Here is a 72,089-nt window from a genome sequence, read left to right as displayed (position 1 = left end):
CTAATGACCATCACCACAGAGGAGATCTGCTCTCAAAAAAAGACAAAGAGAACTAAGCTCTGTTGATCCTCCAATGCCCACAAAATAAATGAAAGCTTCTTTTCTGGACTCTTCTTCAGCTGGATCCCCACTCAGTAATGCGTAAAGTATGCTTGGTACCACTTCACTCAGTGCTCTCACCAAAAACAAAATCCAAACTGAATTCTATCCATATCATTAGTTGTCCCTAACAAATGAAAAAGGAGGCCTGCTGACTTAAGCAGGCACTGCTGACACCCAGCATTGCACCCTTTGGACAATAGGGATAGCCAAACATATCGAGGAACAGGGTGGTAAATCAATCACTGTTTCTTTTGTAGCATCACTGCCCCATTGCCATGGTGTTCGCGGGCTCCACAATTCACAGCCATATGATACAGTGACCAGGACAAGTGAATGAGACAAATCACCTATTTAATTATTCTCCTCTTGCAATTTTTGATTAGCTGAAAATTCAAATCCTAAAACTAACTTTCAGATTATGACAATCAAGATTCCAAAATGTATTGTTAGAAACAGGCTTTTAAGTTATACAGACATAAATTGTTAAATAAGGTTAAAATGAAACTAGAGGCAAGGAGATCAAGTACAGAAGGGAAGAGAATGATGCAATAAGAAGAATAAAGCAGCAGAGTACAGTTTTTAAAATGTCTTAGTCACTTGTTGGGTTCCCACCCTGAATTACAGATAATGATTATTTTATTTATTATTTTATAATAATATATTATAATATTTATAATAATCAATTATATTATCCCAAATCAAAATTATTTGGCGGGGTCACTTGTTTTTATCCCTTTACACATTGTCAGTGACCTGTCCCATTGCCTCATGGTTAATTTAAAACATTGCTGCATTAATTCATTGTTAATTAAAGAATGGAACGCTACCTTCCTGGCTAGTTGAAGAAATTCTGCATGTGATTGGGGGATAGAGATATAGCAGATGGAACTCCCAAAAGCTGGGGAGGTGACTGTGAATAGGTATATAAAAAGAAGGGACATGAGAAAACAGTGTAAGGCCACTAAGGTTGAGGAATATATAAACAAGTTTAAAGCAACAATATCACAAAATAAAGAACTTAGATTCTACTTGAAATCCCGAGCCTATGTCTGGCATACCGACCCTTTGTTGGGATTTTGTTCTTGTATACCCACAGAGCACCAAACATCTCCTGATTGTCCCCAGCTTTAATTTTAAACCACCCACTTGTTGCAAACCTTTCCTTCTTTTGGAAATGAAGCATTCCGTCTTCATAGCCAATATCATGGTGATAAGTCGCCTGTGCCATCCTAAACCAGGTCCCATCCCAGGAACTAGAGTTATGTTAATGAGCCATGCCCCTGACTGCAAGACCAAACTGGCCAAATTTGCTCAATATGTCCAAGGGTGATACAAATGTAAATGCTGTAAAATTCTTGGAGTAACCTGAATATGAATGGCTTGTGTTACAAGACTGTAAGATTTGCCTATCTGTCTGATGTTTTTGCAATGTTTTCCACCTGGAGTCTCTGACTGGACCCAGACCAACATTACGAAACAGTCCAGGAATTTCTAGTTGCAAATGAAGTGAGTGGTGGTTTTCTATTGGGATGGCCAGAACCGGACTGAACCATGATGCAAGTTACAGGTAAAACCAATTGTATCCAGCGCCCACGTGATCCCAAATGCCGTATGCCAGCCCTGATAGGGTTGTTTGGAACCAGGATACCCACTGGGGGTGGAACTACCTCATGTGCCCTCCCGACGAGCACTGCTGGACACTCTTTTCCCGAGGGGATCCTGAAAATGGGGACAGGCAGGCCCCAGTATTTCACCTTTGAGACTGGCAACAAGACAGCAAAATCCCCCAGGGACAAATGCCTGGCCCTTGCTTTAACTGTTGAAATGTAGCCAATGGGGAGTAATGTACATCTGTGCTGACGTTGGGAATGGACATGTTTTCATCCTATCAAAAGGAAAATCAACTAATATGCACTGATTCTTCATTGTGCTTTTAATATGATCCACGATTTTGGAGCCTTGTGGGAACATTGAAGACTTTTAACCTCAAGGGGGCAGTGTTATAGTAATGTTACTTTGTCCAATCAATCTGACAATTATCAATATGTTCGGCTCATGCTGAAGAAACTGATACTGTTTCTAAAGTAGGAGGCAAGTCGATGCAGCTGCCAAGCAGGCAGCCTTACACCCCAAACTTCTGATCCCACTGGGTCCCCAGCAAAACCCGGTTAGACACAGTATAAGGATGTGTGTGCCAGACCTGGGTAAGGTGCAGAAATCATGGAGGAATGAACCTGTCTGTTCAGTGCCAATTCACAATGTAGAGGTTGATTTCTGTATTGCTTACTGACTGTCATCATACCGGTTTAGATTGGGTAAATAAGGTTAAAAAGAAAATAGAAGCAAGGAGATCATGTACAGAAGGGAAGAGAATGATTCAATAAGAAGAATAAAGCAGCAGAGTACAGTTTTTAAAATGTCTAAGTCACTTGTTGGGTTCCCACCATGAATTAGAGATAATGATCATTTTATTTATTAGTTTATAATAATATTTTATAATATTTATAATAATCAATTATATTAGCCCAAATCAAAATTATTTGGCGAGGTCGCTTGTTTTTATCCCTTTACACGTTGTCAGTGACCTGTCCCATTGCCTCATGGTTAATTTAAAACATGGCTGCATTAATTCATTGTTAATTAAAGAATGGAAAGCTACCTTACTGGCTAGTTGAAGAAATTCCGCATGTGATTGAGGGATAGAGATATAGCAGATGGAACTCCCAATGTTTGGATTGCTTTCCATATTGTTTAGAAATTTGGAAGTAATTTGAAAATTTCCATTTCTGCAATAATTACAGGTACTTTATATTACAAGGTACTACTGACTGAATTATCATGTGATTTGGTTTCATACGTAGACGCTAAGCCTAAATGTCTTCGCATTGTGTATGGAGCTTATAAGAATGCACAGTGGTTAATTTGATTTATCTTTGGATTGGGCTGTTAGATCTAAGAAGGAGTGTCTGGCTGAGCTATTATCTTCACTTAAATATTTGATACTGAACAATGATGGTTTATAATTTTAAGACCATACCAATGTCTAAATTCTAGGGTTAGCTTAATATTAGAAAATGTCAGATTGGATTGAAAGCTTTGTGTCATGTTACCGTAATTTGGGGGCAGCATTGCCCTCCATGCAATATTCATCACCAACTTCTCTGCTCAAAATCCCCATCTGGTTTCTACACTGAATTCTAAATACTGTCAACGACAGCTGTAGCTCAGGCCATTTGATTGGGTTAAAGGTTAATGTATGATTTTTTTTAGAGAATACAATATATTGCAGTACTAATCTAAATTTTAGGTAATATTGATGTTTTTAGTAACAAAACTTTGAGGATTATTACATCCTAGCAAAGCTGGATTATAAAAAATAGGTTTGCTTAATTCACCCATGCCTGGGCTCCTCCGTATAAAGTAAGAAAATAATGGGCAGGAAAGGAATCTCGAGTGCAGAGTTTAAAATGAACGAGCCTTTTGCCAGTGTGGGCAATATATTTACTCAAGTGGGCCATTTGAACGTGATTAATTTGAGAATTATTTATTTCAAAATTGCTCTTAGCCTGCTGAAGAGCACAAATTATGGCCTCAAATAGGGTACTCCCTCAATACTCAAACCAGAATATGGGTGACTCTTACGAGATGAGTTTGTGTTCCTTCTTTGCTGCTGCCTATTTTAATTGATTATGTGTATATTGTATATACAAGGAGGAAATGGTTTATATTTTATTACAATGGACACTCCGCGGCCTCCTACCTTGCAAGAGGGAGATGATAAAGATCAAACTTGACCTGCTGTGTGGACTTGCCATTGGCAGCATTGGTGCATAAGAAGGGACAGTTTACCTGTGTGATCCTGAGCAAACAGAGACTGTGTACCAACGACGCCAGGAAGATGTCCTTGTGTGCCGAGAATGTGAATGTTACCAAGAATGACCATTGCAGTGATCAACTGCATCAAAAAGATTGAACAGTAAATTTACAGAACAAGTCTAAATGGTCTTTACCCTGTAAAGGTGTTGTGTGCCAGTTGATTACATTTGTACAATGGGCATCCCTGGCAAGCCTTGCCCCCTTTGGGATAGATCATGTTAAAATAGACAAAGGGGGGGATGTTATCCTTCACTAGCAATATGTTTCTAACAACCCATAATAAAATATTTGGAGAGGATGAAGTAGTTTGTTATGCCCTTACTTCAGCAAGAGACTCCTTGACCCCTTTTATTCTTCCAGGGATGAGAAGGATGCACTTATGTAAAAATGCCTAAAATTATCCCCTGTACTATGATTAAATGTATCAGTCATCACTGCTTCCTTGAAGGACCTTGCATCTCATGTGTATGCCTTAAGGAGAAATGTGTCTCTATTACCACTGGTATTCAAACCCTTTGTAAGGTGGGTAACAACACCCACTTTCGTTATGATACCCCTAATGGCACCAATATTTTCCCAAATATTGGATGGGTAGAACTATTCTGGGATGTCGACCACGTCCCTTATCAAGAAACCCACCTCATTCGACTAAATCATTTTCAGCCTTTACATTCAGGGCCAAATGACGTAATCATGAATTACACAGGTATTCCAGGAAGTTACAAAGATAGGCCCGCTTCTTATTGGGAAGGTCCCTCCATTATCTATACTAAACCTGGATAGTATTTTTTCGGTCACAATAAGGCGTATACCTACCTTGTCCTGAACAGAGCAGGTACACATCATGATGTAGCTGTAGAAACACTATTTCCAACTACTGTTCCCTGTCCAATTACCTGGCAACAAGACTCAAATTCCCTGATTAAACATTCAGTTTCTCCTGACTTTTGTGCAGAATGGAAGAATGCAAGGGTTCTATCAAAAAATAAAACTCACTCATTGGCATATGCAGCTCTTAGTGTTCTTTCTGTAGGAGGGTCTTCAGGAGTTATTAGTCATCAAAACCATAATTATCTCATTTGTGGTCTCATGATTTCATGAAATAAGACAACTGCTTCCCTAATAGAAATTAGGGACATGCTTTCAGAATTGTGCCTCTTTACCCAACTAAATCACTATGCTTTTGATTACGTACTTGTGAAGGAAAGTGGAGTTTGAACCATAGTCAAAGGAAAGTGTATCATGGTGGTCACTTTGACCATCGAAAACATTACTAGGCATATAGATAGCATCCGCACTTTTGTCAACCAAATGAATGAAGGTGCAGGATTGGGAGATTGGGGTTTTGGCTCATGGTACAACTGGCTAATCAATATGGCTATGTATGCTGCTATTGTTTTAGTTGGTCTTTTTGTTGGTATTGCTATTGTTAAGAGTATTCTTGCTAAAATATTAATTTCTATTGACAACATTGGCTCCACCCAGAGAATGTTTCTTCTCCACTTAGATGATGATGAGAAGCATCATCGCCTGCCCCTGATTCATCTTCGGAGGAAGAGAAAATACTGCAGTCTTTCGCTGCCATTGGATTGGGTTAATTTGATCCATGCCTTTATGGTGTGGTCATAGAATGACAAAGGGGGGAATGAGGATCTAAAATTTGAATTTAGGTTATTGTCAGAAGCAACAAATATATGCAGATTTATACTAACAACAAAACGGATTTTCAATTTATAATAACACAACAGCATGGCTGAAAGTAATGATTTGACTCTTGTGAACTTGTGCTGCTGCTTTGCTGGGTTAAGCTAAATACAAGTTCAGAGAATACAATGGATTTTTCAGAATAGGAATTATAAGACAGTGATTTGGTATTTGAACTAATCCTGAACTAGCAAACCTAGAGTAATTCTGTGCATCTAACAGTCTGTTGTTGTGGTTCTGTTCGCCGAGCTGGGAGTTTTTGTTGCAAACGTTTCATCCCCTTTCTAGGTGACGTCTTCAGTGCTTGGGAGCCTCCTGTGAAGCGCTTCTGTGCTGATTCCTCCGGCATTTATACTGGTTTGAATCTGCCGCTTCCAGTTGTCAGTCGCTGTCCGCTGCAGTGGCCGGTATATAGGGTCTAGTTTGATGTGTCTGTTGATAGAATTTGTGGATGAGTGCCATGCCTCTAGGAATTCCCTGGCTGCTCTCTGTTTGGCCTGCCCTATAATAGTGGTGTTCTCCCAATCGAATTCGTGTTGTTTGTCATCTGAGTGTATGGCGACTAGGGATAGCTGTTCGTGTCGTTTCATGGCTAGTTGGTGTTCATGGATGTGGGTTGTTAGCTGTCTTCCTGTTTGTCCTATGTAGTGTTTTGTGCAGTCCTTGCATGGGATTTTGTACACTACATTGGTTTTGCTCCTACTGGGTATCGGGTCCTTTGTCCTGGTGAGTTGTTGTCTGAGAGTGGCTGTTGGTTTGTGTGCTGTTATGAGTCCTAGTGGTCGCAGCAGTCTGGCTGTCAGTTCAGAAATGCTCCTGATATATGGTAGTGTGGCCAGTCCTTTGGCCGACCACTGCAGCGAACAGCAACTGACAACCAGAAGCGGCATATTCAAACCACTATAAATGCTAGAGGAATCAGCACAGAAGCGTTTCACAGGAGGCTCCCAAGCACTGAAGATGTCACCTAGAAAGGGGACGAAATGTTTGCAACAAAAACTCCCAGCTCGGCGAACAGAACCACAACAACGAGCACCCGAGCTACAAAACTTCTCACAAATTTTGAATATAGCAATCTGTTTCCCAGGGAATATCATTGGACTGGCCTGTTGGCAATCATATCACTTTATTATGGTTGATCGAACTTTTCTTGTAATTAAGAACCCTTTCCCAGGAAATATCATTGTATTAACCTGCTGTAAATCATGTCAACTTATTATATGTGATTGGTCTTTGCTTGTACTTAAGGCTGTCCTATCTCTTAAAAAACATATAAATAATGTGTAATTTTTGCATCTAATTGTGCCATTTGTCCATGGAACACAGAAGCTTTCAACCTCTGTGTTGCTGGACAAATCTGCGCAGACTGCCTTAATTTATTAAACTAGTAACCTTGCTTTAACCAGACCGTAATCCTAGTGATTCTTTTGACCGATCATGAGATCGAGGGGTCCTGCACGGGGGTCTACATCATCATTGGGATCTGAACAAAAAAACCCATGAAACTTAACGTCATGTTCATGAATGTTCTTTGGGCAAGGGAACCCAGTCATTACCCGGTCTTGTGACTCCAGTCTCACACTGACTCAATAAATTCTTAACGGCCCCATGATCTGGTTCAGCAAAGAACGCAGTCCGAGCAGCTGGAGATGGGCAATACATTTGAGGCTTATCACTGGCATTCATGCCCTCAGAAGGAATAATGTCTGCCTTTTAGCCTCTGAGGCACCACACTCTCATTGCTCTGGGTCTCTAATCCTCTCACATTAATTCATTAAGTGATGGCAATATGCGAAGAGCTTTTATTTTGAACTCTAAGTTCTCTTTTCCCCGTGATTCTCTCCTCTTCACCCCCACCCAAAAAAAGCTTTGCTGTGCAGAGTGAGAGCTCTCTGTGTTCTCTGAGGCCTCGCTCTGTCTCTGTCTGCCTCCCTTCCAACTGAAGACAAATGTATGTTTCCCAAACCCTGTGGCGATAAGAAGGCAGCTGAGAAAAATAATGTAACGAGAGTTGAGTTGAGTTTGTTAAAGAAAATAATGTTTGTTTTGAAATTATATTTCTGTCAGTGAGTGACAAAGGAAAGATGGGGGTCCAGGATTGCTGCAGCCACTGCCAGAACATAGGGCCCAGGAGCAGGAGCAGGCCTTTTGGGAGCTGCTGTGCCAATGAAAGAAGATCATTGCTCATCTGGGTGTGGTCTCAGCTGTACTTTCTGCTTCCCCCAATTCTCCCATTACACTTAACTGCCATGTTCATCAAAAATCTGTCTACCTCAAGCTTGAGTAAACCCAAGCTCCATTCCCATGTAGAGAAGAGAATTCCACAGACTGTCAACTCTCAGCCGTCAAAACAAAACTTCCTGGTTTTAAACGGGAGACTGCTTTGTGTTAAATTGACCCTCTAGTTCTTGTCTGCCCTACAACAGGAACCATCCTCTCAGTATCCAGCCTGTCATGTCACCTTCAGACCTGAAACTGTTAATGAGAGCAAATAGGTTGTACAAGTAAGGCTTTTCCTCTGGAAATGATTAACAATGTTGATGTAAATTGTTTTCTCCAGTGCCAGAGTTCAGAACAAGAGGGTTGTTAAAATTAAAATTAGGATGATTTCAGGAAGAACTCCTTCTGAAAAAGTGTGAAAATCTGGTACTCGCATTTGGAAAAGCTGTCAAGGCCGGGGTTCGATGTTCGTTCGCTCAGGACAGTAAGGTTTACAGAACTAAGGGGGAATGTGTTCCAGGTTAGCCATGGCTGAACTGACTGGGGGATTTGGTCAAAACAGATGATAATTTATTTAAAATAAATGTTCACAATAAATCTATGTTAACCTGAGTGTACAAGGCATAATTTCAAAGTTTTCTGATGATATAAAACTTTGAAGTATTGCGGCTTATGAAGAAGATAGTGTCGAATTTCATAAAGGATGTCGGTAAGATAATGGAATGAGCAGATGATTACAGATACAATTTAATGGAAAGCGATGTCGGTGATTCATTTTGGAAGGAAAATGTGGTGAGACAAATCAAATTAAAGGATACAAATATGGATAGCTGTAGGGGCAGTAGGACCTGGATGCTTATGTGCATTAGTCACTGAAGGTGTCAGCACAGGCAGCTGTTTTCATGTGAGAGCAGCTGATAAAGCAGATGCCATATCAACATTAGCATAGAATACAGTCTGGATGTGAAAAAAATGTTACGTTTTCGTGGGTAATGCAAAACTAAAATATGTTCCCTCATTTAAGAATGAGAAAAGCAGAATTCTTTGTCTTGTATACAGTCATAGGTCTTTGAAACTCTTGTTCAAAAGGTCAACAGAAATCTCTGAATACTTGTAATGAAGAATTAGACAGCCTTTCAGCCCTTGCTTATCAGTAATCTATCAGAGTTAGGCAAGAATGTGGAATAATCAGATCCACCATGTGGAACAGGATCAAGAGGATGAATCTCCTTCATCTGTCCCTAATTCGTATAATTGTGTGTCTCTAAAAGCCAGGAAGATGTGCTCAGCTATATGACAAGTTGGTTTGGCCTCAACTGATGTTCCACCGTTGAAAGAGCAGCCCCTTGAAAGTTTGTGGTTTTCAATAAAGCAGCTGAAGTAGCTGCTGGTTTGTGTGGGCGCGAATGGAAGGGGACTTTACCCATAATCCTCAGCAGCAAGGCAAGCGCTCTCTCTCGCCACTAGAGGGCAGCTGCTTCACTGTCACTGATCAGTAAAGAATAAACTGTAAAGATGCAGAGAGTGTGTCCAGCTTCAGAAGCAGGGTACTTATCGTACCACAATGAAAATGTCCCCTGTGATAAGAAAAGTACTTTGGTGTAACTTGTGATTGTCTTCACAGTGTGCTGTTTTGTTCATTCTGTGATACAAATGGACAATGTTGTAGTGGTTCTGTTCGCCGAGCTGGAAGTTTTTGTTGCAAACATTTCGCCCCCTGGCTAGGAGACATCATCAGTGCTCTGGAGCCTCCTGCGAAGCGCTTCTTTGATGTTTCTTCCGGCATTTTATAGTGGTCTGTCCTTGCCACTTCCGGGTGTCAGTTTCAGCTGTCCGCTGTAGTGGTTGGTATACTGGGTCCAGGTCGATGTGTCTGTTGATGGAATTTGTGGATGAATGCCATGCCTCTAGGAATTCCCTGGCTTTTTTAGGACTAGCCACACTACCATACATCAGGAGCGTTTCAGAACTGACAGCCAGACTACTGCGACCCCTAGGACTCATAACGGCACACAAACCAACAGCCACGCTCAGACAACAACTTACTAGAACAAAGGAGCCAATACCCAACATGAGCAAAACTAATGTAGATTAGATTAGACTTACAGTGTGGAAACAGGCCCTTCGGCCCAACAAGTCCACACCGACCCGCCGAAGTGCAACCCACCCATACCCCTACATTTACCCCTTACCTAACCCTACGGGCAATTTAGCATGGCCAATTCACCTAACCTGCACATCTTTGTGACTGTGGGAGGAAACCGGAGCACCCGGAGGAAACCCACGCAGACACGGGGAGAACTTGCAAACTCGACACAGTCAGTCGCCTGAGTTGGGAATTGAACCCGGGTCTACAGGCGCTGTGAGGCAGCAGTGCTAACCACTGTGCCACCGTGCCGCCCATGTAGTTTATAAAATACCATGCAAGGACTGCACAAAACACTATATAGGACAAACAGGAAGACAGCTAACAATCCGCATACATGAACACCAACTAGCCACGAAACGACACGACCAGCTATCCCTAGTAGCCACACACTCAGACAACAAGCAACATGAATTCGACTGGGAAAACACTACTATCATAGGGCAAGCCAGACAGAGAACAGCCAGGGAATTCCTAGAGGCATGGCATTCATCCACAAACTCCATCAACAAACACATCGACCTGGACCCAATATACCAACCACTACAGCGGACAGCTGAAACTGACACCTGGAAGCGGCAAGGACAGACCACTATAAATGTCGGAACAAATATCAAAGAAGCGCTTCGCAGGAGGCTCCAGAGCACTGATGATGTCTCCTAGCCAGGGGGCGAAATGTTTGCAACAAAAACTTCCAGCTCGGCGAACAGAACCACTACAACAAGCACCCGAGCTACAAATCTTCGCACAAACTTTGAACAAATGGACAATATCAGTATCGAGGGGCACAAAGTATATTTCCTCCTCTCACCCCTTTCCAAAACACCCTCTCCATCTTGCTTTACTCCTTATTGACTCTTCTACAATTGTCCCTGTTCCCTCACTCCGTCCCGGTCCCAGAGGGATTGATGGCCGGAGTTCATGATCCCGCACTGTGTGAAGGTTGGTGTGAAGTGAGGCCAGTGTGTTGGAGCTTGGGCTCCTGCCTCAGGCCCAAGTGTCGGGACCTGTTCAACAATCTGCACATCGTCCTTTTTCCCTTTCTGAATGTACTGGAGTTTTCAAGCTGCAGAAACTTGCTGGCAACCAAATGTCTTGTCTAATGTGTTCCCAGCACTGGACAGATCTCTGCTGTTGATTGTTTTCTCTCAGAGCCAGCTCTGTACTAAATGCCTGTTATCATTAGTGTGTTAGAGTTTATATGCCAGCTGCTGCTTCCTTGCTATAGTCCTGAAAAAAAGTCATCAATGCCTCTTGAGATTTAAATATTCCTTCTTCATGAAAGTGGTTGGCAGACTTTTTAACATCACTTAACAAACTAATGATGTGAATGCATCAGTGTTGTTTATGGCTGGGAGCATTTAACATCATGGTCTTAGTTTTTAATGGATCCTCACTCGTGGTAATACAGTTTGCAATGTTCCTCTCCCCTTTCGTGTTATTAAAAGGCTTTGAACCGTGTTATGCTGAGGACAGTGCAACTTCAACACCGTGTGACGGAGTGGGTGGCTGAATTTCAATCTCGTTATTGTCCAGCTTTCAAAGAAAATGCTGCAGTCTCTGAAATTAGATTGTACCCAGGTTTTATATATATTGTGTCTGGATTTCATTTTTGGAATGCCGATTTTCATAAAAATATCCTGTTCAGTTTTGTAGCTCAGTAGTTGTGTTTGTTCCCTGAGATACTGAGAGTTTACACAACACACCATTTGCCTGTGACCCAGTTGTTGGCTGAAGCCTCTGGTTGTTCGGTGAGTCCAAGCCATTGTCTTGCTCTCTACAGTTATACCATCAACTCGGTTTCTCAGTGTGAGCCAGGAGACCACTGCATGGTGACTTCCTGTTCCACTGTCGGTGTAAAGGCAAGTGGGAACTGTCGAGGTTAATCCCATCATGAACATCAGAACATTGTGCTCAGCTAGAAACACATCCGCTGACTGATTTCTTTGGTCGCTATTGTAGTAAAAGCAAATCTCTCCATTTGCCAGCACAAACAAAAAGGGTTTGTCAGGTTCCCTCGTGTGTGATGGTTTAGCCCAATAGGAGCAGCACTGATAGACCATGCTGTATCAGCCTGGACAGAAACCTGGGCAAGCTCCAAATGAAAGGATGAACTTCAGTGGATCTGCTGTGACAGGAAATAAGGAATTGGAATACTTGTTCCCGAATCACCTCATCAAACCCAAATCCAACTGAGAAAATAGAAATCAAACTAATTTCCCAAGGTCATGTGTCACAACAAGAAAGTAGGGAACAGACAGTTTCTGTCCCCTGTCTTTCGGGAGCGTTGCTTTTCCTGTCCCGCCTCTGTCTGTAGGGTACCATTTCTATCATTCTTTCTGTCTGAGAATATAACTGTTCCTGTCCCCACTATCTTAGGGAGAGTTTGGGGGTGTCACATCCACCCATTTTGTTAGTTCCATTTACTCACATGAAAAGGGTAATCCATGCTTCACTATGTGTGTGTAAGCCACGTGTGAAAGCCCAGCACAGCTCACCCTTCATCTCAATCAGAACACAGGATTGGTCAGTACTGTCTGGTCCCAGAACAATAACACTGACTAACTGGAGATAACTCAGATCAAGTCCCAATGAGCGTGCTATTGACCTTCACCCTCAAAGCCCACTGAGGAGGTGGTCATTAATCCCCGTGTTGTCACAGAGTAAATTCTCCCAGAGATTCATGATTCATTCTAAATTTTACACAAGTCTGTGATGTTGTTAGGAGACAGGTGGGAAGGCATCAAGATAAAATATAAAAGGAGAGAGAATTATATTTTTGTTATACCTTCCTTGAACTTAGGATGTTCGAAAATATTTTACAGGCAATGGAATGCTTCCAAAAACCAGACATTATTGTAATGTGGGAACTGTGACAGCCTGGGCAATGCAGATCATTTGGTAGCACCACCCAGAGACTGGAGGCTGCTACTGCAGGCAGGCTCCAACCAGCTCTGCTGTGAGGGAAGGACATTGGAGCACACAAGGACATGGGAAATAGGAGTTGGAGGAAGACTCCAACGGCTGTCCATACTTTCTTAAATACCGAGACCAAAATTGCACACAATACCCCAGATGCAGCCTCACTAACACCCCGTACAGTTTTAACAAGACTTCTCTGCTTTTAAATTCCAACCCCCAGCAATAAAGGTGAAAATTCCATTCACCTTCTCAATTACTTGCTGTACCTGCACTAACTTTCAGTGTCCCATGCACAATACCACCCTGATCACTCTGTACTGCACTTTGTTGGAATCTCTCACTATTTAAATAATAGTCAGCCTTTAGATTATTCTGGCCCAAGTTCATGGTCTCACACTTTCTGATATTAAATTCCATCCACTGTGTATTAGTGTTGCATTTCCAGTTTGGTCTTCTCTTTGTGATTGACTGGCTCAATGCATCTGTCTGTAGCACATCCCATTCCCATTTGTTTGTGAGCCTGACCCTTGATTGTCTGACCCTTTCCTGCTGGTTCCATTCAATGACAGGCAGGAGGCTGGAAGAACACAGCAAGTCAGGCAGCATCAGGCGGTGGAGAAGCTGATGTTTCAGGTGGAACCCTTCTTCAGGAATGGGAGTGGGTGTAGGAGGAGCTGCAGATAAAGAGGTGCCGTGACAGGATGATGAAGTGGGGATAGGTGATGACAGGTGGAGGGTATGACCTGGTTGGTCAGTGGGAGGAATGAATCTGGTAGGTGTAAGGGAGTAGTGGAAGGGAGGGAGAGGTGCTGGGAAGGGGGTCGGGGATGTGAAGGGAGGTTATTTGAAATTGGAGAACTCAATGTTGAGTCATCTGGGCTGTATGCTGCCAGAAGGAAGATGAGATGTTGTTCCTCCAATATGTGGTTTGGTTCATTGTGGCAATGGAGGACGCCAATGTTGGTCATGTCAAAAATGGAGTGGGAAGGGGAATTAAAATGGGTGCTGACTGGTAGGACTGCTCGGCCCCTGCGGGTCTGGCTGAGATGTTCGGTGAAATGTTCCTCAGTTTACGTTTGCTCTTCCCGATGTAGAGAAGACCACATGGGGAACACCTGATGCAGTAATCTAGGTTGGAGGTGAAGCAGGTGAACCTCTGTCTCACCTGGAAGGACTGTTTGGGGCCCTGGATGGAGGTGTGGGATTGGTGTACCAGCAGGCTTTGCATGTTTTCAGGTTTCAGGGGAAGGTACCGAGGGGTTCAGGATGGTTGCAGTGTGAGTGACACAGATCAAGAATTATCGAAGGGAATGGTCCTTGTGGAAAGCAGCCAGGGGTGGGGAGAGGAAGATGTATTTGGTGGTGTTGTCTAGTTAGAGTTGATGGAAGTGTTTAAGAATGATGCGTTGGATTCAGAGATTGCTGGGGTGATAGGTGACAACAATAGGGATTCTGCCTTTATTGTATTTAGAGGGAGGTGGGTTTAGAGCAGTGGAACAGGAAATAGACCTGGTGCAGTGGATGGCAGAAGGAGGAAAAGCACATTGTCCGTAACAGTTGGACATCTGTGATCAGTGGAATATCTCCTCATCCGAGCAGATGGGGCAGAGGCAGAGGAATTGGGAGAATGAAATGGAGTTCTTACAGGATACTGGGTGAGAGGAGGTGTAGTCCAGCTAGATATGGGAATCTGTGGGTTTGTAGTAAATGTCTGTCTGTAGATTATCACCAGAATTGGAAATGGAGAGGTCAAAAAAGGGGAGGGAGGTGTCCGAGATGGACCAAGGGAATTTGAGGACGGGGTGGAAGTTGTGGGCAAAGCCGATGAACTGCTCCAGTTCAGCCTGGGTGCAGGTCACTGCACTGATGCAGTCATTGATGTAATGGCGGAAGAGTTGGGGCACAGTGCCTGCGTAGATACTGAAGAGGGACTGTACAACATAGTCAATAAAGAAGCAAGCGTAGCTGGGGCCCATCTGGGTGCCCATGGCCACTCTCTGGATTTGGAGGAAATGGGAGGAGTTAAAGTAAACGTTGTTGAGGGTGAGGACTAGTTCAGCAAGGCGGAGGAGGGTATTGGTGGAGGGGGACTGGATGGGTCTGTTGCAGAGGAAAAGGTGGAGGGTCTGGAGGCATCCTTATTGGGTATGGACATATATAAGGACTGCACACCCATAGTGGAGATAAAGTGCTCAGGGCTAGGGATCTGGACGTTACTGAAGAGATGGAGGTTGTGGTTGGTGTAGCGGATGTAGGTGGGAAGTGCCTGAAACAAGGAGGAGAGTTGAGGTAGGATGAGAGGAGTTTGCTGGAGCAGGAGCATGCTGGGACAATGGGTCAGCCGGGGGAGTTGGACTTGTGGATCTTGAGGAGCAGATAGAACTGGGCCTTGTGGGGTTGGGGGTATATGAGATTGGAGGCAATGGAGGGGAGATCACTGGAGGCAATGGGGGCACTGATAGTGTGAGTGATTTTGGCCTGATGGGTCACCGCGGGGTCATGGGCAAGGGAAAAGTAGGGCATGGTATTGGAGAATTGGCGTTCGCCCTATGTGACATTTAGGTCTGTTCTCCAGACTAACACCACCCCATCTTTGTCAGTGGGCTTGATAGTGAACCAGGGGTTGGTGCAGAGAAAGTGGAGTCCTCAATCAGAGTAGGGATGGTTGGAGAGGGTGACGGGGTTGCGGGAGGACATGGAGAAAACGAGGCTGCTAATGTCACCTCAGTGGTCAGCACTGAAGAGGTCTAGGATGTGTACACAGCTGGTGGTGGGGGATGGGGGGGTGACCAAGTGAAGGAGGAATGTTGGAGGTGGGACGAGGGGTCCTCAGAGGGAGGTTGGGAGTTTTTGTTAAAGAAAAAGACACGGAGATAGAGGCAGCGGAAGAAGAGCTCCGCTCGTGGCGGGTGCGCGTTTTGTTGAGGTGGGGTCGGGCGGGAACGACTGTGAGCCTTTTCCTGAGGACAGACGTTTTAGCCTCAGAGAGCTCGAGGTCAGGGGAGGGATCCCCGGTGGAGGGCTCTCTAAGTGGGAGTCCTCCCCATTTCTCTCGGGGATCTGGGGTGGAGGGTGCTGCATGCAGCGGTCCCCTGCAACCGCAGATTGTGGTGGTTCACAGACTCCCAGCACAACTGCTTGTTCTGTGGTGCTGTGGAGTCCATGGACCATGTATATATTGGGTGTGGGCGTTTGCACTTCCTTCTTGATTTTCTTAAAAACCTCCTCCTCTGTTTTTGGTTGCACTTCAGTCCCACGCTCCTGATCTTCGGGCACCTGGTACGGAGGAGGGAGGGCAGGTCTGAAGTCCTGCTCGTGGGTCTGCTCCTGGGCCTGGCCAAACTGCCCATAAACAGGTCCAGGCAGCGGGTCGTGGAGGGGGACGTGAGGGCCGACTGCCTGCTCCTCTTCCCTGGTTACGTTAGAACTCGGGTGTCCTTGGAGAGGGAGTACGCGGTGTCCAGCAACACCCTGGAGTTGTTCAAGGAGAGGGGGGCACCGCAGGGAGTGGAGGGCATTATATCCCCCTCCAACTCTATTTTGATTTAATCCCTGCCCTCCCCTTCACTGTTTGATCACACAGCATTGCCCTTTGATGTGAAGGGCACTGCTTGTCACAGGCCACTCGGGTGTTTCCTTTCTTCCTGGTGGTGGAAACTGAATCAAGTTTCGGACACCTTGTGTCTCTCACTGTGTCTCACACCTGCACACACACACCATGGGTGCTGGGGAAAAAATAAGCAAGACCACTGTTAGGCAGTAGAGTAGGGCAATAGAAAAAAAATAAACAGGAGTGTCAGAGGTTCTAAGAAAAATAAATGGGGACTGTCAGAAGTATTGATAGGAGAAAGGGAGGACTGCAGATGCTGGAGATCAGGGCTGAAAATGTGCTGCTGAAAAAGCACAGCAGGTCAGGCAGCATCCAAGGAGCAGGACTCTGCGACCTGACTGAATAACAACTTGCGAACCAACCCCCTCCTCCTGTCACCCTCAATCTCCCCATGCTTACGCTTGATGCCCCTTCGATCCAGCTTGTGCTGCCTTTGGGAGAGGCTGACCTTCCCTCCCTACCTCATCCAGGAACATGGTCATCATCCTAAACTAGCACAGTCACGTTTTTAACCTGAGGGGCATCACAGCTGGGACAGGAGGAGAGAACTTGGCACCTTCATGGTGGTCATACCTGTCATTAATCCACGGCAACCTCTCTTGGAGCTGCAAGAATTCAACCTCCCTCCCTCAGACAGCTCCCCTCCCTGGAAGATAATATTGCTGCTCCTAATTTCGGGCTAATTGACAACTGAAATACAACTATGGTGAGCCAGCATTGGCTGGGCAGGCAGCCACTACTGCTCTGAACCTGTATCCAGAAAATCCCCTTGTAATTGGGCAACACATTAGGGAGCACAGTGCCCACTGCCTCTGAAACCCCTCCTTTACCGAGAATACACTCTCAGCTGCCATATGAAACACTATAAACTCTGTGTCCTGTGATCCTGCCCCTTCAGCTACCTGATGAAGGAACAGCGCACCGAGCACTTCTACTTCCAAATAAACCTGTTTGACTCAAACCTGGTATTGTGTGCTTTTTAACTTTGGCCATCTGAATGAACTGCTATCTCAGACTGAATCAGCAGAACTGTTTTTCATTCATGATTTGAGAAGATTAAAGCCTGATCTTCAATCCCCAGCACAAAGCCCATTCTCAATCCATCGCTCGGAGACACAGACCTCAGAGAGACACCTACAGGCAGCACAGAGTAACACACTCGCACTGAGAGAGACACCTACAGGCAGCACAGAGTAACACACTCGCACTGAGAGAGACACCTACAGGCTGCACTAAGTAACACACACACACTGAGAGAGACACAGCCGACAATGTCTGTGAATGGCTGAAGATTGTTTCAGGGGCTACCCAACATGCCACAGAGATTGCACAGTGCAATCCCATCAGCTGGGCCTGGAAGGAATGCGTCGGGTTGTACTTATTGAGTCCTAACAACTTTCAGTTTCTGTTCTTTTTGGAATCTTGTAATCTACATAAATTCCTGACCAAAGGGATCATATGAAAATGATTAATGATAGATGATTGTAATTGATTGACAGGCCAAGCAACCAATTGTGACAATGACCTGCTGAAATGCAGCCAATCAACTGGGGAGGGGGAGGGGGAGGGGGAGGGGGTCATCTATTTCCAAAGCACACGAAACAGAGATTGAATCTTCATCTTTATTCCCTTTTCCACGTTCACATTGACAGAAAAAAAACTGCAACTAACAGCCCAGACAGAGGAAGCTGCTCAAATTCACAGCCACAATGGCATTTGAGGAAAACACTTGTGAAAATTTGCTCAATAACATGAGAATCCTGTCCCTTTAAACAGTGACAAAACCTTAAATTGGAACTGACAGCGGAGCAGGAAGAAGATCTGGTTTACTGAAGCAGAGACTTCTGAGGTTCACATTGTTTTTATACAGCTGACAGTCTTCAGCAACTTCAAGAGATTTTACTTGGCATACAGTCAACACTTCCCAATCAAACACACCCCAGACAAGGACAACATGAGCTTTGACATAGCGCAAAGTCTCTTGATACTGTCGCAGTGACCGACTTCAACATCTAAACCTCACAAGTGTCTCTGAGCCAGTCCTGAGAAGGAAGAGAGGTGAAATTCAGTGCTGACAATGACCTTTGTCCTGCCAGCTCAGCCCTGTTCTATTTAAAGTTGTGTCTCCTCTGTGGACTGTCTCCAACACTCTACACACATTCTGATCTCCTGATGCTCTTGCTGAGGGGAGAGGGGAGGAGAAGCGAGTGTTGGACTCCCAGTCAGACCCAGAGAGGGTCAGCAGGCTGCTGACACTGTAGGTGCTGTCCGAAGCTCGCAGGTAGTTGCTGGTCTGAACCCCGTCCAAAATGACTGCACCATCCTTCTTCCACTGCACCTCCAGCTCATCGGGATAGAAGTGATTGGCAAGGCACACCAGGGTGGCAGTGCCCTTGGCATTGACCTGCTCCGGGGAGGGGGGCAGCAGGGTCAGCTTGGGCTGAGAGTTCTCACGCCTGAAAGACAAGAGAAACAATTTTAATCCCTGCAAAGCAAATGGATTTTGACTCTCAGTATATTCACTGGCAATACAATCATATTGAACATTTATAGTCAATACAGAATAGACCCGACAAAAGAACAGGTATTGTTTAAATTGCTTCATGGGATATGAGAGTCACTGCCAGGACCAGCATTTATTGCCCATCCCTAATTGCCCCTGAAAGAGAAGGGATAGTTTTAGACCATCGTTTAGGGAATGAATGTGGGCAGCTGGAAGGGCTATCAATGGGGGAGCATTTCAGTGACAGTGATCAGAACTCAGATTGAGTGTACGGATGGAAATGGAGAACAATGGAGCAAGTGTAAAAGTTTTCATTTGGGAATGAACTATTTTACTAAACTGTGCGGTGATTTAGCAAAGTGGACTGAAATCAAGTACATGATGGAAAATCAGTGTCAGGGCAGTGGGAGACCTCGAAGGATGAGACAGAGATTGTTCAGAATCTGTTCCCACAATGAGTAAAGGTGGGACTCCCAAATATAGACTCTCAGCCTGGGATGTCAAAAGGCAGCAGAGTAGAGAAGACCAAACAGTGATGGTGATGTTGGTTATCTGGAGATCAAACCTGCAGAAAGCTGAGAGGAGGATAGAAAATGCAGGTGTGACATTGAACAGGACCTGTGGAAGGCAAAGAACTGACAGGATGAAATATGTCCAACTGAATCAGGGAAAGCCCAACGAACAAGAGGATTGGGATCATGTACTGACATGGATTGGGAACTGGTTGGCAGACAGGACAGAAAGAACAAGTCTTTTTCTGAATGGCAGGTAGTTACCAATTGTCATACTACAGGGGTCAGTCCTTGGTACCCAGTTATTCATAATATACAATCATAGAATCATAGAGACCCAAAAGGCCCATCAGCCCATTGTGTCCAGACTGGTCAAAAAAATAGCAACCCAATAATTTTCATCCATTCTTCCAGTATGAGGGAATTAGATGTTCAAGTGTTCAAGAAGGAATTAAATATTGTTCTTAGGATTAAAGGGATCAAAGAATGTGGGGAGAAAGGAGGAACAGGGGATTGTGTTGGATGATCGGCTGTGATCATATTGAAGGGTGGAGCATTCGAGGTGTGTAAAATGATGAGGGCCCTGGACAGAGTGGGTAGGAAGGACTGATTTCCATCAGCAGAGAAGCACTAGCTATGGGGAGAGATTGAAATGAATTGGGGCAGGGTTTGAGGGGAGTTGAGGAGTAACTGTTTCTACCCAGAGGCTGGTGAGAACTGGGACTTACTGACTGAAAGGGTGGGAGAGGCCAAAACCATCATCACATTGCAAAAACACTTGAATATTCACTTGAAACAGCAAAGCCTCCAGAGCTATGGAGCAAAAGCTGGAAAGTGGGATGGAGCTCAATACATCTTTAACAAACCTGCTATCACCCACAGATCAGGAGAACTTTATCTGAGAACATTGGAGCAGACTTGGATCCACATACTTCATTGGGTGTCCATGTGGAAGGTTCCAGATTACATTTCAAACCTTGCTGCACACCAATGGGCTGAGGTCAAGGGTGAGGCTACAAAGAGTCTCACTGCCCCAGGGTCAGCCAAGGTCACTTCTCCTAATGACTCAATGACCCCTGGAAGGTGAGAGTACATGGGTGAGGGTCAGGATCAGGAAGCTCCAACTTTAAAGAAAGACTTGAATTTGTGAGGCACCTGTCCCCAACTCAGGATGCCCCAATGGCTCTTTCCAGCAGACTGTGCACAGTAAGATCCCAAACACATTATGATAATTAGCAGGGAAATAGATTTTTATTGATTTTGATTGGGGTATAAGTATTAACCAGGGCACTGGGGGAACTGGCTGCTCTTCCTCCAATAGTGTCATGGAATGGCATCTTTCACAACTGAAGGATTCCCAGTTCATCCAAAAAAAGTATAGTTCCTTCAAAGTGGAGTTGCAGGTCGATAGTGTGGTGAAGATGTTGTTCAATATGCTTTCCTTTATTGGGCAGTGCATTGAGTATTGGAGTTGGGAGCTGTTGCGGCTGTACAGGACATTGGTTAGGGCACTTTTGGAATACTGTGTAATTCTGGTCTCCCTGCTACAGGAATAATGTTGTGAATCTTAAAATGCTTCAGAAAAGATTTACAAAGATGTTGCCAGGGTCGGAGGGTTTGAGCTATCTGGAGAGGCTGAATAGGCTGAGGCTATTGTCCCTGCAACTTTGGAGGCTGAGGGGTGACAATATAATGGTTCATAATATCATGAGGGGCATAGATAGGGTGAATAGAGAAGATCTTTTCTCCAGAGTGGGGCTGTTGAAAACTAGAAGGCATAGGTTGAAGGTGACAGTGGAAAGATTTAAAAGGGACCTAAGGGCCAACCTTTTCATGTGGAGGGTGGTACATGTATGGAATAAGCTGCCAGAAGAAGTGGTGGAGGCTGGTAGAATTACAGCATTTAAAAGGCATCTGGATGGGTATATGAATAGGAAGAGTTCAGAGGGATATGGGCTAAATGCTGGCAAAGGGGACTAGATTAATTTCGGATATCTGGTCAGCATTGATGAGTTGGATTGAAGGGTTGGTTTCCGTGCTGTACAAATCTCTGACTCTAACTGAAGTTCAATTGAACCCTTAACACCTCAGGCTCTCCCAAAGACATTTATAGACAGTTTTGTTTGAAAACCAGTCACTGTTACAATGTCGGGAAAGTGGCAGCCAGTTTCTACTCAGCAAGATCCCATGAAAAGCAATGAGATCAAAGACCACTGTTAATGATGATGGTTCAAAGATAAATATTGTCCTGAACTCAACTCAAAGACCCAATAATTCGGTTGAGTTGGATGGAAAATGAGGAAATAGAGTGGAAAGGAGCAGGTAGGTTGGTGAATAGTGATGGGATTGATTGTTACCAGAAAATAAAAGGAAGGGGCAGAATTTTTGAATATCAAAGGAACCATGTGCAGGGAAAATCAATAATAGAACAAACTTAAAGAGGTTTTATCTAAATGCATGAACCATTCTGAGTACGGGAGACAAAGTGATGCCACAAATTGAGGTAAATTGAGTTTCCAAGGGATTTAAACTAGTTAAAGTGGAGGAGGGCTCAGGAGAAGTTATTCAGGTTTCTGGAAGATATAATAGGGCAGAGAGTACGGAAAGGATCAAGAGTTGAACATCAAACACAAGAGATAAGAGGACAATGATGGGAAGGAGTGCAGTCAATGCAGGAATGAACTTGTAGTGCAGATTGAATCTGGCAGGTATGATGTTGTGGGTATCACAGAGATATGGCTGTAAGGGGATCTGGGCTGGGAACTAAATATCCAAGGATACATGTCCTATCAAAAGGACAGGCAGATGGGCAGAGGGGCAAGAGTTGCCTTGTTAGTAAGAAATGAAATTAAATCAATAGCAAGAAGTGATATAGAGTCAGAAGTAGAATCTGGGTGGGTAGAGTGGAGGAACTGCAAGAAATAAAGAATCTGATGAAAGTTATGTCCAGGTCTCCAGGCTGTAATCAGGATCATGATCAGGAGGGGACAATGGGGAACACAATAATCTGATGCAAATTCCCCATCAACGCTCACCCATCCCTTAGGCACAGCAAGATCAAAAGCCAAGAAATTCAAATCAACTGTTTGGGAGCCAGAGCCACTGGGAACCCTATATTGATGAATATGACCAGCAGGACCTTGTTACTCAGAATAACAATTGCATAAGACCAATTTGGGAAATAAATATTCCATAAATTAGACTTGGGTTTTCTTTACTCTTCAAATGAGGTGGAATTGCCCCGTGTGTCCCTGGAGTCAGATTGAGAATGTTCAGTCTGGGGGAGTCTGGGAGTCACGGCTGGGGAGTACAGTCAATGATAAGCTGGTTCCACTTTCTGCTGTCATATTCTGTAGCCCCTGGGCCATCTCAGTGACAACCATCCAGGGCTCAGGGTGGATTCCAGAGCATCTCATTGTCCTGACTGTTGTGTTCCTCAGTCCAGATGTGGCTCCAGCAATCTCACTCCATGGTTCTCGTATCAGTGGGAACCATGGGGCTGAAATCTTATCCAAACAGAATCTCATACAGCAGGGAGGCTGCTGGTGGATCAGAAACCCCTTGGATTCAGTCCCAGATTCCACTGTGGCTCTTTCATTCAAACACAGCATTAGCACACTGACACCACATTCAGAGGGCAATCCTGAGATGGGGCAAGTTTGGTTCTTGATTCCAATGTGAGGAAATGGGGGCTGGGTGTGAAATGTCTAGTCTGAAACTGGTGGGGGTACTTTATAATGAAGAATAGAAACTGATGTCGGAATAAAGTCAGGTGTTGATGGGAGTGAGGAATATCTCAGTGATCTGTCTCCAGAATCCACAGCCTACACACATCCTTCTGTCAGACCCTGAAGGCTGAGAAACAGCTCCTTGACATCTAACATTTCTCCAACTTTCCCAGAAATGGTGAAATATTTTCTTTGTCAGTGATTCCCTGGGACAGGACATATTAAAAAGTGCATTTTAGAATGGATGGCATTGAAGTATGTAGGGAAGAGGTTTAGGGAATACTGGAAAGGATGAAAATAGATAAGTCTCCTGGGCCTGATGGCATTTATCCTAGGATCCTCTGGGAAGCTAGGGAGGAGATAGCAGAGCCATTGGCCTGGATTTTTATGTTGTCATTGTCAACGGGAATAGTACCAGAAGACTGGAGGATGGCGAATGTGGTCCCCTTGATCAAGAAGGGGAGTAGGGATAGCCCGAGTAACTATAGGCCAGTGAGTCTGACTTCTGTGGTGGGCAAAGTCTTAGAGAGAATTGTAAGGGATAAGATTTATGAACATCTGGATAGGAATAACGTGATCAAGGATAGTCAGCATGGTTTTGTGAAGGGCAGGTCGTGCCTCACAAACCTTATTGAGTTCTTTGAGCAGGTGACTAAGGAGGTGGACGAGGGTAAAGCAGTAGATGTTGTGTATATGGATTTTAGTAAGGCATTCGATAAGGTACCCCATGGTAGGCTAATGCAAAAACTACGGAGGTATGGCATTGAGGGTGCATTAGAGGTTTGGATTAGAAATTGGCTGGCTGCAAGGAGACAGAGGGTAGTAGTTGATGGACTATGTTCATCTTGGAGTGCAGTTACTAGCGGTGTACCTCAAGGATCTGTTTTGGGACCATTGCGTTTTGTTATCTTTATAAATGATCTAGAGGAGGGGCTTGAAAGCTAGGTGAGCAAGTTTGCGGATGACACAAAAGTCGGTGGAGTTGTGGATAGTGAGGAAGGATGTGGCAGGTTACAGCGGGATATAGACAAGTTGCAAAGCTGTGCAGAAAGGTGACAAATGGAATTCAATGTAGCTAAGTGTGAAGTCATTCACTTTGGTAGGAGTAACAAGAAGATGGATTACTGGGCTAATGGTAGGCTACTTGGTAGTGTGGATGAGCAGAGGGATCTTGGTGTCCATGTACACAGATCTCTGAAAGTTGCCACCCAGGTAAATAGTGCTGTGAGGAAGGCATATGGTGTACTGGGCTTTATTGGCAGAGGAATTGAGTTCCGGAGTCCTGAGGTCATGTTGCAGTTGTATAAGACTCTGGTGTGGCCTCATCTGGAGTATTGTGTGCAGTTTTGGTCGCCATACTATAGGAAGGATGTGGAGGCATTGGAACGAGTGCAGAGGAGGTTTACCAGGATGTTGCCTGGTATGGTAGGAAAATCGTATGAGGAAAGACTGAGGCACTTGGGGCTGTTCTCATTGGAGAAAAGAAGGTTTAGGGGAGATTTGATAGAGGTGTACAAGATGATTAGGGGTTTAGATAGGGTAGACACTGAGAACCTTTTACCGCTAATGGAGTCAGCTGTTACAAGGGGACACAGCTTTAAATTAAGGGGTGGAAGGTATAGGACAGATGTTAGGGGTAGATTCTTTCCACAGCGGGTTGTGAGTTCATGGAATGCCCTGCCAGTAGCAGTGGTGAACTCTCCCTCTTTATGGTCATTTAAACGGGCATTGGATAGGCATTTGGAAGTTATTGGGCTAGTGTAGGTTAGGTAGGATTCGGTCGGTGCAACATTGAGGGCCGAAGGGCCTGTACTGCGCTATATTTTTCTATGTTCTATGTTCTGTGCTGTGGGAAGGGAACTGTTGCCTCTCAATGACAAAGCCAATGGAAGGATGTGGAGCTGGCAATATGAAATGTTAGGGCACAGAGGATGACACCAGAAGCAATTCAATGTTGTCACTCTCTGCTTTGCAATTGCTAAACTAGTAATAATTGGTTTTTGCTCACAATTTGGTCTCTTGTATTCGATCCACTTGCCTTTCTTGCTTTGCTTCTTTTGACTTGAGTCTGTGGGTAGCTCCATCAAAACCCAATTCCCTCACTCTCATCCAGGCCCCTGAAGAGATTAGAGACAAAAGAAAGTGCAAATGCTGGAATCTAAGGTTGACAAGCAGGAGGCTGGGAGAACACAGCAAGCCAGGCAGCATCAGGAGGTGGAGAAATCAATGTTTTGGCTGTAATCCTTCTTCAGGAATGGGGGTGGGTTGGGAGGTGGGGGAATGATGGGGGAGCTGCAGATAAAGGGAGTAGTGGGGGGCAGGGTGGTGAGATGGGGAAAGGTGAAGGTAGGTAGAGGATTGGTTGATGGGAGGGATGAATACAAATTACTCTCCCATCGACTCATCAGGTCATATTCTCTACCATTCTCAACCTATCCCTACCTCAACACCCTGCTCCGCCCCATTCCCTTTATCTCCTTTTCCAATCTTTCCTCATCACAGCCCAACCATTCCAGGGATCAATCGGGTAAAATTCCTGTGAACCACCTCCGATGCATTTATATTCTTCCTTCAATAGGGAGACCAAAACTACCCTCAGTATTTGAGATGTGGTCACACCAATGTCCAGGAATAACTGAAACATCGCAGTCTCACTTTCTGGTCCTTAAGCACATTTACACTCTCTTGTACCAGGCTTTTTACTGTCCAACTCTAATTGCCCTGGACCTGGTGGTGATTAGCTGCCATCTTGAACCCCTGCAGTCAGTCTGCTGTTGGTAGACCCACAATGTCCTTAGGAAGGGAATTCCAGGATTGTGACCCAGTGATGATGTAGGAACTGCTTCATATTTCCAAGTCAAACTGGTGAATGACTTGGAGAGGAACTTGCTGGGGTGATGGTCCCATGTACCTGCTGTCCTTGTCCAAATATAAGTGGTCATGGGTTTGGAAGCTGTTGTCTCAGGATCTTTGGTGAATCTCTGCAGTGCATCTTGTAAATAGTACACAGAGCTGTTACTGAGCGTCGGTGTGGAGGGAATGCATGTGTGTGAATGTGGTTCCAATCAAGCGGGTAACCTTGTTTTCAACAAAATTTAAATAAAATAATATAAAACAGCATAAAATTAAATAAAATATAATTTTGCTGCCTTTTTGATAAAACATCACTGAACCCAAAAAGTTAAACCTCCTCTCCCCACAGAGGCTGCACCCTTTCTCCAGCATCGTGCTTCTATTTGAGATTTGCAGTATTTTGTTTATGTATCTGTGTTAATGCCATTGGTTATAAGAGAAGCATTGGTCAGCACACTGGGGAGAGTTTCCCTGAGATGGTCACAAAGCCCTTACATTCACATCGACCTGAGAGGGCAGTGGTTTAACCGATCATCCAGCAGATGGCGTCTTTGCCTTTGCCAGCCTCAGGACAGTGCTCCAGTGTCTGGAGTGCGGCTTGAAACCTGCAGGTTCAGGTGACAGTGTTATCACTGAACCCATCTATTCTTTTCTGGGATGTGGGAGTCACTGGCAAGACCAGCATTTGTTCCCCATCCCTACCTGTCCTGAAACTGAGTGGCTTCTTTAGCCTTTTAAATGGCAGGTAAGGGTCAGCCACATTACTGGAGTGCTGTTTTGTACATTCTGTGATACATGGAGACTCTGTCAGTATTGGGTATCGCAAGGTATGTTCCCTCCATTGAACACTTTCCAACACACTCTCTCCATCTTTCTTTACTCCTTATTGACTCCTCTACAATTGTCCCTGTTCCCCCAACCCGCCCCGGTCCCAGAGGGATTGATGGCCGGAGTTCATGACCCCGCACTGTGTGAAGGTTGGTGTGAAGTGAGGCCAGTGTGTTGGAGATTGGGCTCCTGCCTCAGGACCAGGTGTTGGGGCCTGTTCAACAATCTGCACATTGTCCTTTTCCTCTTTCTGAATGAACTGGATCAAGTTGCAGTAAGAGCTGGCGACAAGGTGTCTTGTCTAAAATGTTTCCAGCATTGGGCACAGAACTGGCTGAGTAGGAGGAGACAGAGGGCAGTGATGGGGGGATGGTTTTCAGAATGGAGGGCTGTGACTCGTGGTGTTCCACAGGGAACTCTGCTGTATATGGTCTACATAAATGATTTGGAGGAAAGCGTAGCTGGTCTAATTAGTAATTTTACAATTGATACAAAGATTGGTAGAAGTGCAGAGAATGAGAAGGATTATCTAGGATATGGCAGGATAGAGATGCTTGGACAGAAAAATGGCAGGTGTAGTTTAATCCAGACAAATGTGAGGTGATGCATTTTGGAAGGTGATGTACAGGTGGGAATTATACAGTGAATGACAGAATCCTTTGGAGTATTGATATGCAGAGGGATCTGGGTGTGTATGTTCACAGATCACTGAAGGTGCCAGCACAGGGAGGTAAGGCAGTAAAAAAGGCTGATGGCCTGGTTGCCTTCATTGGAAGGGGCATTGAGTGTAAGGACAGACAAGTTATGCTGCAGCTTTATAGAACTTTAGTTCGGCCACACTTGGAATACTGCACACAGTTCTGGTTGCATAGAACTGCACACAGTCCAAAAAGAAGGATGTGGATGTTTTGAAGACGGTGCAGAAAATGTTTACCAGGATATTGTCTGGTATGGGGGGATTGTAGTTCTGAAGAAAGGTTGGAGAGACTGAGTTTGTTTTCACTGGAATGCAGGAAAATGAGGTGCGTCCTGATAGAAGTTTACAGAGTTGTGAATGGGATAGGCAGAGTGGAAATAATGAGACTTTTTCCCAGGGTGGAGGGGTCAAATACTAGGGGACGCAGGTTCATGGTGCAGGGGTTTGGGGGAATTCATTGTAAAGAGGTGTACAAACCAAGTATTTCACACAGAGGAAGTTGACTACCTGGAACACACAGCCAGAGGAGGGGGTGGAAGCAGACACAATAGAAGTATTCAAGAAATTCCTGCACTAATGCATGAATAGGAAGGGAATAGAGGGATATGAATCCTGTCGATGAAGATAGTTTCAGTATAGAAGGGCAAAATGTATCAGCACAGGCTTGGAGGGCCGAAGGGCCTGTTCCTGTGCTGTATTGTCCCTTGTTCTTTGGTCCCTGCTGTTGAATTGGATTCTCGGGAGCCAGCTCCATATGAAGAGCCTGTTCTCATTCTTTTGTTGGAGTTCATGGGGCAGCTGCTGCTTCCTTGTTACGTCACTGATCAAACCAACAATGGGGAAAGCCTCTTGATATTTTAAATACACTGTCTGCAGGAAAATGTTTGGCTGAGGTTTTAATATTGTTTAATAAGATAATGACATCAATACACCAGTGTTCTTTACGGCTGGGAGCATTTAACATCATAGTCCTTGTTTTAAATGGACTCTCACTCATGATAATACAGTTTTCAATGTTTCTCTCCCTTTATGTGTTATGAAGAGATTTGCCAACATGTTTTGGTGAGGACAGTGCATCTTCATTGGAGGATTGGAAGATGATATCTTCAGGACACACACACTAAACAACCCCACCACCCTGTGGCCGACCATTTCAACTCCCCATCCACTTGCTAAGGATATGCAAGTCCCTAGGCCTACTCCACCGCCAAATTGAAGCCATCTAACAACTGGAGGAAGAACACCACATCTTCCACCTTGAGACCCTCCAATGACACGGAATGAATGTTATAGAGTCATAGAGTCATAGAGATGTACAGCATGGAAATAGACCCTTCAGTCCAACCCGTCCATGCCGACCAGATATCCCAACCCAATCTAGTCCCACCTGCCAGCACCCAGCCCATCTCCCTCCAAACCCTTCCTATTCATATACCCATTCAAATGCCTCTTAAATGTTGCAATTGCACCAGCCTCCACCACATCTTCTGGCAGCTCATTCCATACACATACCACCCTCTGCGTGAAAAAGTTGCCCCTTAGGTCTCTTTTGTATCTTTCTCCTCTCACCCTAAACCTATGCCCTCTAGTTCTGGACTCCCCAACCACTGGGAAAAGATGTTGTCTATTTATCCTATCCATGCCCTTCGTAATTTTGTAAAACTCTATCAGGTTATCACTCAGCCTCTGATGCTCCAGGGAAAACAGCACCAGTCTGTTCAGCCTCTCCCTGTAGCTCCAATCTTCCAACCCTGGCAACATCCTTGTAAATCTTTTCTGAACCCTTTCAAGTTTCACAACATCTTTCCGATAGGAAGGAGACCAGAATTGCATGCAATATTCCAGCAGTAGCCTAACCAATGTCCTGTACAGCCGCAACATGACCTCCCAACTCCTGTACTCAATACTCTGAATGTTGATGTTACTTGTTTCCTCATCTCCACTCCCCCAGCTTATCCCAGATCCAACCCTCCAACTCGGCACCACCCTTTTGAACTGTCCTACCTGTCCATCTTCCTTCCCACCTATCCACTCCACCCTTCACTCTGACTGATCACTGTCACCCCCCACCTCCACGTACCTATTGCAATCTTCATTACATTTTCGCCAGCCCCAATTCCCTCCTATTTATCTCTCCGACTCCTCACTCCCTCCTCTCCATTCCTGATGAAGAGCTTATGCTCAAAACGTCGACTCTCCTGCTCCAGGGATTCTGCCTAACCAGCGCTACATGATTTCACTCTGTGCTGTGGTAACAGTGTGTTAAAGCCCAGTGCAGGTCATCCGTCATCTCAATCAGATCACAGGGTCTAAGGTTGGTCAGTAATGTCTGGCCCCAGAACAATAACACTGACTGACTGGAGACAACCCAGATCAAGTCCCAGTGAGAGTGTTATTGACCTTCACACTCAAAGCCCACCAAGGAGGTGGTTATTGTTAGTTTCAATGTTGCCACAGATTAAATTCTCCCAGAGACTCATAATTCATTCCAGATTTTAAACAAGGGAGGGATGTTGTGGGGAGACAGATGGGAAGGCATGGAGAGGAAACAAAAAGGAGAGAGAATTGCCCTTCTGTTACACTGTTCATGAGCTCAGGATGTTCAAAGATGTTTTACAGCTAATGGAGAAATTCCAAAGTCTAGTCATTGTTGTAATATGGGCGGGGGAATGACAGCTCCCCCGAACAGAAGGAATGCAAAAACTGCTATCACTATGAGAGTGGAAAGGTCGGGTGGAGACAATGACAGAGACACCCTCCACAGAGAGAGAGGGGAAAGTACGCAGACACATTTAAAACTGTATTAACACAAGTGAGAAATCAAACAAACACCCACTTCATCATGAGTCTTCCTGCATTGTTGGTTTGAATCCAATTCAACAGCAGGGACCAAAGAACAAGGAACTATACAGCACAGGAACAGGCCCTTCGGCCCTCCCAGCCTGTGTTGACACATTTTGCCCTTCCTCACCGAAACTGTATTCACCTACAGGATTCATATCCCTCTATTCCCTTCTTTTCCGTGTATTCATCCAGGTATTTCTTGAATGCTGCTATTGTGTCTGCTTCCACCACTTCCACTGGCAGCGTGTTCCAGCCCTCACCACCGTTTGTGTGAAATACTTACCTCACACATCTGTTTTAATTCCCCACTGCACCCACCCACCCCCTCCCACACCTTGTACCTGTGTCCCCTAGTAACTGACCCCTCTACCCTGGGAAAATCCCTCATATCAGACAGCATTCTTGGTACATTTTTTCAGTACCCTCTCCAAAGCATCCACATCCTTCTGGTCATGGTGACCAGAACCATATGCAATATTCCAAGTATGGCCAAACTAAAGTTCAGTAAAGCTGCAGTATAACTTGTCTATCCTAATACTCAGTGCTCCTCCCAATGTAGCCAAGCCTGCCATTGCCTTTTTTACTACCTTAGGTGCTGCCACCATCAGTGATCTGTGAACATGTACATCCAGATCCCTCTGCAATTCAATACTCCAAAGGGTTCTGCCATTCACTGTGCAGGTATTCTGCCACGTGCTTCATCTTTCAAAATGCATCATTTCACATTTATTTGGATTAAACTTCATCTGCCATTTTCTATCCATGCATCCAATTGATCTATGTCCTGCTGTATCCTCTGATAATCTGATCATTAACTGCAACTCCAGCAATCTTTGTGGCATCCACAAACTCATGAATTAGACTAGCCATGTTTTCGTCCAAATCACTTATGGAGACCATGGACAGCAAAGGTACCATCATTGATCCCTGTGAAACCCCACAAGACACAGCCCTCCATTCTGAAATCCATCCTTCCATCACTATGCTCTCTCCTCTGACACAGCCAGTTCTGTATCCAATGCTGGGAACATTTTAGACAAGACACCTTGTTTCCAGATCGTTACTGCAACTTGATCCAGTTCATTCAGAAAGAGACAAAGGACAATGTGCAGATTGTTGAACAGGCCCCTACACCTGGGCCTGAGGGAAGGGCCCAAGCTCCAACACACTACACATGAAATTTAAGACAGATTGGGGTCATGAACTCTGTCCATATGTTCCTTTGGGACCGGAAAGGAGTGAGGAAATAGAGGCAATTGTAGAAGAGTCAATAAGGATTAAAGCAAGATGGAGAGCGCGTTTTGGAAAGGGATTAGTGGAGAAAATATACTTTTTGCCACCCAACGTTGACATAGTCTCCGTGTATCACATCATGAATAAAATAGCACACTGTGAGGACAATCAAAAGTTACACCAAAGTGCTTATTTTTGATATATCACAGCATGCAGAGCATTTTTATTGTAGTGCAATTAGGTATCCTGGTTCAAAAGATGTTCTCTCTCTCTCTCTCTCTCTCTCTCTCTATCTCTCTCTCTCTCGCTGTCTCTCTCTCTCTCTCTCTCTCTCTCCTCGTTTGTACAGATCCAGCTGGTTCGATCCTCACAGAGCCCCAGTTTATTTGGACTGTTCAGTAATGTGGAAATGCCGATGGTGGACTGGGGTACACCTGATAAAGGAGCAGCGCTTTAGAAGCTTGTGATTTCAAATGAATCAGTTGGGCTAGAACCTGGTGTAGTGTGTCCTCTGACTTTGTATTGTTCAGGCACAGTGAAACAGCTGCTTTCTAGTTACTATGGAGGACTTGCACAGCTGCTGAAGACTATGGGTAATGACTCCTTCCATTAGCCGCAAACACACCAGTAGTCATTCCAGTGGATTCCAGTGGGAATGACCAATCAGTTGCTTTGACTTAGTTCCCCAGTTAATCAGGACATGGCTGACCTGGAATACATTCTCCCTTTATCCTGTAAACCGTACTGCCCTGAGTAAATGGATATTGAAACCCAACCTCAACAGCTTTTTATTTTGGATTGAGGGTTCCAGATTTCCATCACTCTGTCGGAAAGAAATTTTCCTGAAATCGTCTGAATTACAATTTTAACAACCCTCTTGTTCTGGACTCTGGGACCGGAAAAAACAATTTACATCAACACTGTTCATCACCTCTGGGGAAAAGTCTCACTGATGTAACCTGTTCTCTCTCATTACCAGTTTCTGATCTGAAGGTGACATGACAGGCTGGATACTGAGAGGGTGGATCCTGTTATCGAGCAGATGAGAACTGGAGGGCTGGTTTAACACAAACCAGTCTCCAGTTTAAAGGGAAGGAGGGGTTTTCTTGCTGAGGATTGATAGTCTGTGGAATTCTCTTCTCTACATGGGAATGGAGGTTCACTCATGGAGTTGGCACAAGGTTACAGTCGACAGATTTTTTTGATGAACAAGGCAATTAAGGATAATGGGAGGGGATGGGGAAGCAGAAAGTACGGGCGAGACCATAACCAGATGAGCAGTGATCTTCTTCATTGGCACAGCAGCTCCCAAAAGGCCTGCTCCTGCTCCTGGGCCCTATGTTCTGACAGAGGCTGCAGCAATTCTGGACCCCCATCTTTCCTTTGTCACTCACTGACAAAAATGTAATTTTAAAATGAAAATTATTTTTTTGAACAAGACCAACTCAATTCTTGTTGCAGTCATTTTCTTTGCTGGCTTTTAATTTCAACAGGGTTTCAGAAACACGTCATTTGCCTTATGTTGCAGTGGAGACAGACACAAGGCAGTGAGGCCTCAGAGAACACCGAGAGCTTTCACTCTGCACAACAAGGCTGTCAGTACAAGAATCTGGTGACAGGATTGTAGGGGGTTGTAAAGGAGAGAGTCACGGAGAAAAGAGACCTTATAGTTCAAAATAAAACCTCTTCCTATATTCCCACACTCTAATGAATTAATGTTAGAGGATTAGAAACCCAGAACGGTGAGAGTGTGCTGGCTCAGAGGCTAAAAGGCAGAGAGCAAGGAGCTGCATTATTCCTTCTCATTATTATTTCTGCTTCATCATTGGTGAGCTTCATATTTATTGCCCACCCCCAGTTGCTTGGACTAAGTTCTTTGCTGAACCAGATCATGGGGTCATTAAAAATGGATCATGTCACGGTGGGGCAGGAGTCACAGACCAGGCACCCTCGCCAAAAGAACATTTGTGAACATCACATTGAATTTCATGTCTTTTTTGTACAGGTTCCAGCGCCTTCCTTTCCAGGTATTACATGGCTCACCCCCGCCCTCTCCAGGACAATTGGGGAAAGGCAACGCCCGCTCTGGAGAAATCAGGAGAAATGATGTAAAATTAAAATGATTAAACTGGTGAGGCTTCAATTCATCTCTTTGGAAGACTGGACTCTCGGCCAGAAACAGAGCCATGACATGGGTGACCCTGGTTTGTCAGACTGAAAGGTGGAGTGTCCTTTGGATTGACACTGGGATCAGCAAAAAAATGAATTACACTCAAAGATCGAATAAACAGATATCAAAGTGGGTCACCAAACTGCAGAGTGCAGCACTTGCAGCTTCGTATCCCCATCTCTATCCTTGCTGTTGCCCTTCCCTTACTGTCCTGGAGAGGGCGGTGGTGAGCCATGGGTTTCTCAAAGAGGATCTGACAGAGGGACAAGGTCATGTCCTCGGCCTGAGCACAACTGTCTGACCTGCTGTGCTTTTCCAGCGCCACACTTTTCGACTCCGAGCAAACTATCCCTCAGGAGAATGAGCTGTGGCACATGGGAAAACGTGAGAGTGTGGGAAAGGAACCAGCAGCCTGGTCAGCCTGCAGAGGGGAAGAAACAGATTTGGTGAATGAAATGATATCCTTCTAAGCTGAAATACAGACTCAGGCTTTCAGAGCTACACAGTTTACATTGTTACTGACGGTGACTCCATGGGCAATGTTCCTGCTTCAGAGTCAAATGGTCATTGGATTGAACTCTGACACAATGTTATGTATGGGATGTTCATTTAAAGCCCCACCAGCACCACCCAGACCCCAATCCTTCCACCTCAGGGGGCTCGACAAGGTCCCATTCTAAAAGAGATTCCCTCGGGTATCCTGCTCAATATTCATCCAATGCCACCAAAACATATTTGTCTCATCATTCATTTGCTGATTTTGGGACCTCAGCATTTTGTCTTGTGAAGGTGATTGCACTGCACACGCAACTTTAAATATCCTGGGACAATTTAAAAAAAAACTGCACCCACAAGAGTTCTCTCTCCATTATCATGTAAAAGGGGAGCAATGAGCAAATGAAAATCCACACTGGAGGCAAACACGGAAGTTTCAGCTGAAAGGCTTTTTGCACCACGTTAACCTGCACCCTGGGCATTTCCTTCCAGTGTTCGAGATGGTTATCAGACTGGGATGGAGGCTTACAGGAGGCTGGAAGAACACAGCAAGTCAGGCAGAACTGGAGGTGGAGCAGTCAACATTTCGGGTATAACCTTTCTTCAGAACTGCAGGTGGGGGTAGGGGGAGCTGCAAATCAAGGTGGGATCAGTTGTTTGGGTAGGTGGAGGGGAATGGTGGAGTGGTAGGTATTGATGGATGAACACAAATAGAGGGTTTGAAGTGCTTGGTCGATGGGAGGAATGAATCCATTTGGTGGCTGGAAGGGAGGGTCTGTAAGTGGAATAGAATGGAGGAGGGGGACTGGAAAGGGAGTCGAAAGTTGGGAAAGGGAGGCTTTTTGAAATTGGAGAACTCAATGTTGATTCCTCTGGGTTCTGAGCTACCCCAGGGAAAAGATAATTATTTGTTCCTCCAGTTTGCAGTCTGATTGTTTGTGGCAATGGAGGAGGCAGAAGATGGTCATGTCAGAGAGGGAATAGGAAGGGGAATTGAAATAGGCAGTGACTGGGAGGCCAGGTCAGCCTTTGTGAGCATGGCTAAGATGCTCAGCAAAACATGCCCTTAGTTTAAGTTCGGTCTCACCAGTGTAGAGAAGACCACAACGGGTGCACCGGATACAATAAACTTGGTAGGAGCAGAGGCAGGTGAACCTTGGGCGGCACGGTGGCACAGTGGTTAGCACTGCTGCCTCACAGCGCCTGCAGACCCGGGTTCAATTCCCGACTCAGGCGACTGACTGTGTGGAGTTTGCATGTTCTCCCCGTGTCTGCGTGGGTTTCCTCTGGGTGCTCCGGTTTCCTCCCACAATCCAAAGATGTGCGGTCAGGTGAATTGGCCAAGCTAAATTGCCCGTAGTGTTAGGTAAGGGGTAAATGTAGGGGTATGGGTGGGTTGCGCTTCGGCGGGTCGGTGTGGACTTGTTGGGCCGAAGGGCCTGTTTCCACACTGTAAGTCTAATCTAATCTAATCTAATCTTTGTCTGACCTGGAAGGACTGGGGCCCTGGATGGAAATGACAGGGGTGGTGTGTCGGCAGGTTTTGCATCTTTTACGGTTGCAGGGGAAGGTACCAGGGTTTTGTTGGGGGGGGGGGTGGGGGGGAGGGTAGGTGTGAAGTGTGGTGAAAACCAAGGATTGGCAAAGGGAACAGTCCTTGTGGAAGGCAGAGAGGGGTGGGGAGGGTAAGATGCTTTGGTGGTGGGGTCTAGCTGGAGTTGGCAGAATTGTTTGAGGCTGATACGTTGGATGCGGAGATTGGTGGGGTGTAAGATGAAGACAAGGGGGAACCCTGTCTTTATTGCATTTTGGAGAGGGGTGTTTAGATTTGGGAAGCAGAGAATGGAAGAGGTGCGGTGGAGGGCTTTCTGGATGGCAGAGGTGGGAAAAGTACATTGTTCAAAATAAGTGGACATCTGGGACACTTGGGAGTGGAGCGTCTCCTCGTTCGAGCAGACATGACGGAGATGGAAGAATTGGGAAAACGGGAGGGTGTTCTTGCAGGATACTGGTTGGGAGGAGGTCGTTGTGAGAGTCTGTGGATTTACAGTAAATGTCTGATCCTAGACTGTCACCGGAGATGGAAATGGAGCAATCAAGAAAGAAGAAGGATTTGTCCAAGATGGACTATGTGAATTAAAGGGCAGGTTGGAGGTTGTTAGCAAAGTCGATGAACTGCTCCAGTTCAGCCTGGGTGGTGGATGCAGCACTGATGCAGTCGCTGATGTAATGGTGGATGATTTGGGGAATGGTGCCTGTGCATGTACTGGTGAGGTGTTGTTTGATGTAGCCGACAACAAGCAGACATAGCTGGGACCCATGGTCACCCACTGGATTTGGAGGAAATGGGAAGAGTTGAAGGAGGCTGACAGATCACATGGAAATGTTTGGAAAAGGTTCACAAGGGCACAGTCCAGGCTTCCTGCAAATATCAGCCTTCCTTCTATTGTAGTGCTTCTTCATAGGAACTTCTCTCTGGCGGTTTCAAGTACACATCCTCCATGGAAATATCACAGACTTTATTGAAATGGGATGAGCTGAAAGAAGAGAAGGAAATGGGAAGAATTAACCAGACAAGGGTGTGCATCAAGAGAGATGGGAGTGTGTGGGAGACTCTGTGCCATTAAAAAATCCCAAAGGAGTTTCACAAGAAAAGCTCGAATCTTTACAAGGATATAACAGGGAGATGACTTACTGACATCAAACAGGTTGGGTGTTAGGGACCCTGTGCCTCTGGTGCCTAACTCTATTTGAGACATTACAGTCAAGGATGGTTGATGTGTAAATAAAGGGTGACTTGATGATGTGGAGTTATTTCATGATCAATGACCGGGGGCATAGATTTAAGAGAAATGGCTGAAAATTAAGAAGGAATATGAGGAAACACACTTTCGTGCAGTAGGTGGTGGTAATTTGTAACTTGCTTTCTGTAAGAATGGTTGAGGCAGAAGCTCTCCCATATCATTGAAGTATTTCGGTGTGCAGCTGTAATACCAAGGCACACAGGACTATGGACTGAGTGCTGGAACATGGAATTAGAATAGTGAGGTGGTTGTTTGACTGGCTTTGGCTCATTGGGCAGAAGGGTCCTGTTCTTGTAGACCTGTTGTAGACATCTGACTCTGCCAGGACTCCAGCAATGTGGCTGACCCTTACCTGACATTTGAAAGGCCCAGCAAGCCACTCAGTTTCAGGGCAGTTAGGGATGGGGAACAAATGCTGGTCTTGTCAGTGACACCCACATCCCAGGAAAGAATAGACGGCCTCAGTAACACAGTCACCTGAACCTGCAGGTTTCAAGCCCCACTCCAGACACTGGAGCACTATCCTGAGACTGGCAAACGTAAAGACGCCATCTGCTGGATGATCGGTTAAACCACTGCCCTCTCTGGTCGATGTGAATATAAGGGCTTTGTGACCATCTCAGGGAAACTCTCCCCAGTGTGCTGGCCAATGCTTCTCTTATAACCAATGGCATTAAAACAGATACAAGAGTAAAATACAGCAAATCTCAAATAAAACAAGATGCTGGAGAAAGGGAACAGGTGCAGCTGCTTTAGAGAGAGGAGGGAATAATGTTTTGGATTCAGTGATGTTTTATCAAAAAGACACCACAGTTTTTGATGATTTTATTTAATTTTAACCTGTTTTATGTTATTTTGTTTTATTTAAATCTTGTTTATCAAATTTCTCTCGGCTTGATTGGCACCACATCGACATATATCCATTGTCTCCACATTGACCCTCAGTAACAGCTGTGTGCACTATCTACAAGATACATTGCAGAGGTTCAGCAAAGATCCTGAGAGAGTACCTTCCAAACCCATGACCACTTCCATCAAGAAGGACATGGTAGCAGATACACAGGAACACCGGTCTTTGCACGTTCCCCTCAAGCCATTTAGCATTCTGATATGGAAATATATCACTGTTCCTACATTGTTACTGTGTCAGAATCCGAGAATCCCCTTCCTCTGCACATTCTGGGTCTACCTACAGCACACAGACTGCAGCGGTTCAAGAAAGCAGCTCAGCGCCACTGTGTACATGACAATGAGAAATGGACAGTAACAAGGCTGGTGCAAAGTAAGAGCAGGTGTGATTAGGGATCTGAAAGTGAGAATGTGATGTTTCAGTTTGTTCTGAACATCTCAAAGTTTGTATGAACTTTTGGTCTCCTAATTGCAGAAAGAATATAAATCCATTGGAAGTGTTTCAGAGGAGTTTTACCCGACTGATCCCTGGTATGAGGGGTCTGTGTGATGAGGAAGAATTGGAAAGGCTGGCCTTGTTCTCACTGGAGTTTCGAAGAGTGGGGGGTTTTCCTGTCCCACTTTATTCTCCAAAACTTTACCTGACCCCCTCTTGGGCCATACCCTCCTGCCCCTTACTAACATGGAATCGGACTGCCCAGTCCTGAGGCTTACACCTTCCATCTGGAACAAAGTCTCCAGGTATCGCTGCCCCTCCCTGATGTATCAGGATTCTTACAACTCAGCTTCCAATCCAAACCCCCTGAGTGTATGAACATCTGGATAGGAATAACGTGATCAAGGATAGTCAGCATGGTTTTGTGAAGGGCAGGTCGTGCCTCACAAACCTTATTGAGTTCTTTGAGCAGGTGACTAAGGAGGTGGACGAGGGTAAAGCAGTAGATGTTGTGTATATGGATTTTAGTAAGGCGTTCGATAAGGTACCCCATGGTAGGCTAATGCAAAAACTACGGAGGTATGGCATTGAGGGTGCATTAGAGGTTTGGATTAGAAATTGGCTGGCTGGAAGGAGACAGAGGGTAGTAGTTGATGGTATAGGTTCATCTTGGAGTGCAGTTACTAGCGGTGTACCTCAAGGATCTGTTTTGGGACCATCGCTTTTTGTTATCTTTATAAATGATCTAGAGGAGGGGCTTGAAAGCTGGGTGAGTAAGTTTGCGGATGACACAAAAGTCGGTGGAGTTGTGGATAGTGAGGAAGGATGTGGCAGGTTACAGCGGGATATAGACAAGTTGCAAAGCTGGGCAGAAAGGTGGCAATTGGAATTCAATGTAGCTAAGTGTGAAGTCATTCACTTTGGTAGGAGTAACAAGAAGATGGATTACTGGGCTAATGGTAGGCTACTTGGTAGTGTGGATGAGCAGAGGGATCTTGGTGTCCATGTACACAGATCTCTGAAAGTCGCCACCCAGGTAAATAGTGCTGTGAGGAAGGCATATGGTATACTGGGCTTTATTGGCAGAGGAATTGAGTTCCGGAGTCCTGAGGTCATGTTGCAGTTGTATAAGACTCTGGTGCGGCCTCATCTGGAGTATTGTGTGCAGTTTTGGTCGCCATACTATAGGAAGGATGTGGAGGCATTGGAACGAGTGCAGAGGAGGTTTACCAGGATGTTGCCTGGTATGGTAGGAAAATCGTATGAGGAAAGACTGAGGCACTTGGGGCTGTTCTCATTGGAGAAAAGAAGGTTTAGGGGAGATTTGATAGAGGTGTATAAGATGATTAGGGGTTTAGATAGGGTAGACACTGAGAACCTTTTACCGCTAATGGAGTCAGCTGTTACAAGGGGACACAGCTTTAAATTAAGGGGTGGAAGGTGTAGGACAGATGTTAGGGGTAGATTCTTTACACAGCGGGTTGTGAGTTCATGGAATGCCCTGCCAGTAGCAGTGGTGAACTCTCCCTCTTTATGGTCATTTAAACGGGCATTGGATAGGCATTTGGAAGTTATTGGGCTAGTGTAGGTTAGGTAGGATTCGGTCGGCGCAACATTGAGGGCCGAAGGGCCTGTACTGCGCTGTATTTTTCTATGTTCTATGTTCTATGCTGTGGGAAGGGAACTGTTGCCTCTCAATGACAAAGCCAATGGAAGGATGTGGAGCTGGCACTGTGAAATGTTAGGGCACAGAGGATGACACCAGAAGCAATTCAATGTTGTCACTCTCTGCTTTGCAATTGCTAAACTAGTAATAATTGGTTTTTGCTCACAATTTGGTCTCTTGTATTCGATCCACTTGCCTTTCCTGCTTTGCTTCTTTTGACTTGAGTCTGTGGGTAGCTCCATCAAAACCCAATTCCCTCACTCTCATCCAGGCCCCTGAAGAGATTAGAGACAAAAGAAAGTGCAAATGCTGGAATCCAAGGTTGACAAGCAGGAGGCTGGGAGAACACAGCAAGCCAGGCAGCATCAGGAGGTGGAGAAATCAATGTTTTGGCTGTAATCCTTCTTCAGGAATGGGGGTGGGTTGGGAGGTGGGGGAATGATGGGGGAGCTGCAGATAAAGGGAGTAGTGGGGGGCAGGGTGGTGAGATGGGGATAGGTGAAGGTAGGTAGAGGATTGGTTGATGGGAGGGATGAATACAAATTACTCTCCCATCGACTCATCAGGTCATATTCTCTACCATTCTCAACCTATCCCTACCTCAACACCCTGCTCCGCCCCATTCCCTTTATCTCCTTTTCCAATCTTTCCTCATCACAGCCCACTCATTCCAGGGATCAATCGGGTAAAATTCCTGTGAACCACCTCCGATGCATTTATATTCTTCCTTCAATAGGGAGACCAAAACTACCCTCAGTATTTGAGATGTGGTCACACCAATGTCCAGGAATAACTGAAACATCGCAGTCTCACTTTCTGGTCCTTAAGCACATTTACACTCTCTTGTACCAGGCTTTTTACTGTCCATCTCTAATTGCCCTGGACCTGGTGGTGATTAGCTGCCATCTTGAACCCCTGCAGTCAGTCTGCTGTTGGTAGACCCACAATGTCATAGGAGGGGAATTCCAGGATTCTGAGCCAGTGATGATGTAGGAACTGATTCATATTTCCAAGTCAAACTGGTGAATGACTTGGAGAGGAACTTGCTGGGGTGATGGTCCCGTGTACCTGCTGTCCTTGTCCAAATATAAGTGGTCATGGGTTTGGAAGCTGTTGTCTCAGGATCTTTGGTGAATCTCTGCAGTGCATCTTGTAAATAGTACACAGAGCTGTTACTGAGCGTCGGTGTGGGGGGAATGCATGTGTGTGAATGTGGTTCCAATCAAGCGGGTAACCTTGTTTTCAACAAAATTTAAAGAAAATAATATAAAACAGCATAAAATTAAATAAAATATAATTTTGCTGCCTTTTTGATAAAACATCACTGAACCCAAAAAGTTAAACCTCCTCTCCCACAGAGGCTGCACCTGTTCCCTTTCTCCAGCATCGAGCTTCTATTTGAGATTTGCAGTATTTTGTTTATGTATCTGTGTTAATGCCATTGGTTATAAGAGAAGCATTGGTCAGCACACTGGGGAGAGTTTCCCTGAGATGGTCACAAAGCCCTTATATTCACATCGACCTGAGAGGGCAGTGGTTTAACCGATCATCCAGCAGATGGCGTCTTTACCTTTGCCAGCCTCAGGACGGTGCTCCAGTGTCTGGAATGGGGCTTGAAACCTGCAGGTGCAGGTGACGGTGTTATCACTGAACCCATCTATTCTTTTCTGGAATGTGGGAGTCACTGGCAAGACCAGCATTTGTTCCCCATCCCTACCTGTCCTGAAACTGAGTGGCTTCTTTAGCCTTTTAAATGGCAGGTAAGGGTCAGCCACATTACTGGAGTGCTGTTTTGTACATTCTGTGATACATGGAGACTCTGTCAGTATTGGGTATCGCAAGGTATGTTCCCTCCATTGAACACTTTCCAACACACTCTCTCCATCTTTCTTTACTCCTTATTGACTCTTCTACAATTGTCCCTGTTCCCCCACCCCGTCCCGGTCCCAGAGGGATTGATGGCCGGTATTCATGACCCCGCACTGTGTGAAGGTTGGTGTGAAGTGAGGCCAGTGTGTTGGAGATTGGGCTCCTGCCTCAGGACCAGGTGTAGGGGCCTGTTCAACAATCTGCACATTGTCCTTTTCCTCTTTCTGAATGAACTGGATCAAGTTGCAGTAAGAGCTGGCGACAAGGTGTCTTGTCTAAAATGTTTCCAGCATTGGGCACAGAACTGGCTGAGTAGGAGGAGACAGAGGGCAGTGATGGGGGGATGGTTTTCAGAATGGAGGGCTGTGACTCGTGGTGTTCCACAGGGAACTCTGCTGTATATGGTCTACATAAATGATTTGGAGGAAAGCGTAGCTGGTCTAATGAGGAATTTTACAATTGATACAAAGATTGGTAGAAGTGCAGAGAATGAGAAGGATTATCTAGGATATAGCAGGATAGAGATGCTTGGACAGAAAAATGGCAGGTGTAGTTTAATCCAGACAAATGTGAGGTGATGCATTTTGGAAGGTGATGTACAGGTGGGAATTATACAGTGAATGACAGAATCCTTTGGAGTATTGATATGCAGAGGGATCTGGGTGTGTATGTTCACAGACCACTGAAGGTGCCAGCACAGGGAGGTAAGGCAGTAAAAAAGGCTGATGGCCTGGTTGCCTTCATTGGAAGGGGCATTGAGTGTAAGGACAGACAAGTTATGCTGCAGCTTGAAAGAACTTTAGTTCGGCCACACTTGGAATAGTGCACACAGTTCTGGTTGCATAGAACTGCACACAGTCCAAAAAGAAGGATGTGGATGTTTTGAAGACGGTGCAGAAAATGTTTACCAGGATATTGTCTGGTATGGGGGGATTGTAGTTCTGAAGAAAGGTTGGAGAGACTGGATTTGTTTTCACTGGAATGCAGGAAAATGAGGTGTGTCCTGATAGAAGTTTACAGAGTTGTGAATGGGATAGGCAGAGTGGAAATAATGAGACTTTTTCCCAGGGTGGAGGGGGTCAAATACTAGGGGACGCAGGTTCAAGGTGCAGGGGTTTGGGGGAATTCATTGTAAAGAGGTGTACAAACCAAGTATTTCACACAGTGGAAGTTGACTACCTGGAACACACAGCCAGAGGAGGGGGTGGAAGCAGACACAATAGAAGTATTCAAGAAATTCCTGCACTAATGCATGAATAGGAAGGGAATAGAGGGATATGAATCCTGTCGATGAAGATAGTTTCAGTATAGAAGGGCAAAATGTATCAGCACAGGCTTGGAGGGCCGAAGGGCCTGTTCCTGTGCTGTATTGTCCCTTGTTCTTTGGTCCCTGCTGTTGAATTGGATTCTCGGGAGCCAGCTCCATATGAAGAGCCTGTTCTCATTCTTTTGTTGGAGTTCATGGGGCAGCTGCTGCTTCCTTGTTACGTCACTGATCAAACCAACAATGGGGAAAGCCTCTTGATATTTTAAATACACTGTCTGCAGGAAAATGTTTGGCTGAGGTTTTAATATTGTTTAATAAGATAATGACATCAATACACCAGTGTTCTTTACGGCTGGGAGCATTTAACATCATAGTCCTTGTTTTAAATGGACTCTCACTCATGATAATACAGTTTTCAATGTTTCTCTCCCTTTATGTGTTATGAAGAGATTTGCCAACATGTTTTGGTGAGGACAGTGCATCTTCATTGGAGGATTGGAAGATGATATCTTCAGGACACACACACTAAACAACCCCACCACCCTGTGGCCGACCATTTCAACTCCCCATCCACTTGCTAAGGATATGCAAGTCCCTAGGCCTACTCCACCGCCAAATTGAAGCCATCTAACAACTGGAGGAAGAACACCACATCTTCCACCTTGAGACCCTCCAATGACACGGAATGAATGTTATAGAGTCATAGAGTCATAGAGATGTACAGCATGGAAATAGACCCTTCAGTCCAACCCGTCCATGCCGACCAGATATCCCAACCCAATCTAGTCCCACCTGCCAGCACCCAGCCCATCTCCCTCCAAACCCTTCCTATTCATATACCCATTCAAATGCCTCTTAAATGTTGCAATTGCACCAGCCTCCACCACATCTTCTGGCAGCTCATTCCATACACATACCACCCTCTGCGTGAAAAAGTTGCCCCTTAGGTCTCTTTTGTATCTTTCTCCTCTCACCCTAAACCTATGCCCTCTAGTTCTGGACTCCCCAACCACTGGGAAAAGATGTTGTCTATTTATCCTATCCATGCCCTTCGTAATTTTGTAAAACTCTATCAGGTTATCACTCAGCCTCTGATGCTCCAGGGAAAACAGCACCAGTCTGTTCAGCCTCTCCCTGTAGCTCCGATCTTCCAACCCTGGCAACATCCTTGTAAATCTTTTCTGAACCCTTTCAAGTTTCACAACATCTTTCCGATAGGAAGGAGACCAGAATTGCATGCAATATTCCAGCAGTAGCCTAACCAATGTCCTGTACAGCCGCAACATGACCTCCCAACTCCTGTATTCAATACTCTGAATGTTGATGTTACTTGTTTCCTCATCTCCACTCCCCCAGCTTATCCCAGATCCAACCCTCCAACTCGGCACCACCCTTTTGAACTGTCCTACCTGTCCATCTTCCTTCCCACCTATCCACTCCACCCTTCACTCTGACCTATCACTGTCACCCCCCACCTCCACGTACCTATTGCAATCTTCATTACATTTTCCCCAGCCCCAATTCCCTCCTATTTATCTCTCTGACTCCTCACTCCCTCCTCTCCATTCCTGATGAAGAGCTTATGCTCAAAACGTCGACTCTCCTGCTCCAGGGATTCTGCCTAACCAGCGCTACATGATTTCACTCTGTGCTGTGGTAACAGTGTGTTAAAGCCCAGTGCAGGTCATCCGTCATCTCAATCAGATCACAGGGTCTAAGGTGGGTCAGTAATGTCTGGCCCCAGAACAATAACACTGACTGACTGGAGACAACCCAGATCAAGTCCCAGTGAGAGTGTTATTGACCTTCACACTCAAAGCCCACCAAGGAGGTGGTTGTTGTTAGTCTCAATGTTGCCACAGATTAAATTCTCCCAGAGATTCATAATTCATTCCAGATTTTAAACAAGGGAGGGATGTTGTGGGGAGACAGATGGGAAGGCATGGAGAGGAAACAAAAAGGAGAGAGAATTGCCCTTCTGTTACACTGTTCATGAGCTCAGGATGTTCAAAGATGTTTTACAGCTAATGGAGAAATTCCAAAGTCTAGTCATTGTTGTAATATGGGCGGGGGAATGACAGCTCCCCCGAACAGAAGGAATGCAAAAACTGCTATCACTATGAGAGTGGAAAGGTCGGGTGGAGACAATGACAGTGACACCCTCCACAGAGAGAGAGGGGAAAGTACGCAGACACATTTAAAACTGTATTAACACAAGTGAGAAATCAAACAAACACCCACTTCATCATGAGTCTTCCTGCATTGTTGGTTTGAATCCAATTCAACAGCAGGGACCAAAGAACAAGGAACTATACAGCACAGGAACAGGCCCTTCGGCCCTCCCAGCCTGTGTTGACACATTTTGCCCTTCCTCACCGAAACTGTATTCACCTACAGGATTCATATCCCTCTATTCCCTTCTTTTCCGTGTATTCATCCAGGTATTTCTTGAATGCTGCTATTGTGTCTGCTTCCACCACTTCCACTGGCAGCGTGTTCCAGCCCTCACCACCGTTTGTGTGAAATACTTACCTCACACATCTGTTTTAATTCCCCACTGCACCCACCCATCCCCTCCCACACCTTGTACCTGTGTCCCCTAGTAACTGACCCCTCTACCCTGGGAAAATCCCTCATATCAGACAGCATTCTTGGTACATTTTTTCAGTACCCTCTCCAAAGCATCCACATCCTTCTGGTCATAGTGACCAGAACCATATGCAATATTCCCAGTGTGGCCAAACTAAAGTTCAGTAAAGCTGCAGTATAACTTGTCTATCCTAATACTCAGTGCTCCTCCCAATGTAGCCAAGCCTGCCATTGCCTTTTTTACTACCTTCGGTGCTGCCACTCTCAGTGATCTGTGAACATGTACACCGAGATCCCTCTGCATTTCAATACTCCAATGGATTCTGCCATTCACTGTGCAGGTATTCTGCCACGTGCTTCATCTTTCAAAATGCATCATTTCACATTTATTTGGATTAAACTTCATCTGCCATTTTCTATCCACGCATCCAATTGATCTATGTCCTGCTGTATCCTCTGATAATCTGATCATTAACTGCAACTCCAGCAATCTTTGTGGCATCCACAAACTCATGAATTAGACTAGCCATGTTTTCGTCCAAATCACTTATGGAGACCATGAACAGCAAAGGTCCCATCATTGATCCCTGCAAAACCCCACAAGACACAGCCCTCCATTCTGAAATCCATCCTTCCATCACTATGCTCTCTCCTCTGACACAGCCAGTTCTGTATCCAATGCTGGGAACATTTTAGACAAGACACCTTGTTGCCAGATCGTTACTGCAACTTGATCCAGTTCATTCAGAAAGAGACAAAGGACAATGTGCAGATTGTTGAACAGGCCCCTACACCTGGGCCTGAGGGAGGAGCCGAAGCTCCAATACACTACACATGGAACTTAAGACAGAGTGGGGTCATGAAGTCTGTCCATATGTTCCTTTGGGACCGGAAAGGAGTGAGGAAATAGAGGCAATTGTAGAAGAGTCAATAAGGATTAAAGCAAGATGGAGAGCGCGTTTTGGAAAGGGATTAGTGGAGAAAATATACTTTTTGCCACCCAACGTTGACATAGTCTCCGTGTATCACATCATGAATAAAATAGCACACTGTGAGGACAATCAAAAGTTACACCAAAGTGCTTATTTTTGATATATCACAGCATGCAGAGCATTTTTATTGTGGTGCAATTAGGTATCCTGGTTCAAAAGATGTTCTCTCTCTCTCTCTATCTCTCTCTCTCTCTCTCTCTCTCTCCTCGTTTGTACAGATCCAGCTGGTTCGATCCTCACAGAGCCCCAGTTTATTTGGACTGTTCAGTAATGTGGAAATGTCGATGGTGGACTGGGGTACACCTGATAAAGGAGCAGCGCTTCAGAAGCTTGTGATTTCAAATGAATCAGTTGGGCTAGAACCTGGTGTAGTGAGTCCTCTGACTTTGTATTGTTCAGGCACAGTGAAACAGCTGCTTTCTAGTTACTATGGAGGACTTGCACAGCTGCTGAAGACTATGGGTAATGACTCCTTCCATTAGCCGCAAACACACCAGTAGTCATTCCAGTGGATTCCAGTGGGAATGACCAATCAGTTGCTTTGACCTAGTTCCCCAGTTAATCAGGCCATGGCTGACCTGGAATACATTCTCCCTTTGTCCTGTAAACCGTACTGCCCTGAGAAAATGGATATTGAAACCCAACCTCAACAGCTTTTTATTTTGGATTGAGGGTTCCAGATTTCCATCACTCTGTCGGAAAGAAATTTTCCTGAAATCGTCTGAATTACAATTTTAACAACCCTCTTGTTCTGGACTCGGACTGGAGAAAGCAATTTACATCAACACTGTTCATCATCTCTGGGGAAAAGTCTGACTGATGTAACCTGTTCTCTCTCATTAACAGTTTCTGATCTGAAGGTGACATCACAGGCTGGACACTGAGAGGGTGGTTCCTGTTATCGGGCAGACGAGGACTGGAGGGCAGGTTTAACACAAACCAGTCTCCAGTTTAAAGGGAAGGAGGGATTTTCTTGCTGAGGGTTGATAGTCTGTGGAATTTTCTTCTCTACATGGGGATGGAGGTTCACTCATGGAGTTGGCACAAGGTTACAGTCGACAGACTTTTTGATGAACAAGGCAATTAAGGATAATGGGAGGGGGTGGGGAAGCAGAACGTACGGGCGAGACCATAACCAGATGAGCAGTGATCTTCTTCATTGGCACAGCAGCTCCCAAAAGGCCTGCTCCTGCTCCTAGGTCCTATGTTCTGACAGAGGCTGCAGCAATCCTGGACCCCCATCTTTCCTTTGTCACTCACTGACAAAAATATAATTTTAAAATGAAAATTATTTTTTTGAACAAGACCAACTCAATTCTTGTTGCAGTCATTTTCTTTGCTGGCTTTTAATTTCAACAGGGTTTTAGCAACACGTCATTTGTCTTATGTTGCAGTGGAGACAGACACAAGGCAGTGAGGCCTCAGAGAGCACCGAGAGCTTTCACTCTGCACAACAAGGCTGTCAGCACAAGCATCTGGTGACAGAATTGTAGGGGGTTGAAAAGGAGAGAGTCACGGAGAAAAGAGACCTTATAGTTCAAAATAAAACCTCTTCATATATTCCCACACTTTAATGAATTAATGTTAGAGGATTAGAAACCCAGAACGGTGAGAGTGTGCTGGCTCAGAGGCTAAAAGGCAGAGAGCAAGGAGCTGCATTATTCCTTCTCATTATTATTTCTGCTTCATCATTGGTGAGCTTCATAAATATTGCCCACCCCCAGTTGCTTGGACTAAGTTCTTTGCTGAGCCAGATCATAGGGTCATTAAAAATGGATCATGTCACGGTGGGGCAGGAGTCACAGACCAGGCTCCCTCGCCAAAAGAACATTTGTGGACATCACATTGAATTTCATGTCTTTTTTTGTACAAATTCCAGCGCCTTCCTTTCCAGATATTACATGGCTCACCACCGCCCTCTCCAGGACAATTAGGGGAAGGCAACCAATAACCAACACGTCAACGCCCGCCCCATCCCGGGAGAAATCAGGAGAAATGATGTAAAATTAAAATGATCAAATTGGTGAGGCTTGAATTCATCTCTTTGAAAGACTGGACTCTCGGTCAGAAACAGAGCCATGACATGGGTGAACCTGGTTTGTCAGATTGAAAGGTGGAGAGTCCTTTGGATTGACGCTGGGATCAGCAAAAAAATGAATTGCACTCAAAGATTGAACAAACAGCTATCAAAGTGGGTCACCAAACTGCAGAGTACAGCACTTGCAGCGACGCGAGCAACGCGTCCCCACCACGGTGGCACAGTGGTTAGCACTGCTGTCTCACAGTGCCTGAGACCCGGGTTCAATTCCCACCTCAGGCGACTGACTGTGTGGAGTTTGCACATTCTCCCCGTGTCTGCGTGGGTTTCCTCCGGGTGCTCCGGTTTCCTCCCACAGTCCAAAGATGTGCGGGTCAGGTGAATTGGCCGTGTTAAATTGCCCGTAGTGTTAGGTAAGGGACAAATGTAGGGGTATGGGTGGGTTGCGCTTCGGCGGGTCGGTGTGGACTTGTTGGGCCGAAGGGCCTGTTTCCACACTGTAAGTAATCTAATCTAATCTCTCTCCTTGCTGTTGCCCTTCCCTAACTGTCCTGGAGAGGGCGGTGGTGAGCCATGAGTTTCTCGAAGAGAATCTGACAGAGGGACAAGGTCATGTCCTCGGCCTGAGCACAACTGCCTGGCCAGCTGTGCTTTTCCAGCACCACACTTTTTGACTCTGAGTAAACTATCCTTCAGGAGAATGAGCTGTGGCACATGGGAAAACCTGGGAGTATTGGAAAGGCATCAGCAGCCTGGTCAGCCTGCAGAGGGGCAGAAACAGATTTGATGAATGAGATGATATCCTTTCAGAGCCACACAGTTTACATTGTTACTGACGGTGACTCCATGGGCAATGCTCCTGCTTCAGAGTCAAATGGTCATTGCATTGAAAGCCACCTCAGAAATGAGAACACAGAATCCAGGTTGAGACTGCAGTGAACTCTGACACAATATTATGTATGGGATGTTCATTTAAAGCCCCACCAGCACCACCCAGACCCCAATCCCTCCACCTCAGGGGGCTCGACAAGATCCCATTCTGAAGAGATTCCCTCAGGCATCCTGCTCAATATTCAACTAATGCCACCAAAAGGATTTGTCTCATCATTCGTTTGCTGATTTTGGGATCTCAGCATTTTGTCTTGTGAAGGTGATTGCACTGTGCAGGCAGCTTTAAATATCCTGGGACGATTACAAAAAAACACTGCACCAACAAGTGTTCTTTCTTCCTGTCACATAACAGGGGAGTAAATCAGTAACTGAAAATCCACACTGAAGGCAAACACTGAAGCTTCAGCTGAAAGGCTTTTTGCACCACGTTAACCTGCGCCCTGGGCATTTCCTTCCAGTGTCCGAGATCGTTACCAGGCTGGGATGGAGGCTTACAGGAGGCTGGAAGAACACAGCAAGTCAGGCAGAATCTGGAGGTGGAGCAGTCAACATTTCGGGTATAACCCTTCTTCAGAACTGCAGGTGGGGGTAAGGGGAGCTGCAAATCAAGGTGGGATCGGTTGTTTGCGTGGGTGGAGGGGAATGGTGGAGTGGAAGGTATTGATGGATGAACACAGGTAGAGGGTTGGAAGTGCTTAGTCGATGGGAGGAATGAATCCATTTGATGGCTGGAAGGGTGGGTCCATAAGTGGAATAGAATGGAGGAGGGGGACTGGAAAGGGAGTCGAAAGTTGGAAAAGGGAGACTTTTTGAAACTGGAGAACTCAATGTTGATTCCTTTGGGTTGTAAGCAACCCCGGGCAAAAGATAATTATTTGTTCCTCCAATTTGCAGTCTGATTGCTTATGGTAATGGAGGAGGCAGAGGATAGTCATGTCAGAGAGGGAATAGGAAGGAGAATTGAAATAGGCAGTGACTGGGAGGCCAGGTCAGCCTTTGTGAGCCTGGCTGAGATGCTCATCAAAACATGTCCTTAGTTTATGTTTGGTCTCACCGATGCAGAGAAGACCACAACGGGTGCACCAGATACAATAAACTAGGTTGGAGGAGAGGCAGGTGAACCTCTGTCTGACCTGGAAGGACTGGGGCCCTGGATGGAAATGACAGGGTTTGGTGTGTGGGCAGGTTTTGCATCTTTTACAGTTGCAGGGGAAGGTACCAGGGTTTTGTTGGGGGAGGAGGGGGTAGGTGTGAAGTGTGGTGAAAACCAAGGATTGGCAAAGGGAACAGTCCTTGTGGAAGGCAGAGAGGGGTGGGGAGGGGAAGATGTTCTTGATAGTGGGGTCGAGCTGGAGTTGTCAGAATTGTTTGAGGATGATACGTTGGATGCGGAGATTGATTGGACGTAAGGTGAAGACAAGGGGGACCCTGTCTTTATTGCATTTTGGAGGGGAGTGTTTAAATTTGGGGAGCAGAGAATGGAGGAGGTGCGGTGGAGGGCTTTCTGGATGGCAGAGGTGGGAAAAGTACATTGTTCAAAATAAGTGGACATCTGGGACACTTGGGAGTGGAGCGTCTCCTCGTTCGAGCAGACATGACGGAGATGGAAGAATTGGGAAAACGGGAGGGTGTTCTTGCAGGATACTGGTTGGGAGGAGGTCGTTGTGAGAGTCTGTGGATTTACAGTAAATGTCTGATCCTAGACTGTCACCGGAGATGGAAATGGAGCAATCAAGAAAGAAGAAGGATTTGTCCAAGATGGACTATGTGAATTAAAGGGCAGGTTGGAGGTTGTTAGCAAAGTCGATGAACTGCTCCAGTTCAGCCTGGGTGGTGGATGCAGCACTGATGCAGTCGCTGATGTAATGGTGGATGATTTGGGGAATGGTGCCTGTGCATGTACTGGTGAGGTGTTGTTTGATGTAGCCGACAACAAGCAGACATAGATCCTGAGAGAGCACCTTCCAAACCCATGACCACGTCCATCAAGAAGGACATGGTAGCAGATACACAGGAACACCACTCTTTGCAAGTTCCTCTCATTGAAATATATCGCTGTTCCTACATTGTTATTGGGTCAGGCTCATGGAATTCCCTTCCTCCGCACATTGTGGGTCTACCTACAGCACACAGACTGTAACAGTTCGAGAAAGCAGCTCAGCGCCACTGTGTCCATGACAATGAGAGATGGACAGTAACAAGGCTGGTGAACAGTAAGAGCAGGTTTGATTAGGGATCTGAAAGTGAGAATGTGATGTTTCAGTTCTTCCTGGACATCTCAAGGTTTGTATGAACTTTTGGTCTCCTAATTGCAGAAAGAATATAATCCATTGGAAGTGTTTCAGAGGAGTTTTATCCGACTGATCCCTGGTATGAGGGGGCTGTGTGGTGAGGAAGGATCGGAAAGGCTGGCCTTGATCTCACTGGAGTTTCGAAGAGTGGGGGTTTTTCCTGTCCCACTGTATTCTCCAAACCCTTATCTGACCCCCTCTTGGGTCATACCCTCCTGCCCCTTACTAACATGGAATTGGACTGCCCAGTCCTGAGGCTTACACCTTCCATCTGGAACAAAGTCTCCAGGTAGCACTGACCCTCCCTGATGTATCAGGATTCTTACAACTCAGCTTCCAATCCAAACCCCCTGAGTGGGAGTTGCTGTAGATTTGTACAGTCACTACAGATGTATTTACCCTGAATCATTTCAGTTTAATGAACAAATGCTGATTCCACTTACAAATGAAAGAAATCAATTCTTTCATGGAACTAGTAATTGTCCTCAGTCTCTGGATCAATGTTTCAGTACTTTTCATTTCTAGGATTTCCCTATTTGAGGTTTCCTAAGCATACTATTGATATGGTTCCTTACACAAAGCTCTTCCCAGCTGATCTGGTCAACAGACTCCTGTCCCCTTGTTTATTATTTTGCTATTTTCAAACCAAGTGCATGTGCAGGCTCCCATCAGCTGAAGTGACAGTTCCAAACCAGTTTGGAAAAGCAAAGGTAGACCTCCTTCCCACAGTTCACCGAACTCCCACATTGACCAAACCTCCCAGCATCCCCCTCTGTGCCAGCTGCAGGATATAGGCTGCCCTGTATTTATACTGGTGCTAATTGATATCACTTTGTTCTGTCGTGCTATTAAAGTCATAGAGACAGCACAGAGACAGAACCTTTGGTTCAACTTGTCCACGCTGACCAGATATCCCAACGCAATCTAGTTCCACTTGCCAATGCTCAGGATCTGGGTTAAGTTAGATCATTTCTCAGTCTGAAGCTTCCTTCTTTCAGCCTGAGAAATATGTTACTTTTATAACCAACAAATGTGACTTTAATGCTGGAATCTGTTTTGAAGATTAATGGGCTCAATAGTTTGATTCAATGTGGTAAGATAAGAAATATCTGTGTCACTTGCTGTAATTCAGTCTTCTCTAACCAATCTCTTCAGGGGCCAGGATGAGTGTGAGGAGATTGGGTTTTGATGGAACTACCCACAGACTCAAGTCAAAAGAAGCAAAGCAATAAAGACAGGTGGATCGAATACAAGAGAGCACATTATGAGGGAAAACTAATTATTACCAAAGGAGAGAGTGACAACATTGAATTGCTTCTGCTGTCATCCTCTGCGCCCTTACGTTTCACAGTGTCAGCTCCACATCCTTCCATTGACTTTGTCATTGAGAGCCAACGGTTCCTTTCCCACAGCCCTTTTTAAAATGCCCTGCCCAGGGAATCACTCAGACAGAGAATATTTCACCTTTTCTGGGAAGGTTGGAAAAATATTGGATGTCGATGAGCTACTTTCTCAGACTTCAGTGTCTGACAGAAGGATGTGTGTAGGCTGTGGATTCTGGAGACAGATCACTGAGATATTCCTCACTCCCATCAACACCTGACTTTATTCCGACATCAGTTTCTATTCTTCATTATAAAGTACCCCCACCAGTTTCAGACTAGACATTTCACACCCAGCCCCCATTTCCTCACATTGGAATCAAGAACCAAACTTGCCCCATCTCAGGATTGCCCTCTGAATGTGGTGTCAGTGTGCTAATGCTGTGTTTGATGAAAGAGCCACAGTGGAATCTGGGACTGAATCCAAGGCGTTTCTGATCCACCAGCAGCCTCCCCGCTGTGTGAGATTCTGTTTGGATAAGATTTCAGCCCCATGGTTCCCACTGATACAAGAACCATGGAGTGAGATTGCTGGAGCCACGTGTGGACTGAGGAACACAACAGTCAGGACAATGAGCTGCTCTGGAATCCACCCTGAGCCCTGGATGGTTGTCACTGAGATGGTCCAGGGGCTACAGAATATGACAGCAGAAAGTGGAACCAGTTTATCATTGACTATACCCCCCCCAGCCATGACTCCCAGACTGAACATTCTCAATCTGACCCCAGGGACACACGGGGCAATTCCATCTCATTTGAAAAGTAAAGAAAACCCAGGTCTAATTTATGGAATATTTATTACCCAAACCCTGTGGAATTGTTATTTTGAGTTCCAAGATTCTGCTGATCATATTGATCAATAGAGTGACCCCAGTGACCCTGATCTGAATTGCTTGGCTCAGGATCTTGCTGTCCCTGATGGATGGGTTGGTGTGGAGGGGGAATTGCCATCAGAATATTTTGTACCAGGGATGGATCAAGTTAGTATAGTGGGTGACAAGGTGGCTCAGTGGTTAGCACTGCTTCTTCATAGTGCCAGGGACCTGGGTTCGATCCCTGCCTCAGGAAAATATCTATGTGGATTTTGCACATTCTCTCCAAATACAAATCAAATGCTGTATGGAATATTAACTTTGCAAACCCTGTGGGATTGTTATTCTGGGTAGTAAGATCCTGCTGGTCAAATTGATCAATAAAATGCGAACTGAACTGCTTGGCTCGGGATCTTGCTGTGCTGAAAGGATGTGTTGGTGTTCAGGGGAATTCCCATCAGATTATTGTGTTCCCCATTGCCCCCTCTATTCTCCCCTTCCTGCTCCATACCTGGGGGTGGGGTGGAGCTTTTCACTTCATACACCTATCCCTGAGGCTTCAGCTCGGGCCATTCCCAAAGCACACACAGAGACAGAGACTGAATCTTCTTCATCTTTATTCCCTTTTCCAGATTGACATTGACAGAAAACAGTCAGCAATTAACAGCCCAGACAGAGGAAGCTGCTCAAATTCACAGCCACAATGGAGCTTGAGGAAAACACTTGTGGAGAATTTCTCAATAACATGAGAATCCTGTCCCTTTAAACAGTGACAAAACCTTAAATTGGAACTGGCGGCTGAGCAGAAAGGAGGTCTGTTTTACTGAAACAGAGACTTTTGAGGTTCACATTGTTTTTGCACAGCTGACAGTCTTTAGCACTGTCCCCATCAAACACATCCAGGTCAGGGAATGCATGGGACTAGATAAAGAGTAAAGTTTTCTCTACACTATCCCAACAACCAGCCTTAACCCCTGAAGCTCAGAAGTATCTCCAAGCCAGTCCTGAGAAGGAAGAGAGTTGAAATTCAGTGCTGAAAATGACCTTTGACCTGCCAGCTCAGCACTGTTCTATTTAAAGTTGTGTCTCCTCTGTGGACTGTCTCAAACACTCTACACACATTCTGATCTCCTGATGCTCTTGCTGAGGGGAGAGGGGAGTGTCACATGGGTGAGGGCACAGGAGAAGTGAGCGTTGGACTCCCAGTCAGACCCAGAGAGGGTCAGCAGGCTGCTGACACTGTAGGTGCTGTCCGAAGCTCGCAGGTAGTTGCTGGTCTGAACCCCGTCCGAAATGACTGCACCGTCCTTCTTCCACTGCACCTCCAGCTCATCGGGATAGAAGTGATTGGCAAGGCATACCAGGGTGGCAGTGCCCTTGGCATTGACCTGCTCCGGGGAGGGGGGCAGCAGGGTCAGCTTGGGCTGAGAGTTGTCACGGACTGAAAGACAAGAGAAACAATTTTAATCCCTGCCTTTTGAAGGTACATAGACTCTCTGAACATTAACTGCTAAAACGTTTGAACATTTGTACCCAGTACCTAGCAGACCTGACAAAGCACTGGCATTTTAAACATTGCTTTTTAGGACGTGTATGGCACTGGCAGAGCCAGTCGCTGCCCATCCCTAACTGTCTCTGAGAAGGTGATGGTGACGCAGCAGAAAGATAAGGGACAGTCCGTGACCACCATTTGAGGAATGAATGTGGGCAGCTGGAAGGGCTATCAATGTGGGAGCATTTTAGTGACAGTGATCGGAACTCAGTGAGATTGAGAATAGGGATGGAAATGGAGAACCGTGGAGCAAGTGTAAAAGTTTTGATTTGGGAACAATCCATTTTACCAAACTGTGTGGTAATTTGATAAAAGAGCACTGGAACCATCGCCTTGATGGGAGATCAGTGACAGGGCAGTGGGAGGTCTCCAAGGATGAGACAGGCACAGAGATCATTCAGAATCTTTTCCCAAAAGAGTAAGAGTGACACTCCCAAAGAGAGAGTCTCGGCAAAGATGTGAAACTATCGATATGATGTGGAGGCTCTGGTGTCCAACTGGGGTGGACATGTTCAGGAGTCACATGACACCAGGTTCCAGTCCAACAGGTTTATTTAAAATCACGAGCTTGTGAGACGCTGCTCCATCTTCAGGTGAAGTGACTTCAGTGCTGAAGGAACAGAGCTCTGAAAGCTTGTGATTTGAAATTAGTCTGTTGGACTATAACTTGGTGTCGTGTGACTTCTGACCTCAAATGAAGCCCCGTTAGAGCACAATGAGAGAACTGTGTGCAGTTCTGGTCACCATATTGCAGGAAGGATGTGATCCCCCGAGAGATGGGGACAGTGGAGGATTTTGTCAGGAATGAGGAGTATTAGCTTTGAGGAATGATTGGTTTGGCTGGGACTGGTTTCTTTGGAACACAGGAGGCTGAGGGGAGAGTTGATCGATGGTGTGTAAAATGATGAGGGGTCTGGATAGAGTGGGTAGGAAGAACTGATTTCCATCAGCACAGAGGGCAATAACCATGGAGAGAGATGGAAATGAATTGGGGGCAGGGTTCGAGGGGAGTTGAGGAGTAATTGTTTCACCCAGTGGCTGGTGGGGTCAGGACCTCACTAGCTGAAAGGGTGAGAGCGGCAGAAACCCTCATCACATTGAAAAAAACACCTGGATATTCACTTGAAACACCAAAGCCTCCAGAGCTATGGAGCAAGAGCTGGTATGTGGGGTGGAGTTCGACACCTCTTTAACAAACCTCCGATCACTCACAGCTCGGGAGAACTTTATCCAACAACATTGGAGCAGAGTTGGATCAGCACACTTCAGGAAGGAGTCACGTTGGGTGTCCATGTAGAAGGTTCCAGATTTTGTTTCAAGTCTTCCAGCTCAGCACTGGGGTAAGGTCAAATGTGAGGGTGCAAAGAGTCTCAGTGTCCTGGGATCAGACAGTGACACTGCTCTTAATGATCCCATGTTCCCTGGAAGATGGAAGCGTGCATCCAACGGGCAAGGGTCATGTTCTGGAGACTCCAACCTCAAAGAAAGACTTGCATTTATGTTGCACCTGCCTCCACCTAAGGATGTTGCAGTGGCTCTTTCCATCAGACTGTGCTCAGCAAGATCCCAGAGAGCTGGGTGACAATGAGGCGAGGATCAGATTTTTAGTGATGCTAATTAGGGAATCAATATTGACCAGGACACCAGGAGACACCGTCCTGCTGTCTGTCTAGGAGAGCCACGGAATGGCATCTCTGATATCTGAAAGGTTCCCAGTGCATCAAAAGAGAGACTTGTATGTCAGGCTCTCCCAAAGCATTTACAGAGAGTCAGGGACTTGTCTGGACACTGGTTAGTGTTGTAATGCAGAAAACACAATTTGCACACAGCAATATCGCACAAAAATAAATGAGATTATGAAGCATGTTCAGTGATATTTCAGGGATAAATATTGACCTGAAGTCAACCCAAAGAGAAAGCAAATGGGTTCAGTTGCACAAAACGTGAGAAAATGAAAGGCACAGGCGAAGGTGGGAGTCGTGGTTAGTGATGGGTTTGATTGTTACCAGAAAATAAAAGGAAGGATCAGAATTTGTGAATGTCATATTGTAACAAGGCAATACAGACAGTAGAAATAACCTAAAATCTTTTTATGATAGCGCATTCGGAATAAGGTAGACAGAGTGATGCCACAAATTGAGGTTCCCAAGGACTTTAAAATCATTAAAGTGACGCAGGGTTCAGGAGAGGTTAGTAAAGTTCCCAAAACAATTAATAGGACATAGATTATGGAAAGGGTCAGAAAATTAATTTTAGGCACAGTGCATAAGGGGACAACTATGAAAAGGAGGACAGTCAGTGCAGGACTGAGGGTGTTGTACCTGAATGCAGGGCGTATCCGAAATGAGGTAAATGAGCTTGTAACACAGATTGGAATTGGCAGGTACGATGTTTTGAGTATCACAGAGACCTGGCTGTAAGGGGTTGAGGGCTGGGAATGAAATACTCAAGGATGCACATCCGATTGACAGGACATGCTGATGGGCAGATGGGGGTGGGGTTACCTTCTTGGTAAGAAATGAAATGAGATCAATCACAAGAAGGGATTTAGAGTTGGAATGCATTTAATCTGTGTGGGTAGAGTTGAGGAGTTGCAAGGGAGAAAGAGCATGATGAGAACTTAGCACAGGACCCCCCAGCAGCAGTCAGGATATGAGGAAGAAAATAAATCAGGAGATAGAGAAGGCCCTGCTACAATAGTCATGAGGGACTTCAATATGCAGGGAGACTGGAAAATTAAATTGTTTGGGGATCTCATGGGTAGGAATTAATGGAATGTTTACAACATGGTTTTTAGAGCAGCTTGTGGTAGAGATCACTATGGAACAGGCAATTCTGGATTGGGTGATGTGTACTGAAGCAGACCTGATTAGGGAACTTAGGGTGAAGGAATCCCTTGGGGGTATTGACCGTAATATGACAGAATTCACCCTGCAGTTTGTGACAGGGAATCTGGAGTCAGTTGTACCGGTAATGCAATTAACTTAAGGTAACTACAAAGACATGAGGGAGGAGCTGGCCAGAGTTGGTAAGAAAGGAAGCTGAGCATAAGAGAGAATGGAGCAGCAATGGCAGGAGTTTCTGGGGGTAATTTGGGAGGCAGAGCAGGAAGTTAACCCAAGGAAGAAGAAAGGTACTGAGTGGAGGCCAAGGCAACCATGGCTGATGAGGGAAGTCAGGGTCAGCATAAAAGCAAAAGAAAAAACAGGCAATGTGGTGAAGATTATTGGGAAGCCGGAGGATTGGGAAGCCTTTAATAAACAGCAGAGAGTAACTAAAAAAAAGTAAGGGTGGGTGTGTAAATAAAATATAATGGTCAGCGAGTTAGTAACATAAAAGAATATTGCAAGAGGTTTTCTTTAGATATATGAAAGGCAAGAGGGAGTCAATAATAGAAATTGTACCACTGGAAAAGGCAGAAGTAGTAATGGGGAACAAAGAAATGGTGGAAAAACTGCATCGGTGCCTTAAATCAGCTTTCACAGTAGTGTGGCAATGCTGCTCATTTCACAAGTTTGAGTTGTCCTTGGATTTTTTTTCAAGAGGGGTTGTAAAGGCAGAGGTTCCAATTTGTCTGGGTTAGGGACTTTGCTCATGGCTAACAGATACTGCCTAAGGCAACAGTCAGGGAAAAGGCTTTTAGGTTTTATATTAAACACTTGTCCAATAAAAGGAGAATGGCCAGTTCTTCCAGTTTGCTGTTTTTGACAAACAGTCGGTTGGAAGCTCCTGGATAAAGAAAGCTGCTGGTGAGAAAGGTTCCCCAATTCAACATTTTCCAGTGGACTCACTTTCTGAAATTCCTCTCCTGTAAGAACCCCTGTGTTTATATTTACCTTTTTGCCAAGGCTATTACAGCAAATTGGAACAACTCTTTGTCAAGTTACATTTTTTCAAATAGTTGGGTTTTCAAATAGTTAAGTTATTCTAAATTCTGTTTTCTTTTGATTGTAAATAAATACTCTTTTCCTTCAAGCTGAGTGGTTTGGCCAGTTGTATCATTCCTGGAATATCCAGGTTACATTTGCTGAACACAATTCGAAAAGGTAAGGTCTGGGCTGCATTCTTAAAATGTTTTGAAGGGTCTGGCCTGGTCCATAACAATGTCACAGAGTCCTACAGCATGGAGACAGGCCATTTGGACCAAACTGGTCCATTTACGCTAATCCTACACTTGGCCCATATCCTTCTGAATCCTTTCCTTTGCTGTATTTGTCCAAATGCCTTTTAAATGTTATTAATGTACCCACCTCAACCACTTCCACTGGCAGCTCATTCCATATGCGAACAATCCTATGTGTAAAAAGGTTGCCCCTCAGGTTCCCTTTTTTTCTTTCCCCTCTAACCTTAAACTGATGCGCTCTAGCTCATATTCACAAACCTTGGGGAAAAGAACGAGTGAATTCACCCTATCCATGCCTCTCATAATCTTATGAGGTCCTCCCTCAGTCTCCTACACTCTAAAGAAAAAAGTACTCTCCCTTTAACCCAAACGATTGAATCCTGGCAAATTTCTTCTGCACTCTTTCCAGTTTAATAACATCCTTCCTGGAACAAGGTGACCAAAACTGAACACAATATTCCAAGTGTGGCTTCACCAGTGTCCTGTATAACTGCAACATAACTTCCCAACATCTGTAGTCAATGCCCTGACTGATGAAGCTCTCTTCTCTGCTCTATTTACTGTGACTCCATTTTCAGAGAACTGCTTATCTGAATTCTAAGGACCCTCTGTTCCACTATATTCCTTAAGGTCCTATCATTCACCATGAAACTCCTACCTTGCTTTAAATTTCCAAAATACAAGACCTCACATTTATCTGTATTAAACTCTATTTGTCATTTCTCGGCCCACTTCCCCAGCTGAGCAAGGTCCTGCTGCAATTTCTGATAACTGTCCGCACTGTCCACGATGCTGCTTAGATTAGACTTACAGTGTGGAAACAGGCCCTTCGGCCCAACAAGTCCACACCGACCCGCCGAAGCGCAACCCACCCATACCCCTACATTTACCCCTTACCTAACACTACGGGCAATTTAGCTTGGCCAATTCACCTGACCCGCACATCTTTGGATTGTGGGAGGAAACCGGAGCACCCGGTGGAAACCCACGCAGACACGGGGAGAACGTGCAAACTCCACACAGTCAGTCGCCTGAGTCGGGAATTGAACCCGGGTCTACAGGCGCTGTGAGGCAGCAGTGCTAACCACTGTGCCACCGTGCCGCCCATAAATTATTTGAGTGTCATCAGCAAACTCACTAACCATGCCTTGTACATTCTCATCCAAAACATTGTTATAGATAACAAACAGCAATGGGCTCAGCACTGACCACTGAGGCACTCCACTAGTCACAGGCCTCCAGTACAATAAGGATACTTCCCCTATTACCCTGTGCTTTCTACCATCAAGCCAATCGTGTATTCAATTTGCCAGGTCACCTTGGATTCCATGCAATCTAACCTTCCATAACAGCCTGCCATGTGGAACCTTATCAAAGGCCTCACTGAAACCCATATAGACCACGTCTACCATCCTGCCCTCATAACCTTCCTGGTCAATTCATCAAAGTAACTTAACAGATTTGTGAGGCATATTCTCCCACTCACAAAGTCATGCTGACAACTCCTAATCAAATCCACTCTTTCCAAATGCATGTGTATCTTATCTTATCAAACAACCTACCCACCACAAATGTTAAGCTTATAATTCCCAGGCTTTTGTTTTTCAGCCCTTTTTGAACAATGGCACAGTCTTCGCTATCCTCCAGTCTTCTGGCACCTCACCTGTGGCTAACCATGATGCTTGAATATCAGCCAGTACACCTGACCTTCAAGAGAGTTGGGAGCAGAAGTGAGTGGAAAGGGCATCACTAAGGTGGAGGGGTTGAGGCAGCTGAAAGGTCTGAAGGTGGATAAATCATTCAGACCCGATGGACTACACTCCAGAGTTCTGATGGAGATAGCTAAGGTAATTGTAGGGCCATTGGCTGTGATCTTTCAGAAATCACTGGAGTCAGGAGTGGTCCCAGAAGACTGGAAAATAGTGAATGTAACATCCCTGTTTAAGAAAGGAGGGAGGCAGAGATGGGACATTATAAGCTGGTTAGCCTGACCTCGGTCATTGGTAAGATTTTAGAGGTCTACCTAAGGGTGAGATTGCAGGTATTTGGAATCTCACCCTTAAGTCTGGTAAAATTGCAGCCTGGTAAAATTGGGCTGAGTCAGCACAGCTTCATCAAAGGGAGGCATGCCTGATAAATCTGTTAGAAATCTTTGAGGAGGTAACAAGTGAGTTAGACAAAGGAGAGCCAGTGGATGTGATCCATTTGGATTTCCACCAGGCCTTTGACAGGGTACAATAAAGGAGACTGCTAAGTCAAATCAGAGCCCATGCTGTCAGGAGCAAGGCACTGCGAAGTGTAGAGGATTGGCTGGCCGGCACAAAGGCGAGAGTAGGGACAAAGGGATTTTTTTCTGGATGGCTGGTGGTGCTTTGTGGCGATCTGCAGGGATCTGTGTTGGGACCACAACTATTCATATTATCCATTAACAATCTGGATAAGGAACTGAAGATATTGTTCATATGTTTATAGATGACACAAAAATTGGTGAAAGGACAAGTGGAGTTGAGGAAGTGGGGGAGATTGCAGAAGGACTTGGTCAGGCTGAGAGAATGTGCAAAGAAGTGGCAGGTGGAGTACAATGCGGGGACTTGTGAGGCTAGATACTTTGGTGGGAAGAATAGAGACACAGACTGTTTTCTGAGTGAGGAAAGATTTCAGAAATCTGAAGCACGAAGAGAATTGGGAGTCCTTGCTCAGGTTTCTCTGAAGGTTAACGTGCAGGTTCACCATTGGCTGTTTGAAAGGCAGTTACAGTGTTAGCATTAACTTTAACGTCAGAGGTGTACTGCTGAGTTTGTATAAGTCTGTAATCAGACCACATTTGGAATTTTGGTCTCCTTATTAAGGAAGGATGTGCTGTCATTGGAGAGGGTCCAGAGGAAAAAGTGAGAAAGAATAAGAATGATCCTGGGAATGAAGGGGGTGTCATATAAAGAGCGGTTGAGGATTCTGGATCTGTATGCAATTGAGTTTAGAAAGATGATGGGGGAATCTTATTGAAACTACAGAATATTGAGAGGCCTGGAGAACATGGAGAAGGTGTTTCCACGAATAGAAGAATCTCGGGCCCGAAGGCAAAGCCTCAGAGTGAAGAATGATCCGTCAGAACTGAGATAAGGAGGCATTTCTTCAGCCACAGGGTGGTGAATCTGTGGAACTCATTGTCACAGAGGTCTATGGATGCCAAGATGTTGAGAATATTTAAAACAGAGACAGATAGGTTCTTGGTCAGTAAGGAGATCAAATGTTAAAAGGAGAATGGGGTTGAGAAACACATCACACAAGGTCAAATGGCAGAGCAGACTCTCTTCTGACTGGCCCAATTCTGCTCCTATATCTTAAGTATTTTGGGTTTATGTCGAGGTTCCTTGAAACCCTGGAAAACTGGAAGTACGGTCACTTAGTGGTTAGCCCTGCTACCTCACAGCGCTATGGACCCAGGTTTGATTCTAGCCTCGGGCGTCTGTCTGTGTGGAGTTTGCATGTTCTCCCTGTGTCTGCGTGGGTTTCCTCCAGGTGCTCTGGTTTCCTCCCACAGTCCAAAGCTGTGCAGGTTCGGTGAATTGGCCATGCTAAATTGCCCATAGTGCAGGTTAGGTACATTAGTCAGGAGTAAATGTAGGTTAAAAAGGTAGGGGAATGGGTCTGGGTGGGTTATTGTTCGGAGGGTCAGCGTGGACTTGATGGACCAAATGGCCTGTTTCCATACTGTAGGAATTCTGTGATTCTATGGACATTGAAAGTACTGGTTTGTGAGCCCTGCTGTTGCTGTTTCTCAAAAGAACTTTGACAAAAGATAATCAGGGAGTGGTGAGAGTTGCATCAGGTTGCATGAGGAAACTGCTTGTCCTGCTTCCTGGAATACCATGAGCACAGGAAGTGTGGTCAGTGACAGCAGTTGGAACTCCGGGTTTCGGAGCTTGAGCAGCAGCTGGTGTCAGTGAGGAGCGTCCGTGAGGCTGAGAGCTCCGTAGAGAGCACGTTTCTAGATGTGATCACTCTGCAGCTTCAGAGTATGCAGGGAGAGAGGGAATGGGGGAGCAGCAGACAGTCCAAAAGGACCAGGCAGCTAGTACAGGAATCCCATGAGTGTATCTCACTCTCCAACCAGGATTCAGTTCAGAATCCTGATCAGAATGATGGTTCATCTGGGGCGTGCAGCCAGAGCCAAGTCCATGGCACCATGGGGGGCTCAGCTGTATAGGGGGGCACAAGGAAGACTGGAAGAGTGAGAGTGAGAGGAGATTCGAGAGTGAGGGCATCGATAGGTGTTTCTGCAGCTGCAGATGGGAATCCAGGATGGTGTGTTATCTCCCTGGTGCCAAGGTGAAGGATGTCACTGAGCTGCTGCAGAGCACCCTGAGGGGAGAGGGGGAACAGGCAGCAGTCATGGTCCACATCGGTCCCAGTGACAGCGGGAGAAAAGGGATGTGGTCCTCCAGTCAGAATTTAGGGAGTTCCAGAGGGAATTAGCAGCAGGAGCTCAAAAGTAGGAATTTCCAAGATTACCCCCAGTGCCCCACACAACTGAGAATAGAAAGAGGAGGATAGCACAGGTGACTGTGGAACTGAAAAGACAGTCCAGGAGGAAGGTATTTCGATTATTTTAACATTGGGACTGGCTTTGGGGGGAGATGGACATGTACAGACCAGACGGGTTGCTCCTGAACAGACCTGGGACTGAGTTCCTTTGGGGTGATTTACTCGTGCTGTTGGAGAGGGTTTAAACTATCTTGGCCTGTGGGATCCAGGAGGGAATACCAGAGAGGAACACAGAGGTGCACAGAATCCTGGGAGAGATAGATAGCACCAGAATAAGGAATAGAACTTCTTACCCAGTTTCAGAGTGAGGGAGAGAGAGTAATAAATTCTAAATCAGGGTAACTGTGTAAGGATGGGACTGCACGGAGTGTTGGGAATAAGACTGGGAAGGTACAGCCACAGAGTGTTAAGTGGAAATCTGATGTGTGTCTCTCACATAGGAAGATAAGATAATAAGAACATTAGAAATAGGAGCAGGAGTGGGCTATCTGACCCATCGAGGATGAGGAACGTGAGTTATGAAGATAGACTGAAGACATTGGGACTGTTTTCCTCAGAGAAGAGAAGGCAGAGAGGAGATTTGATCGAGAAATTCAAAATCAGGAGGGGTCTGAACAGAGTAAACCAGGAGAAAATGTTCCCACCTGAGAAAGAATTGAGAGGGAGAGGCCATGGATTGAAAATAATTGGTAAAAGAGGCGAAAGTGAGATGGGGGAAAAACATTTTCAGCCAGTGGGTGGTTAAGGTGTGGAATGCACTGCCTGACAGTGTGGTGGAGGCAGCTTCAATTAAAACATTCCGAAGGGAATGAGACTGTTATTCAAAAAGGAACAATGTGCAGGGTGACAGGGAGAAGGCAGCAGAATGACACTCAGTGAATTGCTCATTCAGAGAGCCGGTCCAGACAGGATGAGTTGAATGGCCTCCTTGTGCACTGAAACGATTCTGTGATTGTGTGATTGAGCAGAGTTAAAGCTGGGGGAGGTGGGAGCTCGGTGTCTCACTGTGCTGCTGCTGCTGCTGCTGCTGCTGCTGCTGAGGTCAGTGAGATCAGAGACTGGGACAGGGAGCCAGAGCTCACATCAAACTCTGCCCCGTGTCCGTCACACTGAGACTGGCAGGAGGCTACTCACTGATTTCACTCCATGCTGCAGGAATGGGACCACAGGCTGCAAATGGACAGAGCTCCTCCACACGGTGAGTAAAACTTACTGACTTATATCTTGCTGCTTAAGCAGGGCAATAGGACGACAGAAATACAGCTGGACACCCTGTTAGACACAGTGCTCCTCATTCAACCATTTCATTCACTGCAGCTCCCCACTAACACCTGCATCAATTCAGCATTTGTGATTTAGAAAGTTTCAGTATTGAAAGGGTTAATAACGGAGGATTGAGGTTTACTTACTCAGTCTGAGCTTGGTTCCTTTACCGAACGTAAGCCACAGTGAGAGCTCCCAGTGTAGAGGCTGTACAAAAACCTCAGCTCTCTGCTTCCCTCTGTCACTCTCACCCTCTCCCTATTTCCCAGTCTGTCGGTCACTCTCACCCTCTTTTTGCCCCTATCAGTCTCTCCCTCATTCATGTGTCTTTCTGTCTCTGCCTCTGGGTTGTGAACTTCATTTTTTGTTGTTAAATCTTGCAGCTGTTCTTCACATGTGGCCATGCAGTGGAAGGGGGAAACTTGAGGCCTTCAGTGAGCGTTGAGACACCACAGGGACTGGAGTGTGTCGTGGGCAGTGACAATCCCAGCATGGGGTAATTTGATCAGTTTCATTTAGATCTAACTGTGGGATATGACAGTTCAGGCGGTGGGACTGTGTGTCCATTATTATGCATTTTATATAACCGTGGATGTGTCAGTACAGGAGGTGATTCTGTGTGCTTTGAGGTTTTTGTATGGCTCTGTGTCACTGTGTCGAGGGTAGCTGTAATCCTGCATACAGTAATAGTCAGCGACATCCTCATTCTGAACGTTGCTGATTTTCAGGGTGAAACTGGTCCCTGATCCACTGCCGGTGAATCGATCGGAGACTCCTGTGAATCGATTTGTTGCAGCATAGATCAGGAGAGAGGGTTTCTGACCTTCTCGCTGCTGGTACCAGGAAAGCTCATTGCTAACAGATTGACTGGCCGTACAGGTGAGTGTTGCGGTCTGGCCCAGTCCCACTGACAGCACCGGGGGAGACTGAGTCATGATGATGTCCCCACTGATACCTGAGGGATCAGAGAGAAACACAGTGAAGTCAGAACTGTCACAGAAAGAGCCGGTCAAATGAGAGATTGTTGGAGACACTGAGCATTCCTCTGGTTTCAGCATTTTCCCTTCAATCACAAGTCAGTGGAATTGGAGTGAAATGGAGAGCAACTAAAGATTCAAGGCGGAAGGAGAGAGATTTGTACCTGCGACACAGAATGCCAGGGGCCAGATCAGCTGGATGTGTGAAATCATGGTGTGTGCTCCTGTCCCTGTGCCTGGTTCCTGATAAACTCTCCCTTCACTGGGCTCTGCTTTATAAAGCTGCAGCCTGTGAGAGTCTGACTGGGTGTTCCTCAGTATGTAAATGGCATCAGGTAGAGAGAGCCACGTCAGCCCCTCACACTTCCACTTCTCTCTCTCTCTTTGTCTCAGAGAGTGATTGATGTGAACAACACTGAATGAGGCCATTTGTCCTATTGTATCTGTGCTGGTAAACAAAGATGTGATGACACTAATCCCATCCTCCAGCTCATGGCCCATTACCCTGGGGGCTATAGCAACACAAGGGAATATCTAAACACTGCTCCAATGTCACGAGAATTTGTGACTCAACCAGCCTTTTAGGCAGTGAGTTCCAGACTCCCACCACCCTCTGGGTGAAAACATTTCTCCTCAATTCTCCTCTCACTCTGCAACTCAACTGGGCCTGGATTCACTCGCGTTTAGAAGGATGATAGGGGATCTGATTGAAACACATAAAATTGTAACAGGGCTGGGCAGGGAGGAGGTTTCCCCTGGTTGGAGAATCTGGAACCAGGGGACACAGGCTCAGGGGGATACAGGGTAGACCATTTAGGACTGAGATGAGGAAACATTTCTTCACTCAGAGAATGGTCAACCTGATGAATTCTCTACCACTGAAGGCTGTGGAGGACAAGGAACTGAATTTATTCAAGAGAAAAAAAAAAGTTGTTTTGTGTTTTAACAGCATGAAGGAAATAGGGAGAAAGCAGCAGCACAGCATTGAGAGAGAGGATCAGCCATGATCATACTGAATGACACATAAGATTCAAAGGGCCGAATGGCCTGCTCCTGCTCCAAGTTTCAATGTGTCCATGTCTGTGTTACCTTCAATCTCTGTCCCTGGTTATTGAGTCCTTTACTCTTGTATAAAGTGCCTTCCTATGCAACATATCACTGCCTTATCTTATACCTCTCTATCAGGTCCCTCTCAACCTTCAATGCTCCAAGGAAAACAGCCCCAACCTTTCCAATCTTTCCTCATAGCTGACCCTTCATCCCAGGCAGCATCCTGGGAAAATCTCCTCTGCCCCCTCTCAAGTACAATCACATCCTTCCCAGAATGTGGTGATCAGGACCTTTCTCTCTCTCTCTCTCTCTTTTCCCCTTTCTGTCTCACATCTGCTACTTTGATCTCTCTACATCTCTCTCTCTCTCCCACTGTTAATCTCTCTCATATTCCCTCTCTCTCACTCTGTCTCATAGCCACTCCCTCCAACTCACTCACGCTTCCTCACTCCGTCTCATAATCTTTCTCCATCTCTCACTGTCTTCGTCACTCGCTCCATCTCTCACTTCAATTGAAAGCCTCCAAATGTTATCTACCCCTCTCTATTTCTCCCTCTGTTTCTCCCTCATTCTCCGCAGCCCACTCGGCCTCTATTTCTCTCTCTCTGTCTCACTTCTCTCTCTTTCTCACAGTGTCCCAGGTGGTGACAGTTGAATTCAGGATATATCTCTCTCTGCTCTGCCCCACTAATGGATGTTAACCCTTGACCCCAGAAGCATGTCTTCTCCTGGAGTAAAGGCCCATTTCCACATTGACCAGGTTTTGGTATCTCTCAGGAAGATGGACAGATTCTTGTTAAATGAAGGGCAGTTCTGTGCTGTTGGCCTATTCTCACTGGGGACTGGTTTGGACACAAACCTCATTCCATGAAGGCCCAGCAGAGAGAGGAGATCCTCAGGCCATCAGTGTGAGCTGGAGGGACAGCACAGGCTCTGACCCACTAACCCATCCTGTCCATTCACAACATGTTCCAATCCCTTCCCCTCTCCTTCCCCTTCTACGATCAGTCTCTGAGTCAGTGTGTTTTACTGGGATGAGGGTTGGACCATCACACAGTTACAACAGAAAGGAACTGAACCCCACACCCACCATGGTGTCCACACTGCACTGGACTCTCCAACAGAGTCCAGTAAACATGGACGTCAGTTCACGAGAGTGCCCCATAGAGAGACATGGGCCTCCTTCCCACTGAGCTCCCAATAGAGACCAGTAAACATGGGCATTGTTCCTGCTTGAGCCTCCAATAAATGTTGGCCTCCTTCGTAATGGACTCTCCAAAGGAAACCAGTAAACATGGACCTCCTTCTGACTGGATACTCCAAGAAGACCAGTAAATGTGGGCCTCCTGTTCACTTGTCCTTCTAATGGTGACAAGTGGATAGTTGAGTTTTTGAAGAAATAGATAGCTTAAGATAGATCAGTACACATCGTCGACATGGACTTTAGCAAGGCCTTAGACAAGGTTCCCCATTGTAGACTGCTTAGTAAGATTATATCACAGAGGATCCAGGTAGAGTTAACCAATTGGATATAAAATGGGCCTGATGGTAGGAGGCAGAGGCTGGTGAGAGAGGGTTGATCTTGAGACTGGAGGCCAGTGACCAGCCATCTTCCACAAGAATCGATCCTGGATCCACTGTTGTTCATCATTTACATGAACAATTTGTATGAGAAAATAGCAGGAATGTCAGTAAGTTTGTGGCTGACATTAAAATTGTTGGCATCGTGGACAGGTAAGAAGATTATCTAAGAATGCAATGTCATCTTCATCAACTGGGCCAGTGGGTCAACAAATCCAGATGGAGCTTAATTTCGATAAATGCAAGGAGTTGCATTTTGGTAAGACCAACTAGGGCAGGAATTACACAACTGATGGTAGAGCCATGGGGAGTGTTGTTGAACAGAGACACTGAGGGGTACAAGTGCATAGTTCCTTGAAAGTGGTGTCACAGGTAGAGAGGGTGGTGAAGAAGGCATTTGGCACGCTCACCTTCACTGGTCAAAGCAGGGAGTACAGGAGCTGGGACATCATGTTACAGCTGTACAAGGCATTGGTAAGGCCACATTTGGACACTGTGTACATTCCTGCTTACCCTGCTATAGGAAGGAAGTTATTACACTGGTTTGGATAAAAGAAAGATTAACAGGGATGTTACCAAGGTTGGTGAGTTTGAATTACAAGGCGAGGATGGATAGTCCGAGAGATTTTTCCAATGAATGCAGGAGATTGAGGGGTGACCTTAGACAGGTTTATAGAATCATTAGGGCCATAGATAAGGTGAATAGCCAAAGTTTTTTTTTCCCCCAGGGTAGGAGAGTCTAGTATGAGAAGGAATACTTTTAAGTTGAGATGGGAAAGAATTAGAAGGGGCCTGAGAGACAATCTTTTCACACAGAAGTTGGTGTGTATGTGCAATGAGCTGCCAGAGGAAATGGTAGAGGGGAGTACAATTACTAGATTTCAAAGACATTTTTACAGGAACATGGATAGGAAGGATTTAGAGAGGATTGGGCCAAACGCATGCAGATGGGACTAGTTCAGTTTTGGAAACTTGGTCGGCATGGATGAGTTGAGCAGAAGGGCCTGTTGCCACGCTGTAAACCTCTATGACTCTATGATGATGTAAACATGGGGCACCTTCCCATAGGACCAATAAACAGTAAACATGGGCCTCCTTCCCACCGGACTGTCCAGTACCTGAGCTGTAACCCCACATCCTGTCCATTACGTAGGTCTCTTATTTCAATCTGCACAACATTGTTTGTCTCTGCATTACCTCACTCTCTTGACCACAGAAACCCCAATTCCTGCTCATCCCACCTCCTGACTCTATGATTTCAATGTCCTCTCCCAGCTTCCTGAAGCCACATTCCATAAACCCCAACTTGTCTGATATGGAGTGATCCCTTCCCTGTCTCACAACTACAGTTGTTCTAGAATCTGACCTCACTGCCAGCCAATTGCCTCCATGGCCTCCCTCCTCCCTCACTCTGTGTCCTGCTGTAGACTCACATTCCCTCCCTCCCCCTTCCACCTTCTGTCTCTGGTCTCCTGCCCATTGTTGCTTCCTCCATCCCACCATTGACAGCAGAGCCTTCAGACCCCGAGAGTATCCTCTCTGCCTTCCTGCCCTTCATCCCTCCCTCTCTCGTTGTTTGTGATATTGAATATACTGTTCAGTTCCAACACTTTTGGGTCGCTGTTCCCTTGCCATTGATTTGCTGCTTTATTCTAGTAAATCTAGACTGGTGTGTTCTCTGAGTTGGTTCAAGAGTGTTTTGCTTGAGAAAACATTTCTGTGAACTGGTTTGTCTGTTTCTCCCAGTCTTTGTGTAAAGGTGAGACTAAGTGTGTAAATGCTGTCATTTCATGGAGCAATCCAGTCAGTCCCACCCCCTCCCCTACTCGACAGCCAGGGCCTTGCAGGTTTATTTCCATCAAGAGCCCATCCAATCTGCCATTGCCATCACTGAGTGTCTTCACCTGCCTCACCTGAATGGGCACTAATTTCCAAGTCATTACCAATTGCTGCTAAAAAAAGTTCTTCCTGACATCCCATATCTCTTGCCCAACAAAATGCAAGGTAATCTCAATGTGAAGATGGGATTTTGTCTCCACACGGACTGTGCAGTTGTCACCCTTACTGATACTGTCATGGACAGATACACCAGCAGCAGGCAGGTTGGTGAGGGTGATAGTGAGTATGATTTTCCCTCTTGTTGGTTCCCTCACCACTTGCCCAGGTCCAGTCTAGCAGCTGAATCAGGTGGAACTTGACCAACTTGCTCAGTAGTGATGCTTCTGAGCAGCTCTTGATGGTGGGCTTTGAAGTCCCTTACTCAGAGTATATCCTGCATCCTTCCCACCCTCAGTGCTCCCTCCAAGTGTTGGTCAACATGGAGGAGGACTGACTGCTCAGTTGAGGTTGGAGTGGAGGGCGGTGCTATGTGGTAATCAGCAGGAGGTTTCCTTCCCCATGTTTGACCTGCTGTCATGAGGCTTCATGGGTTCCATAGTTAATGGTGAGGACTCCCAGGGCAACTCCCTTCCGACTGTACACACCACTGTGTTGCCTCCCCTGCTTGGTCTATCCTGCCAGTTAAAAACTGAATGAGGGAACAATTCCATTCAGGTTTTACAGCTTGGAGACAGAGCTGCTGCTGGATTCTGTTTCTGATCTCCGAGTGC

Source organism: Hemiscyllium ocellatum, chromosome 9, assembly GCF_020745735.1.
Source record: "Hemiscyllium ocellatum isolate sHemOce1 chromosome 9, sHemOce1.pat.X.cur, whole genome shotgun sequence".
Classification (NCBI taxonomy): Eukaryota; Metazoa; Chordata; class Chondrichthyes; order Orectolobiformes; family Hemiscylliidae; genus Hemiscyllium; species Hemiscyllium ocellatum.
This window is presented reverse-complemented; position numbering follows the sequence as displayed.